The sequence below is a fragment of the Pinus tabuliformis genome, chromosome 8, assembly GCF_031772625.1.
Source record: "Pinus tabuliformis cultivar Carrire ecotype Pingquan chromosome 8, CPIR1, whole genome shotgun sequence".
NCBI classification, from domain to species: domain Eukaryota; kingdom Viridiplantae; phylum Streptophyta; class Pinopsida; order Pinales; family Pinaceae; genus Pinus; species Pinus tabuliformis.
In genome coordinates this window covers 51,148,465-51,220,553 of record NC_142294.1, presented here as the reverse complement: position 1 = coordinate 51,220,553, position 72,089 = coordinate 51,148,465, and the positions used below count along the sequence as shown (strand labels likewise).

General features: G+C 35.5%; 3 protein-coding genes across 7 annotated transcripts; all 3 read right to left on the bottom strand.

Moving 5' to 3' along the window:
- Window positions 1-29,206: 29,206 nt before the first annotated feature.
- On the bottom strand, window positions 29,207-38,898 carry LOC149234096 (uncharacterized). Of its 5 annotated transcripts, none has more exons than XM_089371744.1 (9): window positions 38,693-38,885; window positions 38,364-38,602; window positions 37,093-37,176; window positions 36,472-36,656; window positions 36,198-36,336; window positions 36,040-36,099; window positions 29,958-30,044; window positions 29,772-29,864; window positions 29,207-29,599 (listed from the first exon to the last, which is right to left on the bottom strand). In XM_089371744.1, the coding sequence occupies exons 1-9, from the start codon at window positions 38,784-38,786 to the stop codon at window positions 29,414-29,416; spliced, it is 1,167 nt and encodes a 388-aa protein (XP_089227870.1). In that variant the 5' UTR covers window positions 38,787-38,885; the 3' UTR covers window positions 29,207-29,413. The 5 variants fall into 5 exon arrangements, with proteins under 5 accessions (XP_089227870.1, XP_089227871.1, XP_089227872.1 ...); XM_089371745.1 differs by lacking the exon at window positions 29,958-30,044 and adding an exon at window positions 32,727-32,892 and having other exon boundaries at window positions 29,460-29,599; window positions 38,693-38,891; XM_089371746.1 differs by lacking the exon at window positions 29,207-29,599 and adding an exon at window positions 32,727-32,892 and having other exon boundaries at window positions 29,796-29,864; window positions 38,693-38,887.
- Window positions 38,899-45,503: 6,605 nt separating this feature from the next.
- On the bottom strand, window positions 45,504-49,990 carry LOC149234095 (uncharacterized). The gene is made up of 3 exons (XM_089461106.1): window positions 48,635-49,990; window positions 46,262-46,628; window positions 45,504-46,169 (listed from the first exon to the last, which is right to left on the bottom strand). The coding sequence occupies exons 1-3, from the start codon at window positions 49,780-49,782 to the stop codon at window positions 45,921-45,923; spliced, it is 1,764 nt and encodes a 587-aa protein (XP_089317232.1). The 5' UTR covers window positions 49,783-49,990; the 3' UTR covers window positions 45,504-45,920.
- A 16,747-nt stretch (window positions 49,991-66,737) lies between these two features.
- Window positions 66,738-71,226, bottom strand: LOC149234094 (uncharacterized). Its single transcript, XM_089461105.1, has 3 exons — window positions 69,871-71,226; window positions 67,496-67,862; window positions 66,738-67,403 (listed from the first exon to the last, which is right to left on the bottom strand). Exons 1-3 carry the CDS (start codon window positions 71,016-71,018, stop codon window positions 67,155-67,157), a joined length of 1,764 nt encoding a protein of 587 aa, XP_089317231.1. The 5' UTR covers window positions 71,019-71,226; the 3' UTR covers window positions 66,738-67,154.
- Between the last annotated feature and the right edge of the window lie 863 nt (window positions 71,227-72,089).

The window sequence follows — 72,089 nt, the reverse complement described above, 5'->3', positions numbered from 1 at the left end:
CTTATTCTGATTGCTAAATCGGCTCTTGGTTTGCAAGAGCACTTACTATCCCTTGAGCATTTTTCTAGAAGTGTGGAGATGCAAGTCAATATCAGCAAAACGAAAGTAGTGGTCTTCTCTAAGAAAAGAAAACATAACCAACATATGTTCTACTTTGAAGGCAACATTCTGGAAGAAGTTGCGAATTACAAATACCTCGGAATTGGCTTCAACAAAAATCTAAGCTGGAATGGTTGTAGAAAGAAAAGAACTTTGGGGGGTTGGAAAGCATTTTATGCTTTTCAAAATAGGTGTAGAGAGGCAGAGTTATGGGACTGGAAGACCACTCAAACTCTTTTTGGGCTTCTAGTGATTCCGGCGATTCTCTATGGTTGTGAACTGTGGGCTAGCAGTACCTCCGACATGCAGTGGAGACAAATTGAGAAAATTAAGAAGCATTTGATTACAAACAAATTTAAGATTAAAAGTGCAGTTCCTTATGATATCTTGTTAAGTGAAACAGGGACTGCTCCTATTGAAGCAATTGCTATGGTGCGAGTCATAGGGTATTTAAAAAAAATTGAGCAAATGGAAGAGGGTAGATGGCCTAAGGTTGTCTTTAATGATTGATTGTACAAGAGCAAAAAAACTTGGATGCAGCAAAATAACAAATGGTTTAGTGAATGGGGTATTTGCTTGAACGCGTGTCCCATAAACAGCAAAGATATAAAAGCTTTTGTAATGGAAAAGTTCCACAAACGTACTTGGGATAAGGAGCTAGGAAGAAAGAAAAATTACTATATTGAAGTGTTTAATCCCACTCATAATCATCAACCAAAAGCATACATAGAGGCCAATATCTCTTGGAGAGCCAAAACTCTTATTGCTCAGTTAAGGACTAATTCTCATCAACTCCGTTGTGAAACAGGGCATTGGAAAAGGCCAAAGGAAGTGTGGGAGGAAAGGGTATGCATTTTTTGTTCTTCCGGAAAAGTGGAAACAAAAAAACATTTCATTTTAGAATGTGAGGCCTTCAAAGACAACATGGAAAGTTATGCAGATACGCTGGCAGCTAGCTCTTGGGATAATCTATTTAACGAGGGGTTTGTTTAGAAGATGGGAGCATTTATTGTGAAACTTCACAAAAAAAAGGCCGAATACATCAAGCAGATGAAGAAGCAACCTGTCCCATAGGCTATCTTTAGCCTCGTGGACGTTAAAATAATTTCTTTCTTCTTCTTTCTTCTATTATTGTGCGGATTTTGTTGAATGTGGAGGAAATAACGTTGATGCATTGTACGGAATGTATCAACGCTATGGTAATCGTTCGCAAATGCATTTCAAATTTTAATGGAAATCAATTCTTGACTTTTAATATTATTTAAAAATATTAATATTTTTTAATATTTTTGAAATTAAAAATAATAAAAAATCAATGCAGTTTGACTAATAAATAACACGAATGGTAGATAGAGAAGAATAACTTAAACATCTTATAAATGTTTTCTCCATCTACGAACAGATTGAGGTAGTCGTTGAGTAGAAGTAAGAGAAATTGATAGCTTAGCTTTGAATGCAGGGTACTGCTACCAAGTAACCCTATGAATTCATTCCAATGTGTAATACCGCATATTGGCAGTTGGGTGCGTGTGCTCTGTTAATACTGGCGCAATTTTTGTATGGTTTTATTTGAATATTCCTCAAGCCTGTGTTAATTAACTATTTATGCGGCAAAAGGGTCATCTTTATGTGACAAATTTGAGATTGATCTGTCAAATTCTATGCAGGCAATAATCAAAATTCTAGCATTCTAGCACGTTTCAGGTTTTTGTTGGTTTTGCTTGGTTCTCAATCTACCTAAATCTTTAAAACATGGTGTCAGATTTCACTTATGGGAAGAAAACTTGTTACATGAGTAGACTGTTTCAGAGTATCATCTATCAATAGTTTTGTGATTACAATGATTTCCAAGATCCTGATGTGCACAGCAGTTGTGGCAGCAACTGTAACAGTTATTCTTCTGTCTGTCTTGACACCAGGTGGTCAAAATCATGGTGGTCACCATCCCCAAGAGCCCAAGCCGATTGGCCAGCCCAACAACAACGTTCTCTCTTTATACATTCAGCCGGGATCTGATGGTATTAATAGTATTGCAGAAAGTAATGTTTTTGGGTCTGTCAGCCACATTGTTGTGTTCGACCAACCGGTGACAGAGGCTCCCCACAACACTTCTCCGGTGGTGGGAAGAGCACAGGGCTTCATGTTGCCCTCTGCTTTCAGTGTGCTGGATCTCAATCTGAATTCTTCTGAATACAAAGGCAGTCTGAGTATTCGTGGTCAACAGACGAAGAAGCTGCATGCACATGATGACCATGCAGAAAACAGTAGCAGGAGGGAAGAGTTCGCCGTCATAGGAGGCACCGGACACTTTGCTTTGGCAACCGGTTTTGCTGTTTTCACTTCCCTCAATGTCAATACCACCACCAGTCATGGTGGTGCCGCCCCCAAACCTTTCTATCATGTCAAACTCCACCTGGGCTTATTAGGGAGTACCAAATTAGAAGAAGAATTATAGTGATTTACATTTACAGATATCTTGAAATTGTAAGGATATATATATATATATATATCATTTTCTATGAAAGGAATTTTCATATTCTAAAATAAAGATAACAGGATGGAAAACAATCTTCCCATGGTGTCAAGGTTTAGTTGAGCCTTTAACATTTCTTAGTAATCATGAAAAAACAATCTTTAACGAATAATAAAAAAGCTTCAAAACTACTAATCAAACTTTCTAAAACTTAATTACCTCAAATAAACATATGACTTGAGTAATCTTAGTTTCCAAACATATTTAATGAAATATCTAAAACTTAATTACCTCAAATAAACATATGACTTGAGTAATCTTAGTTTCCAAACATATTTAATGAAATATAGTTTAGGTTTTGTAGAAAAACAATTTTACTCTATGAATCATCACACAAGGAGTTTTATTTGCAAGGTTGAAAAGTTTTTATTCTATGGGACATAAAATTAGTGTATGATATAATTTTATTTTTAAGATGAGACACTTGTTTTTGCTATATTATTTGATTAATAAAATATATAGACCTTAGGTTAGATAAATATTTAGTTATATAGTAATCCTGTTTCATAAATAGTAAGTTATATGGTCTTTAAGTTATATAAATATTAATGTTATTTATTAGGATTTATGATATAAATATTAATATATATTCTAGTTTTTAGATATTAATACCAATATGGATTTTAGGTTATTTAAAGTTTTTTGATATGAATATCATTATATATTAGTTTCTAGATAATTATATTAATTTAAAAAATAAATAAATAAATAAATAAATAAATAAAATTTAGTTTAAAGATTTTGTTTTAAAGTTATTAAATAAATAAGATTAATTTATTAAAATTATAATCAAAAATTAAAAAAAAAAAAAAAAATTTAGTTTAAAGATTTTGTTTTAAAGTTATTAAATAAATAAGATTAATTTATTAAAATTATAATCAAAAATTTAAAATTAAAATTAGGTTTCATTATTTATCTTTCTTGCCGACCTGTGCTTTGCCTTTATTATTCATCCCTCATGAGTATTTATTTCCTCCATCTGGCTCTTCTTTTATCATCTTTCTCTTTTCCCTGATGATGGATCCCATTTGGGATTCGAAACGTTGGTGTAAAAACTCCATTACTGTGGATTCTCCGATCAAAAATTCAAATAGCACAAACCACAGATCTCTGAAATCCAATATATAGTTTATTTTTTTTGGTTTTGAACCATGTAATTTTTAAGAGAAAAATATGTAATGAATAAAATATATACAAATAATGTAAAATAATGTAAATGATATTAAGCATAAATAATTATTAGTTAATTAGTAATTAGGTTGAAGAAGCATGTCTAAATGAGACATGACTCTTCATGAAGAGACACTTGCTTGGTATATAAGCAAGCCTCTCATTCTCATTCATTATCATTCTTATTCCTATTCATACATTTAATATATAATATTTGTATTCTCATGGATATCTTGATATTCCAAGTTTTTTGGAGTAATTAATCTGTAGAAGAAACTTTGTTCGCTTCAAAATATATATTCTTAACTACTAAACTTACCCAAATTATATATTATAATATATTTGATATATTAATAATTGAGAAATCAATACCTTATCTATTTATATTTTTATAATTAAAATTTTTATTATATTAATTGTAAGTTTTTATAATCATCTCTATCTTATCTCCCATATGTAACATTCTCTTATAATCAAACACAAGATATAACCAATAACAGATCTATATTGTTTTATAGACTCAGGATTCATTTATAACCGGGTTAGCCCCAAATTTCTACACAAACTTATTCTATAAAACATCATACATAAATTTTCTGAACAAGATTTGAACTTGAGTCATACATAAATTCTCTGAACAAGATTTGAACTTGAGTTATTTGTTTAATAACATATTATTGTAAATATTTGATAGATATTCAAAGCAGAGGAGTTGTTTGTTTAGTGGGATCTTATTGCAAAGGTTAGATTAATATGGTTGAGAAGTTTTTATTACTTAATAAAATTTTATCCAAAGTTTGATACTCTTTGCATACTCTGTGTTAGGAATAAGATGATTGATATCCAATATTTAAGGAAGTGTTGTGTTTTTATAAAAATTATAATTTTAAGTTTTAGCTATTTTTGAGTTTATGTTGGGGTAATTTTTGTGGTTTATTTTGTTTTGTTTGTTTTTAGTTTTTTATTTTTGTTTATTTGTTTGTTTTTTAGTCAAGTTCAATAAATTTAAAGTGTTCAAAAAATTTTATTTGTTGAGTTGAAAGACTCAGTGTACAACTCAGTATGATGTGTAACTGTCCATGTCCATTTGTCATTAAAGTTGAAATTTTGTTTCGTGTCAACTAAAATATTTTTTTTAAAAATCTAAAAAAAAAAATAATTAAATAACTATACAAAACATTTAAATAATATCTATTCATAAAAAAATTTACAAGTGAAAAAATTAAATTTTTATTACTCATGGTAAATCGGTATTTAAAATAAATCTATACTATATATTTTTAATTTCAAAACAATTTTAAAAAATACAATTTGAAGTTATGGCGAAGTTCAAATTTCTTGGGTGAGAAGTACGTATGGTAAAGACACAAAGAAGGTATGAAAAAGTTTGAGCGCCGCCTCGTCCAAGGTTGGTGAGGAGGGGACAATTTTAGTTGAGGTTGGAGTAATGGGCAAGGTCAAATTACTTGGGAGTAAAGTACGTATGCTATAAAGACAGAGAGGAATGTAAAGCTTACCTGATGATTTTCGTTATTTTATATGAAACTCTAATGAATGGTCTGAGCAATTCCATTCGATATATCAAACACCACTGCCTTGAATTGGATGTATCAAACTTTCCCTGTTTTGAAACACAATGACCAGACTTTAATATATCAGAACTTTATTCCTTTTTACATAAATAATTAGATAAAAAATTCATTGTTTTTAATGATTTTGAATAAGCTAGAGTTAATGGAAAAACTCTATTGTTGCAATACATTTTTGTAGTGTGGTTTGTAAACGCCCAAGTGTCATTATAATCCATTTGTAATTTTATTATCATCATAATCCATTTGTAATATGAGACCCTAATTGTGTGTGGAGAGATACTAAATATTTTTTTTAATATGTTTGGCTATTTTGTGATGTTTTAGTTTTAGTATCACAATAAATCTCTGGATTTAAATTTCTTAAAATAGAAATATTATGGATAACACAGTTCATTAGTATAGGAAAAATAAGACAAACTATTTGTTGAAAGCTATGTGTTAGCAATATAGTGTTTGTTTATGAAATTGATATATTTTCTGTTATGTTTTCTGTGGCAGTGATTTATTGAAATGAAATTTGGGGCAAATTTTCTGGATTTAGATCTATGTTACGTCAACTAGGAAGAGAGCAGCCTAGTGTACAAGAAAAATCAGTGTACTAGGAGTTAGCTTTGTATGTGTGCTCATTGTTGCAGTGATTTATTGAAATGAAATTTGGGGGCAATTTTCTAGATCTAGATCTATGTTTGGTCAACTAGGAAGAGAGCAACCTAGTGTACAAGAAAAATCAGTGTACTAGGAGTTAGCTTTGTATGTGTGCTCATTGTTGCAGTGATTTATTGAAATGAAATTTGGGGGAATTTTCTAGATCTAGATCTATGTTTGGTCAACTAGGAAGAGAGCAACCTAGTGTATAAGAAAAATCAGTGTTCTAGGAGTTAGCTTTGTATGCATGCTCATTGTCACTGAGTTCAGAGCAAAACACCAAAATATTTACTTGGTCTTCTCTCATTTTACTATTTCCATTCCCAACCTTGTAAAGTGAAATGTTTGGTTATGATGTTGGTGTGAGTAAGGGCATTTCTAGCAATGTAGACTTACCTATGAAGGAGATTTAATATCCCTAAATTCACCTCAGTTTTAATGTTTGTTTGGAGATTGAATGATCTTAATGTTAGTTGAAATGAAGAATGAGACCCAATGTCATTAAAAAAAAATATAAGTATTTATTTTTATTTTAAATGCAAGGAAAGAAAGACTTGATGATTGAGATAATGTTCATTATTTTATGAAATCTTATTAAAATTTATGACATAGTGGTGTTTTGAAAGAGTGATGGGTGAATAGTGTAATATTGGTCTTATTCACATTAGTGCATGATTTTTTGCATATTTTTTTATTATATAAAATGTAATGAAAATTATGAAGATGAGCTGAGTTTATATTTTAGGCATATAATTGCTATAAAAGAGTGATGACAATCTTTGTGTTACTATAAAAAATTTTGAATGCTTGTTGTATCTAATTTAAAATGACATAAATATGTGTAGGGGGTGCATGATTGGTTGTACTTGCCACTCGAAAGTTTTTGTCCAAGATGTAAAATGTAACCATAGACAAGTTGTATTTTTTAGGTGTTTTGAAAGCCCTGTTGAATCAGGATTACATGCATTAGTGTGGTAACAAAATGACATCAAGTTGTAGAATCAACCACTCATATAGGTATGAGAGTGACAAGTGGACCTATATCTAACCTTGATGTGAAAATGGAGAATTGAGTTTTCCATCAAAGGGGGGAATATGAGATGGAAGAATCTTAAAATATGAAGGACCAAGTTAGAAAAAGTTTAGCATATTGATGAGCCATGTAGGTGAAGTTTTTTTCTAGAGAACTAACAAGTAGAAAAAATGTCACCGATGTATCTCGGTAGATGGATTTACATGTACATCAATGATAAGTTGTTGGTATAAAGAAGCAACAAGTTTGTATGTAGGTACAAAAGGAAGAAGCATAAAGCCTATAGTGAAGAAAGCACAAGTGAAGGCACAAATGTGATCCTCAATGTAGCAAAAATGAGTAGTTGATGATAGTGCTTATGGCCACAATGAATATGGTAGTAGTGGAAGTCAAATGATGGTGGACAATGAAGATATACATTGTGTGAGGTTGTGGAATAGACTCAAGATCATATTGTAATGTGAATCACACATTGTGATAGTAAGCAAGTCTATAGTGTCATGTTTTGAGTTCATGCATTGGTCCTAAGATAATATTTGATTTTGCACTTGGTATCTCTATCGATGGAGTACGAGAATTGTAAATATGCAGGTCAAATGCAAGCTTGATGAGGCAATGTGTACACCCAACTAGTTCGCGGTAATATTAAAGCCACTTTGTAATGCAATGTTCGTGGTAAACTAGAAACCATGTGATAGAAGAAAGTTTGCGATCAACTAGAAACCACTTGGTGTGATGGTTTGTGGTCATCCAAAACACTTTGTGGTAAGCATAAACCACATGAGGATGTAATGAGGAAACACAAGTTTGTGAGAGACAGGGAACATATGGACATAGAATCCTGCAGAGTATTTTTGTTTTTTGGGAGTTTGATGCATGATCAGGGGCATGGTTACAGGTGAGTCGAGAAAACACAAAGCATATTTAAGAGTAAGTTAAAAAAAACATAGGGTGATGATGTTGTTGATGCAAGGGGAGTTAAAGGTATAGGTATGAAGACATGTAATAGTTGAATGAACCTTGTACATTAAGGACATTCTACTAGACTAATGGTTGCAGGTGTTGGATACCCATGCATTCCGATGGATGATTAGTCCTTTGTATCGATATCAACTTTTTGGTAATATTTGTAAATGCCAGGTTGGACTAGATATACTTTGTTGATTAGGAGCTTCATTAAATCATGTGTTGTAGAGAAGAACATATTGATGAATACATCTACCAATGGAAATTAAATCAAGTTAGGCATCGAAAAGAATACATGTATCCATTACGGGGGATTGTTAGAATTAATGGGAAAAATGTATTATTTCAATGCATTAAAGTTCCAATTTATTCTTCTAGAGAATGTTGTTTCCAATGACTGTGAGTTGTAACCACTTAGGTGTTATTATCATCCAAATGGTAGTTATGTTTATTTATTGTCTCGATCCTATTACTATAAATATGGGACCCTATTATGTGTTAAAAAATGTATCACAACTAATAAATATTTCTTCTTCTGTATTTATCTATTTTGTGTTGTTTCTATTTTATTTTATTTTAACTATATATATAGATATATATATATATAGATATATATATATATATATATATATATATATATATATAGATATCTATCTATCTATATATATATATATATATATATAGATAGATATCTATATATATATATATATATATATATATATATATATATATATATATATATATATATATATATATGAGTAGGATTTATATTAAAATTTATGTTTGGACGCAACAATTACTCGAGAAATGAGTTGCAATATGTTCTCCATCATGTGAGTCTTTTCTACTTGCTTCGACTAATAACACTTTTACAAAGAAACTAAGAAACCAACCTCCTCGCGATAAAATAAGGGAGGGAAAATTTCCAAATCTAAGTCTTTTGATTTTTCTTCCCACTGCTTCATGGGAGAAGGGGAAATTCTGACAAATTGCTTACACATGAAAATGCAGAAACAAAACATTTCTAAAAATTGCTAGTAGAAATCCCACGCTGGACCCACAAGTGCAAGAAAATCTCCATGATGAGAGTTCTTTTTGCCAAAACATTTCTTAAATTTTCTAGTAGAAATCCCATCGCTAGACCCACGAGTACAAGAGAATCTTCATGACAAGAGTTCTTTTTGCTTTGATCTTTCCTACTTCTTATTATCGGGGGGGTAGAGCATCAAATTTTAATTACTTTTGAGTATGAAGGGGAAGAGGAGGAGGGAGTGTACTTCTTCTCAGTCCCCTTGCCCGATTCTTCTTCTTTTGGTGCTAAAGGAACCTTTGGATAGTCCAAATCTGGGTTTTCTTCATTTTTCTTTGAGGAGCCCTGATCTGGCACTAGTGGATCATTTTGTATCTCAAGATTCTCATCTTCTACCTAGGGGGAATTTAGGGTTTCAAAATTTTTGCTAGAAATGGGCTGATGTGAAGATTCAACCTTACATGCATGTTGCTACTTAATCCCTTACTTCTTGTGTTTCTTTTTCACTAAAGTGAATCCATGCTTGTTTTATTCCTACCCTTCTTTAGCAGGGGGGATTGGTTGCGAGAAACTTCAACTTTTGGATAAATTTTTCCAAAGTGTCCATACTCATAACACAAATTACATTTGAAAGGAACCTGTTCATAGTCAAAAGCCTGTAGGTGAGAAAAACCATCCAAATTTACCTGAATCACCTCCGGGAGGCCTTTGGAGAAGTATTCTTTCACACAAATTATGGAAAACAAGAGATTATTCCAATGAGCCTTATCATTGGTGATAAATCAACCCAATTTATCTCTTATATCCTTAAAGATGACATGACACCAACAAACAAGAGAGAGATAAAACAATCTAATCCATACAAGTGTAGAAGATATTTCCACCATGGGGTTAAATCCTAATGATTAGTGAGAGAGAAACAAACCTTTGTTACCAATAAAATAATGACCCGATTTATAGATCTAGTCTCTATCATTCCACTTTCAAAAAGATATGCATAATATCTATTTCCACAATTAAAAATATCTTAGGGTTCATGATTTTCCCAATTAGTCCTAAGCCTAATCTTCAACAACTTCATAACTTTCCCAATAACCCATTGTCTTTAAAGGTTACCGCATTGATTCTTCTTCTTCACGAATTTACTTGAGACACTCATTATGTATGCATTGAACTACACAACTATGTTCACCTCCATTTGATATCGCTAAGATATGTTCTGAGCTACCCATATAGCAAAAATCCAACAACTCAACAAAAGTGAGCCTACTTCTTCAACCAGGAACAGTCACAGTGGTAGCGATGACATCAAACACATGCAATGACGATGGCTAATAGTCCTGCTTCAATAGAGTGCAAAACAGATACAACAACCTCGACCTCATTCACAGTTTCTACAACTGAACTTTGATGAACCCTAAACCCATAGAGCATCCATAAGCAGGCTAATCGATGATTTGAAAGAAAATTAATAAAGGGTTCAAATCTTGAACAGATGACGACGACTTCTAATCCACAAATGCAGACACGATTCGACTACATACCTCGGCGGTGGTACCTGTAAACAGAGGATTCAACTACGGTGGTAGCTGGAAGCAATGGAGCTCTAGACCATATTTCCAAACATAATCACATTGTTGAATTTAATAATTATAAATTTTATTATAATATTAGAAAAAATTGTATATTATATTTTAAAAATTGTATTATTTTTAAAGAAAGAAAGAAAGAAAGAAATTATTTTAATGCCCATGAGGCTAAAGATAGCATATGGGACATATTGCTTCTTCATCTGCTTGATGTATTCGGCCCTTTTTCTATGAAGCTTCACAATAAATGCTCCTATCTTCTTAACAAACCCCTCGCTAAATAGATTATCCCAAGAGCTAGCTGCCAACATATCTGCATAACTTTCCCTGTTGTCTTTGAAGGCCTCATATTCTAAAATGAAATGTTTTTCTGTTTCCACTTTTCCCGGAAGAACAAAAAATTCAAACTCTTTCCTCCCACACTTCTTTTGGCATTTTCCAGCGTCTTGTTTCACAACAGAGTTTATGAGAATTAATCGTTAACTGAGCAATAAGAATTTTGGCCCTCTAAGAGATATTGACCTCTATGTATGCTTTTGGTTGATGACTATGAGTGGGATTAAACACTTCAATATAATACTTTTTCTTTCTTCTTAGCTCTTTATCCCAAGTACGCTTGTGGAACGTATCCATAACAAAATCTTTTATCTCTTTTCTGTTTATGGGACATGTGTTCAAGCAAATACCCCATTTACTAGATCATTTGTTATTTTGTTGCATCCAAGTTTTTTGTTTTTTTCACAATCTATCATTAAAGACAACCTTAGGCCATCTACTAAACTTTTTTGGTATGATTAGTTTTGCTGTGTTAGTAATAATTACAAAGTTATAAATATGCGCTTCTTTATTGCTCCTTGTGATGAGGTTTCATTAGTTGTTTGTGCATACAATCAGTTAAATTTCCTTAAGTTTTAAAAGACATTCATGAGAAAAATAGCTTCAAAAAGAAATACCGAACAAAAAATATGTATAGTGCAGCAAACCATCAAAGAGACACATTAATAGAATGTTTTGATGAAGGAGTTCACCCCTCATGGGCTACATCTACTTGGTCTAGCTTCCATGGCTTGGGCCTCTGTATTAGCTCAATGTGGAAAAAACGTTGTTTACAAAGCTCTATGGTTTTTGATACCCCCTTCCTTGGTGGCCCTAGGCTTCCCTGAACTTCCCTGTGGAAAAATCACCTGTAGAATTCTTCTATTGACTATGAAACATGTACCAATGAGTTTAAAAGGTCGAAATCATCCAAAATTGACTATTCATTTTTCAAAATTGGTCGAAAATCGAGCAAGATATGCTTCATTTAATTTTTTCATAGGAAACCTCGCTAAATCTAAAGGAAACTCTCGTTAGCGCCGCCAAAAATGGAAGTTCCACCAAACTTGGCACGCCTCCAAAACATTCGCCAACTTAATCTGTCATTAACGTGGGATTAATTAGTGCTAAACAAAATTAGGGGCGTGCTTAGCACTGTCCCTAGCCCTTGGTTTCGAGGCTTGGTCGCATGGGGAGGGGGTTGGCTCCCTCCGTCCTTGCCATCGGCAAAACCACAACATTCAAATATAACTCTACCGCTACCCGTTTCAGTTCCCATGGAGGTCATGGATTCGAACCTGCCTCTGCCAGTCCCACATATACATGGTTTTGTCGCCCTTTAAACTTGACTTCATTGCCCATTTAATTTGGATTTGAATTTAAATTTACCGCCAGATTTTGCTTATGACAAATGACATTGGAATGCGGCATTCCAATTTCGGACTTTGGATTTCTATTATGGTTTTATATTTAATATATATGGAAATGAATGAATCAACACTATTATTCTTGTTTGTTTCTAATGAGATACTACTCATACGCTCTCATGATTATGTTTGTTGATGCTTTACTAAGTCATAAAACAATATTTAACTAGTTAAGATTGTTGATTGTGACCTTTATGTTGCAAATGCATGTTTCATCAGTGGACCTGACAGTATTGCGTGTGCTTCACTTATTAGCACAATATGTTGCTACTAAGTATGAATTTACATAATAGTGATAGCCATGGTTGGGCTTTCTTTGGTGCCATCTAGTAGGCACATTGATAGTTTTATTGCATTTATTAGAGATGGGTATAATTCCTTGAATGATTAGTGTTGGATAACCATTTTGTCTCCATGGAATTATGGTGTCTGTGCAACAATAGGTATCAAAGAAGGTGTGGGAAACGTCCTTTAGATCCTTAAGTGTTTTAAGTCAGAGTACTGCAAAGTGCATATTTGTATCTGGGATAGATGAGCTATTGGAGAAAATTCATATTTAGGTGGGGAACTTTGTATTAACACAAATAAACCATGCTTACCCTCAATGGAAAAGTTTACCACTAATCCATGTGATTAGAACTTAATCTCCTACCTGTGCCCCTTTGCAAAGTGACTGTACCTTGAACTGGGCACATGATTGATAGAGATCATGATGAGTATTGATTTGTGTAGCTTGGGAGGTACTCCAAGCCCTATGGTTTAGGGTTTGGAGGGAAAAGAACCACAAAGGTCACTTGTGGGCTTGGAACCCAAATATGGGGTTTTCCACCCATCAATATTTGGGTCAAAACCATGATGAATTTGAGCTTGGGAAAATTTGAGGTGATAGATCTTGGTGAGCCGATTCCAACGCTCCAAAGATCACTCAAATCAAAGCTTTAGAAATGAAGTTATGATTTTTTGAAGTTGACAAATAATTATGGATAGTCAAGTCATGTCGGCTTGAAGTGAATTCGTCTAAGAGACATTTAACTTCACTAATTCCTTGGAGCCATCATGTTGTGTATAAATATGAGGTGAATTGGGTTCATTTGAAGCATCCATCTTGTGCAACACATATACATCAAAGAGGAGGAGAAAAGGGAGCTCAAATTTCCTAACCTTATTGGGTCACATATAAAGGAAATGACATTGTGGAGAAGAGGCAATGTGGGAGATTCTTGGTGATTGTTTTGGGTTCAATTTTGTCTTACAGGGAGGTCGAGTAAAGTAAGGGAAAATGCAGGCCTATTGGGAAACGTTTTAGGGACAGATCTTTATCATCTTGCTGGTCGTTTTCTACAAGATTGTTGTGTGCTAGGTTGTAGGCCATAACATCACAACTAGGTGTGCGAAGGGAGGGTTTAGTGGGCTGGTTCAAGCCTACAACAACAATGTGGTAGATGAGGGCTATCCCAAGGCAAGGCCACAGTTCATGAAGGTTGTTTGAGGGTTGTTCAGGGGTTGGTTATTGGTTGTTGCAGCTTGCAAAACATGCCCTAACTAGTGACAGTCAAGGGTAGTGTGAGGACAATAGACTTGGAGCAGAAATTGATGTGCGTTGGGTCATAGTTGCGACCATATTTGGATCAAATTATCTAGAAAGCAGTGGGAGCCAATTTGGAGACAAGATTAGGTGATCGTGTGTCTTCATCAGTGCATATTCCACAATGACATGATTGGGTGCCATTGATCTGATTGGAGGGCAGTGTGTTGGCTACCCAAAGTAGCCCTAGAGCAGTAGACAAGAAGGACATTGTTGGTGCGTGATTAGGTGAAGTTTGCGGCCTAAATAATAGCTCTTTGATGGATGAAAGAGGCTACTAGAAGGCAGATTTGAGCTCAGGTATTGGCCAACCTAGAGAGCAGTTTGATGAGCCCGTGTATATGCAACAGAAGTGACTTGAAACATTGTTAGGAGGCAGCCCTCTTGGAGTCTCGATGTGTAGTGGCCTTGATGGACTAAGGCACTACTAGTGAGATGTATGGGAGCGAAGGATCAACGGGACAAGATACAACATTGAATTTGCAACGAAGTTTATCATTGTATCTTGTATACCATAGACTGTTGTATTATTTAAATTTGGTTTACTATAAAGAAGATTGAGATTGTACAATTTTGTTAAAAATCGTGTATATTTGTGCATATATGATTTATTTCTTTATATTTCTACTGTGAAAAGTAGTTTATGGTTGAGATTCTTGGTTTGGTAGCGATAGTGATTTTAAGTTTCTTACCAAGACCCAAGTTCGTGGAAATTCAACATGGTATCAGGGTGTGTTTGAGCTACTTTGGAAGTAAGTAAATCAGAGTTGTGCGCATAGAAGTACAACATGAGAGGGAGTTGGTCACATTCACTACAGTGTCGAAGTTGTAAGCAGGTCTTCGATGTGAGGATATGTTGGAGGGGTTGTCCAACTATAGTCCTTGGAAAGAAAGGATCAAGTTGGTCTTGCAGGTCAATAGGCATTGGGAGTTCACCATGAAAGAGATCAAGAAACCAACTGACCCTAAGGAGATGGAAATATATGAATATTTGGATGCGAGGGTGAGATTGATCATCCTAGATGGTGTGAAGGATTCCCTAATACCTCATTTGTCCAGGAAGAAAAATGCACAAGGGATGTGGATGGATCTTCATAATTTGTTCCGGAATAAGAACAAGAACCTGGTACTAGTATTGGAGGATAAGTTGAAGCCCACCAAGATGATAAAGGGTGAAAGTGTGACCTCGTATATGATGAGATTGTTTTAGGTCAAAGATGAGCTTGTTGCCATCGGTGTGTCTACCTTAAATGGAGATATGGTAAGGATTGCCTTGAAAGGGTTCACTGAGGATTGGAAGCCCTTCATCAAAGGGATCATTACCAGAGAGAAGCTGCCAGACTAGGATAGGATGTGGGATGACTTCATTCAGGAAGAGTTGTGAGACGAGGATATTCATCCAAAGAAGAAGGCTTTAAATCACGACACACACTTGCAATGCAAATGAAGGGTAAGAAAAAGAAGGACTTGAGTAAAGTCAAATGTTTTAAATATGGTGAGATGGGTCATTATTAATTGAGATGTTCGATGAAGAAGAAGGGAGATGATGAGAAGAGAAAATGAAAGAAGGCTGACAGTGTTGCCACTTCAGATGAGATAGATGATCTCTCCGGGAGATTGGAAGAGGAGGACTTTGCTATGTTTTCTCATTTCTCGTAAGGTATACTGCCAATGAGGATGGATGGTACGTGGACAATGGTGTGACAAAGCATATGACAGGGTCACAAGAGGTTTTTGAGACTTTAGCTGAATGGGACTCAAAGTTGCACATGGTGTTGGGCGACAAGAGTCGGTTGGAGATCCGAGGATTGGGTGTTGTGCCATTCATAATGGAGATAGGGCATGTGATGCAGGCCCAAGATGTACTATTTGTACCAGGTCTCAAATATATCGTTATTTCCATATTGATGATTGAAAGGAAGGGGTTTGAGGCATTGTTCTAGGATGGGAAGGCAAGACTCAGGCCTAGAGGCTCTAAGTTTGATGAGATTGTACTCAGAGTTAGAAAGTATGGTCTTTATAGGTTGACAGGAGAGCCTATGGATCATGGAAAGAAGTAGGTGGAGTAGGTGCAGGTTCTAGAGAAGTAGGAGTAGGTGCAAGTGAAGGTGTAGGCTTCAGAGGAGAAGATACAGGTTCCCGAGAAGAAGGTACACCTTCCAGAGAAGGTGTAGGTTCTAGAGACTCAGAGGGAGTCAAGTTCGAGGGGGAGATTGCAGATTGATAGGGAGACTCTGCAGTCCAAGAAGAGAGCATGATCAGTAGGGAGAAAGGGTGCTCCTACAACTACAAAGAAGGAATCATGGAGAGAGTGTAAGACGTTACATGATAATAATAAGAAGCATGGTGCTTCTAGCAGTGACATTGATACTTCCGAGAAGGGCGTAGTTCACTGTACAGAGATTGTTGCGATTGTGAGTGCCAAGAGTTGGGCAAGTGTTGCGAGTAGTGATGATGATGCCGAGATACTTCCTAGTCTTGGAGGAACCTCCCTTAGTAAGAGGGAGTGTTTATTTGTGTAGCTTGGGAGGTACTCAAAGCCCTAGGGATCAAGGTTTGGAGGGAAAAGCACCACAAAGGTCACTTGTGGGCTTGGAACCCTAGTATGGGGTTTTTCACCCATCGAGATTTGGGTAAAAGCCATGATGAATTTGAGATTGGGAAAATTTGAGGTGATAGAGCTTGGTGAGCCAATTCCAATGCTCTAAATATCACTCAAATCAAAGCTCTAGAAATGAAGTTAAGAATTTTTGAAGTTGATAAATAATTATGGACAATCAATTCATGTAGGCTTTAAGTGAATTCGTCCAAGGGACATGTCTCTTCACTAATTTGTTAGATCCCTCATGTTGTGTATAAATATGAGGTGAGTTGGATTCATTTAAAGCATCCATCTTATGCAACACATATACATCAAAGAGGAACTCGTTGGAGGAGAAAGGGAGCTCAAATTTCCTATCTTGATTGGGCCGTAGATAAAGGACAAGACAATGTGGAGAAGAGGAAGCATGGGAGCTTCTTAGTGACTGTTTTGGGTTCTATTTTGTCTTGCAGGGAGGCCGAGTTAAGTAAGGGAAAATGAAGGTCTATTGGGAAATGTTTTAGGGACAAATCTCTATCATCTTACTGACTGTTTGCTACAAGATTGTTGTATGCTAGGCTGCAGGCCATAACACCACAACTAGGTGTGCGAAGGGAGGTTTTAGTGGGTTGGTTCAAGCTTACAACAACATCATGGTAGAGGAGGGTTATCTCAAGGCTAGGCTGCATTTCATGAAGGTTGTTTGAGGGTTGTTCATCGGTTGGTTAGTGGTTGTTACAGCCTGTAAAATATGCTTTAACTAGTGACAGTCAAGGGCAGCGTGAGGACAACAAACTTGGAGCAGAAATTGATGTGTTGGGTCATGGTTGTGACTAAATTTGGATCAGATTATCTAGTAGCCTGTGGAAGCCAATTTTGAGACGAGATTGGGTGATCGCGTGTCTTCATCAGTGCAGATTCCATAGTGACGTGATTGGGTGCCATTTATTTTATTGGAGGGTAGTGTATTGGCTACCCAAAGTAGCCCTAGATAAGAAGGATATTGTTGGTGCATGATTGGGTGAAGTTTGCAGCCTAAAGAGTAGCTCTTTGATGGACGAAAGAGGCTAATAGAAGGAAGATTGGAGCTTAGGTACTGACCAGCCTAGAGAGTAGTTTGATGAGCCCATGTACATGCAGCAGAAGTGACTTGCAACATTGTTAGGAGGAAACCATCTTGGAGTCTCAATGTGTAGTGACCTTGATGGATTAAGGCACTACTAGTGAGTATTACGAGAGCGAAGGACCGACAAGACAAGTCACAACATCGAAGTTGCAACAAAGTTTGTCATTGTATGTTGTATACCATAGACTGTTGTATTTTTCAGATTTGATTCAATATAACGAAGATTGGGATTATAGAATTTTGTTAAACACCTTGTATATTTGTGCATATATGATTTACTTCTTTATATTTCCATTGTGCAAAGTAGTTTATGGTTGAGATTCTTGGTTTGGTAGCGTCAATGATTTTAAGACCCATACCTAGACCCAAGGTCGTGGAAATTCAACAATGAGAGTCCCTTCTATTTGAAGATGGGAAAATTCATGATAACACCTTCCGTTTAGTGTGAGGTGTAGTTGAATTTTTTTTGGACTCGAGCGTGGTTGACAAAAAGTGTGACAAAAGTGCCTTCGATTGATAAATGTGGAACAAGAATTTGCATAAAGGGCTCGACCTTGTGGGACCCTGATTTAGGCTGAGGTGGAAGATGCCACAAAGGTCAGGTGAGGTTACATGGACACCATGTGAGAATTCCAAAGGTCATGGAATGAATGGCATGGAAAGGTTTCTAACATGGCCAATATGACATGTGGCAAGCAGGAACAACCTTTTTGGATGGAAAGGAACTAGTTTTTAGATGACAAGTGGCACCACCAAAAGATACATGTGGTAGGGTGACATCACTTTAACGTCAGTGTGATGTAAGCAAGGCGCAGTGGGGGAAGGGTGACATGGAGTTAGATAATGTGGAATTTATATGACTACATGGATGCCCAAGTGGTGCCATGAGTTATGCCACATCATCTCAGACTTGCTCTTATTAAAGGATTTTTAGGGCGTGCCCTTTGCATCTTAGCATGATAGACAAAAGGAACAATGTCAACATTGGTGTTCAAAGATGGGAAATTTTTTGTTTGTGCTTTCCGTTTAGTGCAAGGTTCGTTTTTAGTGTCTCTGGATATGGGCACGGTTGATAGAAGGCAGGACGAAAAACTGTCCATTAACTAATATAGAAAGTTCCACTAGCAAACTCCCCCCCCCAAACTGTTGGAAAGGTAGGGGGCCTTGCTATGAATATAGGTCGTCGATTTAATCTGATCGGTCATGCCATGGATTTAAGCTACGAGGTGGTTAACCATTGGCCATGTGTATGCTACTTGACATTGTCTAACTAGTTGATCTTTGGAAGGGCATAATTTTGAATCTAGGAATTTGATTGAGGTAAATTTTATATCACTAGAAAGCTCTTGAAGAGATTGATGCAATGACGTTATCCAAAGTTAATTCCACAAACTTTGGGGAAGAATAAATTTTGTAACCCCATCTTCGTAATGAGATCATGAAGGTTAGTCTAGTTAAAAAACACCTTCCACAACTCCAATTAGCCCAAGGGGGTGGGAGGGAGAATTACAATTATGCTCTAATGAATCAAGATATGAGTGTTGAAGAACCATTCAATTTTGAAAAAGCTAAAGATCACAAGGAGTGGATGAATACTATGAAACAAGAATATTATTCCATAATGAAAAACGATACTTGGGAACTAACACAATTGTGTGAAAATGAATATCCTATAGTTTCAAAATGGTAATTCAAAACTAAGTTTGATGCTAATGGTAATATAGACAAGTTTAAATCTAGCCTGGTTTTAAAAAGCTATTCATAGAAATAAGGAATAGATTATGAAGACACATTTTCACCTATAACTAAAATGAACACCGTTATATAATGTTTGCATTAGCTACTGAGTACAATTGAATTTTTCATTAGTTGGATGTTAAGTTAACATTTTTGAATGGTGAATTAAAAGAAGAAATGTATCTTGTTCAAATAGAATGTTTTCTAAAGTAGGGACAAGAACATCTTGTATGCAAGTTGAAGAAAGTGCATATAGTCTCAAAATAGGCTTCGAGGTCATGGTATTCGAAAATTGATACTTTCTTCTTTTAGAAAGTTTTTATCAAAATCAAGAGTGATCCAAACTATACGTCAAGAATTATGAACCCTTATATGTTGATGATTTAATTATAATAGGAAGTGCTACAAAGTTAATTGATGGTGTCTCACATGAATTTGAAATGAAAGACCTTGGTTAGATGCATTACTATTTAGGCATTGAGAGATGAAAGGATGATAGTGAGACTTTCATCACCTCAAAGTAAATATACAAATAAACTAATCAGGAGGTTCTATATGAGTGAATATAATTTGGTGTCTACTCCATTAGATTTTAATGTTAAACTCTATAGTGACAATGATACAAAAGAAGCAAATGGTACATTATATGTACACTTGGTGGGAAGTTTAAACTATTTGACTACAACAAGACTAGAGATTGCATATTCACTTAGCACACTTAGTTAATTCATGGTTAAACCACGTGATAGTCTAGTCATTGGAAAGTAGCTATGAAGATATTCAATAGTTTTAGATTTTGATATTGAATATAGTAATAATTTGAATGTTAAGTTGACAAGTTATTCAAATTATAATTGTGCAAGAGATCCAGATGAAAAAAAGTCCACCATTGATTATTGATTCAATGTAAGATTAGAAATTGTCATGTAATAAGAAGCAACTAATTATTTCCTTGTCTTCTATTAAGGTATGATAAAGAATTCATTTTTTCATTAAAAATGAATAATATAATTAATGACAAAACTAAATAATAATATATAGGTAGAACTAAAATTTATTAAGCTTGTTAGAACCTAAATATTTATATATGTCAAGATGTGTTCATATCTCTAGAAATATAAGATTTTCCTATCTATACCATTAAAACCTTATGAGGAAAATAATTCCTCTCAACTTTTATGTAAACATGTTTTCTTTTTTTCTATTTCTTTTTATACTTCATTATTGCTAAAGTATACAATTCATTTAACTAATAAGATATCATCTTAAGAGCTAATAACAACGAGGCCCAAATCGTCTTTATATTTAAATAATATTGTAAATGCTTAAAAAAACATAAAACCATCCAAACAATTTATTATTCAATTCTTTGCACTTGTTTGTAACTATTCAATTTTTTTAGTCACTTAAAATAAGTGAAGTGTCCATTCGAAATTAAAAGTTCTTTTTACACTTTTGTTTAAAAAATTCTCTTAAAAACCTATCAATTAAAAATTAAAATTACATAAATGTTTCAGAATTTTTATCTAAAATATTTAAATAAATAGCTAAATAAAATTAATAAAAGTAAGATGGATACAAGTACACTACACCGGCCTGGAGTATGACGGAACACTGTTTTTGCTTGTTTAGCTAAGAGCTCGTCTTCTTCGGACGTAAGGAAATAGGTTAACGGCCCAAGACTCAGAGGCATCTCGGAGGAGCGAAAGCCTGCTCCCTTACGAACCATCAGCGAATTATTACAGGTGGCGTGGTTTTCCTTGATAACAGTGATGAGTCAAACCGACATCCGCGGATAGTAGCCAGAGATAAATGTCCTCACTGTTGGTTTAACACCTGAGTTTGATAGGTTTTACCACCTTCGGAAAAAAAAAAAAAAAAAAGAAAAAAGTGCACTACATTTAAACGTGTCAGCCTGCTATAAAACGAAAATATATTTTTATTTCCAACTCTCAAAGGCACCACTGCAGAGATATTGACTTCGGATGGGCCCTCAAGGTATTTTCACGATATCAGTATTTCTTTTTTCCATATTTTCTAATGACGTAGTCTTTAACGCGACTTTTTGAAAGCCTTTTCGGCGATTTTTTCCGGTGAAAATCCGGCAGTAATTTATTGAAATCGAAGTTTGATAACTAGTTTCTGCACAATGAAAGCGTCCCAGGGGTTTTTCAGGGTGCTGAATCCGAATATGCAGTTAAAAAACCATTTTAACTGCAACAAATCATGATTTCATCTCAATTTCTTCCGCCGGATTCCGTCACCGGAATCTCAAAAAATCGCATTATAGACAACTCCTTTTCTAATCAAAGTTTGTAGTAGTTTAATTCTCTTAGTTTGTAGTAGTTTAATTCTCTTTTTCCATATTTTCTAATCAAAGTTTTTCCATATTTTCTAATCAAAGTTTGTAGTAGTTTAATTCTCTTAGTTTGTATTAGTTGATTTTTTTTTTAAATTCGAGTTTTGTTTTTTTTTTTTTTTAATATATATATATAGCATTTTTAAGATTTAAATAGGAAGAAGTTATAAATTTTAAATTTTGAAGCATTGAATTTATATAATAGGTTTGGTTAGTAAAAGTGTTAATTTTTTTTTTAAATATAATTTAAAAAACAAATTTTAATTTTAAAAGGTTGAATTTATATAATCTAAATATATTAAAATTTTTGAAAAATGTTGAATTTGTTTTTATCGTTAGAAATATAATATAAACAATAATATATTATAATATATTATTAATATATTATAATATATTATTGTTTAAGCCTTTGTTATGCTCTGTTTTTTTATTTGGTTTGGTCTTGATGATGAACCACACTCGTGGGTTCGAAAAGGCCAACAATTTCTCTTATGTGATTTCTATAAAGATTTTGTTTAATAATATATTATATTACGAAAAAATTTAAAAATTCTTCCTCATACATCACATCAAAGTTCTTTCCAAAATAAAATGAATGTATGCACATCCTAATATCATGTCAATTTCTTGTCATTCATCCTAATATCATGTTAATTTCTTGTCACTCATTTTGAGGAGAGAGGCTCATTCTACAGCGCTATGATGTGTAAGGTGTCTTTATGTCATCAAAATTGAAATTTTGCTTGTTAGAATTAATGGAGATTAGGTGATTATTGTTACGTAGTTATGATTGTGCTTTTCTTGGATATTCAGTTCCTATCATTTAGGGATTTGATTTACTATCCCTAACAATGTGTATCTATTTATTATTGGAGTTTAATGTGAAGCCCAAGTGGCATATTTGCTTGTAGGAGCTCCTGGTGATCTGCACCTGTGAGCTCCTCCTATGTTGTTTGCCAATTCATGTCTTCCATATGCAACTGTTGACATGGTATCAGAGCTGCAGGAAGGAGAGGCCTGTAAGTTGAGTTGAGGAATATAAAATCGCGAGGTCGTCACAGGTTGAATGAAGAGTACTTGCGACGATACTATTCGTCGAAAAGCAGTGGCTGTAGTGCATTTGTTCGCTGCGTTAAATTTGAGGAGAGGAGATTAAATTTGTGGCTGCATTTGAAGGAGATTAATGGTGGTTGTTTTTTCGCAGCACATTGCCACACACGAAGTTTATTTTTTTAAATTGTAAAGTATTTATGCATCTTTTTTAAAGCCACTCTTTACTTTAAAGCTTCACGCGGAATTTTTTTACCCACCCTTTTTACATTAAAACTTCAGGCGGATTTCTGAATTTGGGAAGTTTTTTTTAATTAAAGATTTTAATTTTTTAATTAAAAACAAAAAGGAATTTCTTTATTTTTTGAAGGAATCTTTATTTTAAAAAAAGGCGTGTGTATTTTTGGAGTGATCTTTTTTAAAAAGAAAAAGAGGATTTGGAATTCTTTTAAGTGAAATTGGAGGAGGGCAATTTTTTTTTGTGAAGGAAATTTGTAGTGAACAGGTTTTTTTTTTACATTTGAGGTTTGCTCAAATTGTTGAAGATTTTATTCATTTAAGATGAATAATCAAATTGCCGAAGCTTATCTCAATGAGAGTAAGAAGTTTGATGGTTCCAATTACACAAATTGGAAATTTAAGCTCCAGACTCTGCTTGAGGGACATAATTCTTATAGCATTGCCACCGGTGATGAAGTCAAGCTGACTACTGCAACTGGTGGATCGAATACAACAATTCAAGACTAGGAGAAAAGGGAGATGAAGGAAAAGGTGCTACTCAAGTTATCAGTCAAAGATTGCATCATCCCTCACATTCGAGATTGCAAGACAGCGAATGATATCTGGACAATTCTCAAAGAGATGTATGAGATCAAGAACACCAGTCGAACCTTGTACCTCAGGAAGAAGATTCTCTCAATCAAGATGGAGGAGAATGAGTCTGTTTCTTCATTCATATCTCGGATAAAGGAAGTTAAAGATAAACTATCTGATATCGGTCAAACCGTGGCAAATGATGATTTGGTGACAATTACCATGAATGACATGATGGATGATTATCAGATGTTTATAACTGGATTGAATGCAAGAGAAAAGCCTTCATGCTTTGAAGAGATCACTGGGATTTTGCTACAGGAAGAGGAAAGGAGGTTGTCTCTCAAACCTTAAAATTTAGATCTTGCATTGATGACAAAGTTCAAGCCAAAAGGGAAAGCAGTGGCTGATCACAGGAGAGGCAGTGCATCAAGAAAAAGGACACCACAAGGTATGACCTCGCATAAACATGACTCTGCTCCTAAATGCTTTTATTGTGGTAAGATAGGCCATATTGCTAAATTTTGCCATAAGAAAAAGGCAGATGAGTAGAGGTACAAGCAGAGAAGACATGTAGGTCATTTGACTGATGCAGATGTAGATCAGAATCAGGATATCAAATTGTTTATGGTTGAGGTTGAGACTGCTTTAGCTATTGAGGAGGATGAATAAGATATTTGGTTTGTAGATTCTGGAGCCTCCTCACATATGACAGGTAAAAAACAATGGTTCATAAATTTTAGAGAATCCAACACTGGAGTAAAAGTATACCTTGGAGATAATAGAGGGTATGATATCAAGGGACATGGAGATGTCCTTGTTACTTTGCCTGATGGAAAGATCAAGAATATATCTGATGTGTGGTATATTCCTGGTATTAAGAAGAACATGATTTTTGTGTCAAAGATTACAGATTAAGATCTCAAGGTAGAATTCTTTAAATCTCATTGTATTATTAAAGACTTGTTGGACCAGATGAAGCCTATTGCTACAGGTATTCGTATAGGAGGACTCTACAAACTGGATGTGAAGAGTACGCCACAACAAGCCTTGATGTCATTGGATAAGTCTGCTGAAAATTTGTGGCATCAGCGACTTGGGCATATCAATTTCAGTGACCTCCTTCTGTTGCAAAACAAAGGTATGGTAGATGGTCTTCCTGTTTTGAAAAAGTTTCATATTGATTGTGAAGCATGTGCATTTGGTAAACAACATAGAGATGAATTTCCTGCTATTAAAGATAGGAAACAGAGGGATATACTCAAACTTGTACACACTGACTTATGTGGCCCAATGCAAACAAGATCGTTAGGAGGGGCCTATTATTTTTTAATCTTTGTTGATGATTGTACAAGATTCACATGGGTATATTTTCTTAAACAGAAGAGTCATGCTTTTGAGTATTTCAAGCAATACAGAAATATGATTGAGAAGCAGACAAGAAAGTTCATGAGGATTCTTCGATTAGATCAAGGTGGAGAATTCAAGAAAGGGGTTTTCATCAAATACTGCAACGAGCATGGGATACAGCAACAATTTACAACACCTTACACTCCTCAGCAGAATGGAGTAGTTGAGAGGAAAAATAAAACACTGGTGGAGTGTGCTCGCAATATGTTGAAAGGTAAGAATCTAACTAATGGTTTTTGGGCAGAAGCTGTCAATACTGCAGTATATTTGAAGAATAGGAGTCCTACTAAAAGTCTTGATTATAAAACTCCTTTTGAAGCATTGTTTGGCTTCAAGCCTGCAGTAAGTCACCTTAGAGTATTTGGTTGTAAATCTTTTGCGCATGTTCCCAAAGAGAATAGGAAGAAGTTAGATTCAAAGGCCATTAAATGTACCTTCATTGGATACTGTAGTGAGTATAAGGCTTATAAAATGTTTGATCCTTCTACTCACAAGGTGTTTGTTAGTAGAGACGTAGTATTCCATGAACAGGTTGATGATGGAAATCCTGTTCAAAACAATGAAGAATGGCATGTACCCTTACTTTCAGATGAGGATAGTGAAACAGGGATCAGTCAGCAACAACAACAGCAACAGGAACAACAACAACCGGAACAACAGCAGCAACAACAAGATAAAGAGGAAGAAATCGAGTTTAGTCCACAAAGAGAAGAACACAACAGAATAATTGAACTCCCACCGCTCTGTCAACAGTTGCATATGGAAGACATGAATTGGCAAACAACACAGGAGGAGCTCACAGGTGCGGATCACCAGGAGCTCCTACAAGCAAATATGCCGCTTGGGCTTCACATTAAACTCCAATAATAAATAGATACACATTGTTAGGGATAGTAAATCAAATCCCTAAATGATAGGAACTGAATATCCAAGAAAAGCACAATCATAACTACGTAACAATAATCACCTAATCTCCATTAATTCTAACACTCCCCCTTAATGGAGAAAGGGTTCTTAAACACACCTAATATGTCCCTAAACAAATCAAACTTCAGTCTTCCCAGAGGCTTAGTAAATATATCAGCCATATTATCACAAGAATTACAATATTCAACACAAATCTCTTTGGACTGCACCTTCTCCCTGACAAAATGAAATTGAGTGTCTATGTGTTTAGTGTTTTTATGAAACATAGGATTATAGGCTAGTTTGATGGAACTTTGATTATCACAATTGATAACCGTAGCTTCTGTCTGTTCTTCTCCTGCATCTTGGAGAAGTATGTGTAACCAAACTACCTCACATGCTGCTGCACACATAGCTTGATATTTTGCTTCTGCTGAGGATAAGGCAACAATATGCTGCTTCTTGCTGCACCAAGAGATGACCCCAGACCCAATGCTGAAGGCGTAACCTGTAATTGATCTTCTATCATCTAAATTTCTTGCCCAATCAGAGTTTGTATAACCTGTCAAACTAACATCAAATGAGTCAAAATACAAAATACCAAAGTCTAAAGTTCCTTGCAGATACCTCAGCACTCCTTTCGCTGCAATTCAATGATTCTCATGAGGTCGAGTCATGAACTGACTCAAAACACTCACTACATAGGCTAGATCTAGTCTCGTTGTAGTCAAATAAATAAGACTACCAACCAACTGTCTGTACAATGTTGCATCCTGGGACAAGAAAGTTTGGCTTGAATCTCTCCAAACTTTTAGACCCAAACAATAATGTATTTCTCCAAGGTCCTTCATCTCAAATTTCTGTGATAACTGCTGCTTGATTTCTTCAATGAGATTGTCTACACTCTCTGTCATGATAAGATCATATACATATAAAGAAATCAACACTATCTGTCCCTCATCATTAAACACAGTATACAAATTGGGATCATTTTTGCTTCGTTTATAACCATGCATGAGGAAAAATGAGTCAATTTTTTCGTACTAGGATCTAGGAGCTTGCTTTAAACCATATAAAGCTTTCTTTAATCTACATACTAAGTGCTCTTCTCCCTTCTTAACAAACCCCTCAGGCTGCACTAAGTATACTTCTTCTTTTAAATCACCATTTAAGAAAGCAGATTTAACATCTAATTGATGTATTTTCCAATGATGCTTAGTGGCTAAAGCAATAATTAGTCTAATGGTATTTAGTTTTGCAACAGGGGCAAATGTTTCCTCGAAATCAATACCTTCTTTCTGGGAATACCCCTTTGCCACCAACCTTGCTTTATGCTTATCAATAGACCCATCTGCTTTAAATTTCTACTTAAATAACCATATGCAACCTATGGGTTGCTTATCATTAGGAAGCTTTACTAGATCCCAAGTATTGTTCTTAATAATAGATTCATATTCCTCTTTCATTGCTTCCTTCCATTAAGAACTCTTACCACTACAACAAAACCAGCAATTTGCGCCAGATTTTGCGCCAGATTTTAGTGCATTTTTTTTGTAATTGTGATGAGCAACCTGGCGCTAAATCTGGCTCTATTGTACAATTTTTAAAGCGCCCTTTTTTGCACCTGATTTTGCATCCTTTTTCACGCTAGATTTTGCATCATTTTTTACACCAAACTATGCATCAGTTTTTGTGTCAAATTTTGAACCAAGATTTGCATCTTATTTTATGACAGGTTTTGCTTCTAGTTTTGTGTCCATTTTTGTATCTATTTTTCATTCCCTTTTGCTTCCTATTTTGTGTCATTCTTTGCTTCCATTTTTGCACCATCATTTGCATCAAGTTTACACTGTATTTTGAATCCAATTTAACGTCTTTTTATGCATCCATTTTGTGTCAGTTTTTGCATCTAGTCTTACGTCAGGTTTTGTATCTAGTCTTACACTAGTTTTTGCTTCTATTTTTGCACCAGCTTTGGTGCCTATCTTTGCACCATGTGCTGAATTTGATTTAGCACCAAATTTTGCATCCATTTTTGTGCCCATTTTTGCATCTTTTTTTGGACCATTTTTTACATCCACATTTATGTTTGATTTGTCTCCATTTTTCTCATCTCATTTTGCACCATATTTTGCGTCATTTGTTTCATCCAATTTTGCATCATTTTTAACACCATCTCTTGCATCTAATGTTACATCATTTTGAGCATCCAAATTTGCATTTATATTTGCATCTTATGTTGAGTCATGTGTTGTGTCCACCTTTGCATCTTATTTTGTGTCTAATGGTACATTCAATTTAGAGCCATTTTTTACGTCTACTTTTGTATTTGTTTTTGCACCAAGTTTTGCATCCAATTTTAAGCTATTTTATGCTTCTTTTTGCACCAATTTTTGTGTCTACTTGTGTCCAATGTTGCACCATTATTTACACCGACTTTTTCATCCAAATTTGCATCTTTTTTTGCCTCATTTTGTGTCCACATTTGCATATAATTTTGTGTCTGAGTTCGAGCCTAAATTTGCATGTGATTAGGAATCATTTTTTACATCCAATATGGCATCCTTGGTTTCACCTTTTTTCAGCCCCATTTTGCATCTTGTTTTATGTCTTTTCTTACATCTTTTTTTTTTTCCTTTTTTGCACCCAAGTTTGCATCCCAAATTTACACCATTATTTGCATCATCATTTGGCATATTAATTTGTAACGTTTTTTGCTTCTTTTTAACGCTCAACTTTGCATCTTATTTTACATCTAGTTGTTGTCTTTTTTTGCATCTAATTTGGTGCCCATTTATGTGTCCTTGTTTTTGCCCAATTTGATATCCTTTTGTATGCCATGTTTTGTTCCCTTCTTTGTGTCAACTATTGCACAATTTTTCACTTCTAATTTAAAACACTTTGTATGTCAATTGTTTTCATTTTGTATTAATTCCTAGTTTAACATCCAATTTTACTTTCAATTTTGCATCCATGGTTACATCCGCATTTGGCTTCTTATATAGAGTATATTTCTCTTTACATATATGACCCCCTTTATAGATTCATAGTGAAATATATGATAGTTTCTAAATATCATTAAAGCAGATATCACAATTCAAAATCATTTGTAAATAAATTTAAGAGAAATTGACAACATCCATCCAAAAAAATAACAATGTGTCATTAACAACTTTCAAAACATGTATAAAATAGCAACATAATACTAATAAAATCAGTATTATTTTTAATCAAAACAAGTAAAATTCAAATATGCTTAACAAATCAAAATATTTCATGAATATCGTTATTCTACGATAAATTAACAACATACATAAATCAAACTCATCGTATGATTACAAAATCAAAATGTCTCATTGATATAGGGTAAATTCACAACACCCATCTAAACATAACAATGTCATTCTACACAATAATTTCTTCATAAAAAACAATGCATGTGCATGCCTAGCTACCACCACCAAGATCATCCTCATGATCATCTTGACCATCCTCATTACTCTGATCCACATCATCACCAACACCGCAACTATCATCATCATCTCCTCCTTCACCACCATCATCCTCATCATCTCCTGATATATGTTGAACATAATTTGGATCATCGTCTTGGCAATCATTACCTATAGCATTCTGACAAAAAAAATCAATATTACATGTTAGTATTAATTACATAACACAACGCATGTTTTTGTTATACAATGTTAACCATAAAATGAAGTAAGATATAATATCTAATAGTACTAAAAAATAAAATGAAAATATGGTTTAAAAGTATATTGGAAATCCAACTAAGATTACATACCATGGAGTCCATCCAAACAACAAATTCAACCCATCTCTTTTCCTGCAGCACCTCCTTTTCCAAATGATTTGGAGGTCTTCCATATTTTAGTTCCTATCAATCAGTAAATAGGGAGAAATTAGATAACAATGACTTTCTTCTAGTACAAAATTTATTAAAAAAATATCACATGTTTAATATACTTACAAAGGTTGTTATCAGTGCTTTTAAACCTTTCTGGCCACTACGATGAGTGACTTTTGTCTTGGTTAACCTCGCCTTGGATGCCTTGTCCTTAAACATAAACCAATTCAATTTATTTTCACACAAATACATGTTTAAGATACTTATAAGTATTAATACATTTTAAATAATGTTTAATGAAAAATTCAATACCTGAATGCTCTCATTGCCGACTTTTCTTTGTGTCTTCTAGAAGAGATTCATTCATACTTAAACAAGGGGATATATTGTAACTTTTTCTAAGTTCTGAATTTTTGGATCGAATACTAGAGTCCAGGCCAAATAAGGTAATTAAACAGGTTGATATATTATATCCCGGCGTAACCTCATGGATCCTCAACGGAGTATCCAGTTGGGAAGGTTCCTACTTGCTCACCACAATCTGTATATTTTCTCCAACTTCGAAATTTTGGTTCTCTCCAGCTTCCTGGCCATTGTTTCCCTCAATTTTGGCAGGGTCAATGAATCCCTCATGTTTTCTGTTACTGTCCATATCAAACAATTTTTCTCTAGTTGGACCTGCAGCAGTTATGCCATCAACAATAAAAATGCTTTCCTGGCATGCTCCCTTCATGGATTTGACTAAAGATCAGTAGCAGGAGTTACAGGTGGTCCAGGTTCAGGAGTAGATGGGTGGGGTTCATGAAAGCAGTAAAAGGAGCTAAAGAGGGATCTCCTAGTGTCCAAACAGGACTAACTGCTTAAAGACTGGGATCTGCTAATGACAGATTGCTCACCCGGGGTCTCAGGATCAGCATGAAAATATTGAAACCATATTCCACAGAAGTGAGATCTTGAAACCATCCAGCATTCTCTCCCAAGTTCCCAGCATCTGGGAGATGAAGGTTGGTATTTCAAGTCCTTCACTTTCATACCTCCGATGAGTGGATTATCCAGAACGAGGTTTCGAGAAAGGCAGGCAAAAAAGAAAATCAGAGTGTTTTTTGTATTCAGTAGCATCTGAAGTTCTGGTCTCCAACAAGCTAATCACTCCCACTAGAAAGCCATAATGAAATTTCCATATGTGAAATTTCTATAAAGACTGAGCCTTTTGTTTTGAAATCCTGTAATATGTATACCGACTGAATGTAAATGTTTGTTCACTAATAGGAAAACAAGGTTACTATCTATTAACATATTTCTTAATAGTGAAGAATTGCATTGAACTTCTTTGTGCTATACATATGAATTCTCAGATACTATAAAATATCCGCTGAAAACTAGAACACCTCTAGTTATACTTCAGTTTATAGATCAACTACAGCACAGGCAAACAACCTTATGTCAGACAACAACATCAAATAATTCTGTAGCCATTGACTACAAGATTTGACCACTTTTGACTACAAAACTAACCAGGGCCATCTGGGTGACAACAAATAAAAGAAAGCAGAGAAAATTTGTGTTATGTATATGTTATCTCTTATGCATACAATATTATTATGCGCCTATGGAAAGATGGAACCTCTACATTTCTTTGGATTTAGGCTATATCATTTTCCTTGAATTAACTAGGTGATTTTTTTTTTATTTTCTCATGTAGTAGGTGCTCCAAGGACATAAGGACTCTGTGTATTCTCTTGCATCTTATTGTCTCAATAGGATTCCGAGCTTGGCCACACTTGTGTATTTTTATTTTCAATAAATTGAAATTGGGATTCTCACTCTAAAAAGATATGAGGGAAAAATATAAACAATACTTGCAAATTGATAGATAAGATCGTTGTTTATCATATGGTAGTATTTAATGATAAAAGTCTGTGCTACAAAAAAACACTGCTTTGCATGAACGAAAACAATGGCTACATAAGATTTTCCTAGATGATATCCTTTATCCCATTTGTACAGTCAGGTTTCTGTCAAGGTCTGCACCTGACACTTTCTCTCAGAGCTTAGCAGCACCAATGAGGATACTCTTCATACAGTTAATTAAAGTTTTCATTTGTTTTCTGGAATGCAAAGATGCGGGATATACACATGCACAATCCAAAGCTCCATTTCTGACTGTATCAAAAACTGCAAGAGAAGGTCCTACTCCATGAACAGAAGAGCATCCCATATAATCCTCTAAACCTATTGCCCTTTTCAATTCATCCATTTCGTCCACCATGGGACCTTCAAATACAACAATAAGTGAAGTGCGAAGTGAAGATGATGGAGTTAAATAAGGATGTTGAATTGCTTGGCACATAAGAAAGTTGACATCACTCATGTCTGTGAAATGTTTTCGATTCCTCATAGATGTATCAAGTGCATTTGAGCATTGTCTGGGCAGCTCCCAAAAGTCCCCTGTTTCATTGATATGATGGGTATTCATAATAGCAGAATGGTAGAAACCTTCGTGCCCACAAGAAACCAAAATAAGGGTCAAGGGAAGCAATACAAATATTCACACAACTGATCAGAAGAAAATTAATAAAAAAATAAAGGGTATACAAATTGAGATATACTAATATTGTTTGTAGCTGATAGAACCACACACAATTGCTTTCTTACTGAATACAAGTGTATCTGTACAACATATATACCATGAACGACATGACTGCTCACACTAGAAAAACCCAATTCATAGAGTGCAAGAAATCATGCCATAAATAAATTAAACCTACAGAAACCGATAACTGTAAATAAATACAAAAACATACTGTGAAAACTAGACAAAACTTTGAAGCAACAGTGGTAATTCAAAATAAAATAAAGCAATGTGCAAATATGGAATTGGCAAAACCTTACCAACACTATGATCAGATAGGCTGCTGCCAACGAGGCTTCTGCAGTCAACCAGAGTTATGACAGAGTAATGCTCCCAGCGATTGCCAAGCTCCTTGAGAACGGAAGTGGCTTTAAGCCCAGCTGTTGTTAAAGCTCCACACATTGTTGTTCTTTCTGTCTTGCAAACCTGTGATGGCAATCCATCAACATCAAAATTGATACTAATGAAATCATAGAACTTATAGTTCATTAATTTATAATGATATAACGTAGAGAACAAAACCTAGTGTGCATTTAATGGCATTAACAATGCACAAATGTAAGACCTCATGGACTATAAACTCTTTGTGGACAATAAACTCTATTAACATGGAAGATAATAGACTTTATGGCCTAGCTATCACTAGGCTATAGACCTTATGGACTTCCTATCCACAGTTACAGAACAATTCCTATCCTCTTCATTGACCTAGATACTAGGAAATAAACCTTATGGACTTCATATCCGCATAACATAATTCCTATCCTCCCCATATGACTTCTCTGACACTACTAAATCAAACAGTACACAGTATTGGATATTGACTTGCAGCAATGCTACAAAACTATCTATAAATCTATCAGTACATATTATCAACTTACATTCTCAAGCTGAGCTGTCCTCTCTGAGCATAAGCACAGATGAACGATTTGCGAATGGCGAGGAGAATTAGGATCTTCAAATGGCAAATTGGCATGCCTCCTGGACCCCAAAGAATATCCTAATAAGTCAACCCCATGAGCCCAGAAGGGCTTGTTGGCCTGGCCTCTGGGAATTGCATCCTCTATAGCCATAAAATTTAGGTTTTCTTCATGATATCCATTCTTCTCTGTCTGATAATTGGTTTCATATAAAGATCTATAAAGATCTTAGAAATTTCTATAAAGATCTTAGAGGCTAGATCAGTGTGAAAGAGGGAGAGAGCCAACAAGTACCATGGATAGTTAGTAGGTTTCATATCTATAGTCTCTTTATTACAGGATGGTATAACATTACTAATCAGTGAGGCACATAGACCAGTGTACGTGTTTCCACCAAGAAAGCTCATAACACAAAGACTAATCGCCCGGTTGGATTCTTCCCTGCACCTGCTTTGGCTGGATCGAATCCCTATATCGGGAGTAGTGCCAGCGGGGAGGTGGGCCGGCATCTAGCTAGTCCAAATCATCCATCCAGGCACATCAATCTCAATTCTATGTTTGAAGTGACAGGCAGGCCCCTGACTTATAAAGGGTTCATTCATGCGCTCGTTCTCGCTTATTGATCGGATTACCTTATGGATGCTCGACACCTTGATGAGGTCTGACCTAGATCGGATGCCCAGCTGTATCGGATGGGCGGCGAGATGAGGGATGTTTCTGCTCAAGCATTGATTGACTAAGCCAGTTTTTTCCTACAGGATTCCAATCGGGGCCAACAGGATAGATAGATTGGGCTGATTCCATCCATAGGTTCAGATTAGTGCGTCGCCCTACTTACTATTATTAGGCGACCCCTATTCTTATTTGAGCTCTTCCAACCTTTTCACAATGGCAAGCAATTACCGAATCCACAATGGCTGGCAAGAGCGCCCCCAGCTTATTCCTATAGCTATGGCCAGATCTTCCAATCACCTGGGAAAGCCGAACAAAAGAAAGTGAGGGGCCCTACCGCTCCAGGAGCAATCAGCCAACACACCGGTGCTCCACCTACTGGCCAAATTAGATATAAAAGGAGGACGTTAATACCAGTTCCCCATTCATCCCAGAATTCAGATCTTTTGACCGGGAATAAGAATCTCGCTTGACCATATAGAACATCTAGTTTTCAACAGAATGAAATGCCACAAGAATTAACGGTCTCACCTACTTCTTGTTGAACTACAGTTACCAATATCTGATTTTTGGACAAACAGTTATCAGGGGTACCTCCATAAAGGATTATATCTCTCCTAGCTTCATAGTTGATCCATTGGCTGGAGGTATTCCACAAAGGGAATTGCTCTTAGTTGAATTTGGGCGCTGGTGAAAGTTTTAGACAAGATTGGGGACGACTTACGCAAGCACTTCAAACTCACTACTTGTGCAAATAAAAATGGCTGATTTAGGGAGGGTTGTAACCACAATCTTGAACTGAAAGAGTTAATTAGAAGGGCACAAGGAAAGTCTTTTCCTCACCTCATCAAAATTCCAAAACTCGAAACTTTTTCAAATTTCCTAGTATATTATTATTTGAAAATAAAAAATCAAAAAACAAAAAAAAAAATCACTAGCTTGAGCTTAAATTTTCATCATTTAGATAGTTTTGGCACTTGAGTTTTCCCTCAAAGATTTGTCTAATTGGCCCAAGATATGTATAATGACTTTTTGTGTATAGGGAAAGAAAATCTCAGTCTACTCACCCATCTTATTTTCTGAAGTTAATCAAACACTTGTTTGTTAAAGCCACACTTTATTTTAACATTGAGTTGTTATTTCCTAGGGTTTAGCAATCCTATCTTAGGGAAGCCCCCATTGAGTTGGAGAAGAGTCACCCTAAGGTTAAGAGGGTTAGTGAGGTGACATTGGTATCCCTCTTAGTTGCCAATAGGCTAGTATCATTTTTTTTAATTTAATCTAAGGGTGCTAGTTTGTGAAGTAACACCTCCAATCAGAGGCATTTTAGATGCAAATCAGCAGACCCATGCACCCAAAACATATCAGGTACAGGTGTGGCAAATGTAGGAGTTAATTCCAGTTAGCCTGCTTATTTCATATATAATTTACACAACCCAAGCTATTTCTACGAACCACTTCAACACTAATTTGAAACGAAACAGTTAATATAGGCAGCCACTAGAGAAAATATGCTTTCTCAACCCAAATTCCTAAATCATGCAGGCTATTAATTCCAAGCACTAGGGTATCCATCATTGAATATAATGCTGTGCAGCACTTGTGTTAGCTGATACAAAGTTACCATGCTCATTGCATATGTAATTCACAGAACCTGAGCTATTTGTAACCACTACTTGACACTTTGAATTCAATTGAAATAAAATATAGGCAGGCATTGGGAGAAATGCAGTATTTCTCAATCTCACTTCCAAAATCATGCAGACTATTGATTCCCACCAGCAGTGCTTCCACCATGTAACAGAACAGTTTCCTTGTAACCAACATCAGAAATGCTGGATAGAAATCTTCACTCGCATAAGATTAGAAATGAAAGGAAAGAAAAAAAATTTAATGTTCTCTACTGACCAAACAAAGTCAGTGGAAGAGAATACAACAGTTAAGAAGGATTAAATTTGTGGATGAGAATATAGAGTCTTACCTTTTTCTCTTCTTCAAGAAGTTCTTGAATTGGCCTGTAGGCTGCTGCGATGCATAGGTTCTACAAGATTAAAATTTTCTATAAGATGAATAAACTATGTGGAAGAAATAGACAGTGAAAATTTTGCAAATTGAAAACAGAAACTATTGCATGCATACTTTCAAGTCACTCCCAGAATAACCTTCCGTTGCACAAGCTAATTCATTGAAATTGAAACCATCCACCACTTTCTCCTGAGCAAGAATAACCCGCAGAATTTTCGCTCGGTTCTCAGCATCTGGTAAATCTACATATATCCTAAAAGAAAAACAGCAATTTATGATGACTTACAAATAAAGGTCTGACAAATTCCTTCATCTAATAATAGATATTCCACAAATAGTGAATCAGAAAACAAGCAATCATACTCCTAGCGTTCTCTGTCCAACAGACCTTCTAGGTAAGCGACGGATAACTGCATCATCAAGATCGAATGGTCTGTTGGTAGCACCCAGCACAAGTATTCTTTGACTTTCTTTAGACCGGAGGCCATCCCAAGCTGCCATAAATTCATTTCGCATTCTTCTTGTTGCTTCATGTTCAGAAGCACCACCACGAGCCCCAAGAATGCTGTCTACCTACAAAATAGATAGAATGTAACTGCAATAACCCATAGAAATCAATGACCACTAAGTAATTTAAGCACCAAATGCAGTGCATCAAATAAAGAATTATATGGAGAAGACCTAGAAATCTCTGATGAACAGCAATCCCAGATAAACACATAAAATTATATTAAAGAAGCCCTTTTTGCAACATATACCATAAGGTAAATCTAAAAAAAGTGCAACTCTAAATGCTTCATAATTTAAAACGATAACTAGAGATAGGATAACTAAACATAGCAAGCCTGAGACAACTATATCGAAATATACCATAAAATAAATGTAAATATGTTGCAACTCACTTTAAATGCTGCATAATTTAAAAGATGACTAGAGGTAGGCTAACTAAACATAGCAAGCCTAAGACATCTGCGAGTGCAGAAAACAGAATACAAGCAACTAAGCTCACCTCATCAATGAATATGATAACTGGAGCTAGCCTGCTTGCAAATGAGAAAAGGGCCTTTGTCAGCTTTTCAGCATCACCAAACCACTGCATCAAAAGAAAGACCCCTCCAGATCAATAACCACCTCAATCACAAACACAATGCAATTTTAACATAAGAAAACAGAACATTGAATTGGAGAAAGGAAAATGCACGGAAAAAATCCATACTGCCATAAAAACCAATGTGAGTTCAAAAGCCTGGAAGCTGCATTAAGAGAGAGGCTGTCTTTCTCTATAGGCAATCATCAACTGAAAACTCACTGCTTCATAGATGTCAATCATTTCCCATAAAACCCCCAATTTTTACAGACTCTTTAAAAATATGTAGTATTTACTGCCCTTGCTATTGAGTTGCTATTATCACTCTTTAAAACCTGCATTATATTTTGAACCTTGCTCTTTTCATACTTAGATTCCAGGGGCTGTTCTCTCAACCCTGTTCAGGAAAATCCCAATTTAATTGACGATTCCTTGTTTTAAATTTCTAATACCATATCTCAATAAAATTCCTAGCAATTTAATTATTCCCAAAAAAATATATTCACCCCAGTAAATTATTTTCTGAATAACTGCTGAAAAGAAAATAATGGTATTTTAATTTTTAGCTTATAAAAACATTTGCAACAGAAACATGAATGAAAACCAACCACAAACACCAAAGAACTTGTTTTTCGGCCCTCCAATTTATCCTTCATTAAAATGCTCAGGAAAAATAAGGGCTCGCTCAAGGAAAACGGCACTCAGAGAAATACAGAAATTACACAACAAAATGGAACCTGGGGATCTCAGCCCCATGGAAGTTTTGTCCCTCTGAAAACTCAGCCTCCTGGAATTTCCATTTCTTTATGAACCTTCTGCTGTCGAGCAATTGGTGTTATTTTGAGCAAAATAATTTGTAAACGAAGTTTCTTGGTTGGTGAAAAGCCCGCCAAAAGTACCTCTACGCCAAGTAGATCCCTGGAAAGTGTCTATCTCTCAATGTTAGTGACATCTCAACGCATTCACCCATTCTGGAGCTTTCGTAGGCAGTCAGCGTCGTATGTAGAGCATCTAGCTCGGCGGGCCTCACAGTTTGTGAGGAAGAGTAAGCAGATCGCAGAGTATTTGCTTATTTCACTCCTTTCGGAAAACCTATAAATTTTTTAAAGTAACTGCTACTTACGAATCATAAGTTTTTTAAAATAAATTCTACTTAGTTTCAGATTTTTAGATTTTTATGGGGTTTTACCGACCCAGAAATAGAGATTCAATAAATGGAAGAGAAGCTTACTGATGGTGACATCGCCGTCGGGGCTCTGGAGCATCTTGTCCATTCCCTTGGGGCCGAGTGAGGTGCGGAGGATTCTCGCAACGGACCTGGCGGCCGCAATGTTGGCCTTCTGAGCATCTAAGCCTCTGATTCGGGTCTTCTGCTCCTGCTCCTTTATTATGATAAATGGCCTCCCGTACTCATCAAATGCCAGCGCCATCCCTGCAAACAGTAACAGATTGCAGCACAGAGATTAAAACCTAAACATACAAGAGTGGCTGCTAAAAACACACTGGATTTTGAACCAGAAACCTGAAATGCGTGTACTCCTCTCTGTGTGGAAGACTGAATGTGCGGGTGGAAATCCATTGAAGTTAAAAATGGAACATACCTTGGCGCCGTCCATGGACTGAAGAACCGATCGTGGGGTTCGAGTGTCTGCTACTGGTGAACCCTAATTCGCAAATCTCTGCAATCTCGTTTTCGCTCCCGCCCTGCGAAAAGCGAACAGATCCTCCTTGTTCTAGAATGTAAACGAAGTTTGGGTTGGGAGGGGTTTTGTAAAGAAAAGTAAAGCTTTACCTTTTTCAAAAATGTTAATTTCATAGTGAAAAACAGTAAATACATTTTTTTATTTTCACATCACTAGTTAAGTAGCTATATAATGTTTTTGGTTCTTGGTTAGGCTGGAAAATATTTATAATAATATAATTTTATGGTTGTTGTTTAAGTTTATTAGGTATTATTAAAACAATAAATATATTTTTTTTATTTTCACATCACTAAAGAAGTAACTATATAATGTTTTTGGTTATCGGTTAGGTTAGAAAATATTTATAATAATAATAATATAATTTTATGGTTGTTGTTTAAGTTTATTAGGTGTAATTTTTATTAATTTTAATTTAATAATTTTTAAATGGAAAAATATGATTTTAATTTGGTTGTATTGAAATTATTTATATGTTTTTACATATAAGGTGGGTGCAAACAAAGGAGAATATATAGTAAGTCTATTTAATAGTTAATAACAAGTGTTAATTTCTTAAAATTATATGATAAATTTGAAAGGAGTAGGGTATGTATCTTTTTTCGGGTGAAATATATTAAAATTATTGTGTGAATGGGGTTGTAAGACCCTATATTTTCATCCTGGGAAAATATAGTCCTCTCTTAGCCACTTGCATAGTTTAGATTGTCATAAGCAAAGTAGGTACATTGTCTTAAGATGTAAACATTTCATTTTAAGCAGTGCCATAATGTGGTTTCAGCGAAGCATTAAAAGATGGAATGAGCATGCACATTTGGGATGCTAGTGTTATATTCAGCTTGAGGCATGATTGCACGTCTAAGAAGACTCTAACAAGGGTTGCAGAGGAGAGGTTGGGGGATTGTAGTCTCACTTAGAAGTGTATACAAGCAAGTTAAGCCCTATGAGAAGTTGTGAAACAAAATTAAGGGATTTGACAAGTTGCACGAAGGCAACTTAGTAGTGGTACTAAGTGAGCAATCCTTGATTCAACTTGATACTCTCTCCTTGGCACTACCACTTTGTAAGATGGAGAAGAAATGTGAAATAGATGTGCAACCCACTAAAGAAGTTGAAGGTTGTTGTAATGTATATCGGTGGTTATGTCATGATGTGAAAGGAAGTGTTGGAACTTGGAAGGTGACCATTAGAGTAGATTTACCATGGAGTGCAAGGAGGTGCAAGGATCTGATAAGGAGGGAACTACACAAATCTAACAAGTAGGCCATATTGGGTTAGGATATTACTATTTTGGGACATCCAAAGTTGAAGGTGCATTTTATGGAGGTGCAGTCGAAGTGCTTGGGTGCGTGCCACAGCGTAAGGGTATCTAGGACTTTTAGTGTGTGTTAGTGGTGTTAGTGCATTGTGTTTGATCAACACTAGCTAGAATGTGTTCCATGAAGGAAAAAATCCCACAAATTTGGGATGACTTAACCATTTGGCATTTAAGGTGTGTTATGTCCTAGTTTTGAGGAGACAATTAGAACCATCTTAGAGTGTGATGGGTTGTGCAATGGACTTAGGTCCACTTATATGGGTTGAGGTGTAAAGGTACCGTGTGAGTTGAGGAAAATGATTACAATGCTTACCTATATAAAGTGTTTATGATATAAGATTAATAAGTTTTTGTTGGAGAATGGAAGAGGAGGATAAGAAAAGAGAGGCATTAAGGTTTGTTGTAAATCAATCAAAAGGAACGAACTTGTTAATCTTATTAGCAAGATTGTTCAAGTTGTCTCTTCAATAGGAGTGAATTTTGGCTAGGACTAGGGAGTTAAGCATTGATTGGGTACTCTGGAAATCCAAGACCTAACATATCCAAGCTAGTCCATTAAATAGATTCATCTTGGGCAAGGGTTGTTAAGGCTAAGGTGCAAATATCCCCTCTGCTCAAACTATTTAACATGCAAAGTTGGATCTGATTCTTCAACTTGTCCTGACGATGAACCACACTCGTTGATTCGAAACGCCTAAACAAATGATATATCTTGTGATTTACACTGGAAAAATTTCTCGTAAACTACACATTAAGAAAGTTTGTGCACTCCTATATGGATAAACATGCTTATTATCTTTCATGAGTTTCATCAAATATTTAACATATTATTCATCAACTTTATTTAGATATTCATCATCTCCAATTAACAAATATACATTAAGCAAGTTCATGCACTCTTATATCGATAACATGCTTATTATTTTTCATGAGTTTCATTAAAGATTTAACATATTATTCATCAACTTTGGATTTGGCGAGGATGAATTCTAGTATATTACCAAGTGTGTTTTTTTCAATTGTAGTTCTTACTTTCATGATTAATTTGGTTGTAATTTTTACTTCCACGATTAATTTAGTCTAAGTTCTCTAGGTAGTCATTAATGATCTATTCAGTGCTATGTGGGGGTTTTACTTTTCAACAAATATGAAGTATCTATGTTACATTGGGACCTAGTGACCTTGTTGAAAAACCCTAGCAAACATCTTTGAAACCATTTACTAGCACTAGTTGAACTTGAGATATCTCAAAAACTAAAAGGAACAAATAAGGGTTGCTTTGCCAATCCACTCATAACCTAATCCACTTTGGTGTACTTATATTCTCAAAGTGAATCAAATACCAAGAATGATCTATGTCTGCTAAAACCTATAATCACATTGTTTCCCTAATAGCAACTAAAAACTTCTATACCCAGTTGTTGAACTTTTGCAACCAATTATAAACCTTCAACAAGAAGTAGTTTTCTAACGAGAATTATTGCCATATCTTCCTTGGTTTTACGAGGAAAAAGAAATAAAATTTCATTTGTTATCAAAGGTAAACCAAATTCATTATTTGCATACTTCCAAACCTAGGGTTTCGTATCCAAAGTAGATCATAACCACATCAATGAAACAAACTTTGTTTTTATGTATCATCCAAACATTATGTACAATTACAGACTCACCTCTAATCCATTGTTTATAAAAATGTTGAATATTTTCATACATGATATACTGAACAGTTGGACAATGAAAATAGTTGTCATCGCTATTCTTCCATTTATATGCTTTTTGCAACTTATTTGAAAGAGCAATTTTGTCCCAACAATTAGACTTGTAGTATAAAGAACATGGTTAATACATATGATTAGACCAAAAACTAGTTACTACCAAAATTCAACCAAAAAAAATATTACTGCATAAAAATAGAATTAAAAACAAAAAATATAAAAACAAAAATTTCCCAAATTAAAAATAAATAAATGATAAACTTTTTTTTACCAAAATTTAGTGATTTTTTTGGTGCTAATACTAACATCACCATTACAACAAGATATTTTTCTAGTGCTAATACTGCCATTACAACAAGATATAAGAGGGATATAATGCAAAAAGTTTAATAATAATATGTATGTAGAAGATGGTCTTCAAACTGGTGAATTCATGATAATCAATGGGACTACAGTCAAAATAATTGGATGTTATTTACTTTTTTACATAGATTGTCAAAATAATTGCATAAATCGGTTTTTTTTAACCAAAATTTAACAAAAACTTTGCTAGTGCTAACATTAGAACCACCATTACAACAAGATATCTTTCTAGTGTTGACAACACCATTATAGTAAGATACCTCAAGAGAGACAGAAAATCTAAAAAGTATAATAGTAATACGTATCCAGAAGATGGTATTGAAACTAGTAATTGTTCACGAATCCATAAGATTGTAAGGTCATTCTCATTATCATAATCATTGTCATCATCATCACATCCTTGTCATTGTTATTGCCATCATTACATTATCATCATAATCACCATTCATGCCATCATCATCATCATTATGGACATTGTTTGCAATTGTTCATAATTGTAGATGTTGTAAGAAATATCATCAACCCAAAAAATGTGATCAGTGCTAGAAAAGGGTTGTTTAGGACACATTGATATACGTAAGAGAAATAACAACTCTATTTTTGAGAGATGATCGATGATGATCATCATCACCACCATTATCATCGTCATTGTCATTTTTATCATCCCCATCATCATCATTAATGTAATTTCTATCGACATTGTTGTAATCATCATCATCATTCATGCCATTATAGTTTTTGATGATGACCTAGATGAAAATGATGATGATGACACCAAAGATAATGCTTATGATTATGACAATGACAACATCTAAAATTGGGAAGATTCGCCAACGTCATTAGCATCGTCATCATCATAATCATTGCCATCATCATCATTGTCATTGTAACCACTATCGTCTTTATCATCATAATCACAATTCATGTCATCGCCATCATCTTCATTTTCATCATTGTCAATATTATTGACATTGTCATCAATTGTTCATAATTGTCAATGCCATAAGGAATATCATCAATGCAGAAAATATGATGAGTGTTGGAAAAGGGATGCAAAAGCGAACATAGAAATGAGGGCAACAATAGAAGTAAAATTGGATGAAAAGGGGATACAACATAAGTAGATGCACAACAACATGAAAAACCTGACACAAAAGTGGATGCAAAAGTAGATGCAGTTGTCAATGCAAACTTGGATGCAAACATGAAGGCAAAAGTGGAAGCAAACATGGGTCCAATGGTAGGTGTAAAACTTGGCACAAATTGTGGTGAAACAAATGTGGATGCAACAACGGACACAAAAGCAGATGCAAAAATGGATGAAACAAAAGTGGATGCAATAGGGGATGCAAACGTGGAAGCAAATGTGGTTTTCAATGGTAGGCGCAAGATATGGTGCAACAAAAGTGGATGTAACAATAGACAAAAAATATGCAAAATAAGATGCAAAAATGGATGTAAAAGTGGAAGCAAACATTGATGCAACAGGCAAAACAAAATTGGATGCAAAAAATGGATACAATGTAAGTAGATGCAAAAGTAGATACAAAACGAGATGCAAAACCCAATGCATAAACCTGACACAAAAGTGGATGCAAAAATGGATGCAATATTTGATGCAAAAGAGGATGTGAACATGGATGCAAAATTGGAAGCAAACGTGGATACAACAGTGAGTGCAAAACATGGTGCAAATTGTGGCATAACAAAAGTGGATGTAATGATAGATGCAAAAAAAGAATCAAAGTATGATGCAAATGAAGATGTAAAAAGGGATGCAAAAAGTGAAATTTAAAATGGGTGCAACAGTGGATGCAAAATTGTGTGCAAAAGTGGATGCAATAGAAGTCGATGCAAAAGTAGATGCAAAACGAGACACAAAACCCGATGCAAATCCTGGTCCAAAATTGGATACAAAAAGGGATGCAAAAATAGATGTAGTAGTTGATGAAAACCTAGACGCAAATGAGGATGCAAACATGGATGCAAAATTATAATCAAAAGTGGGTGCAAAAGGAGGTGCCAAACTAGGCGCTAATTGTGGCACAAAAATATTAGATGCAATAGTGGGTACAATAATAGATGCAAAAGAGGATGTAAATATGGATGCCAAACAAGATGGAAAAGTGGATGCAACAAAAGTAGATGCAAAATTATATGCAAAACTAGACACAAAACTCGATGTAAAACTTGGCGCAAAAGGGATGCACAAATGGATGAAAAAATGGATGCAAAAAATGATTTAAAAAAGGATGCAAAAAAGGATGCAAAAGTCGATGCGAAAGTTGATGCAAGTGTAGGTGCAAAAAGTGGATGCAAATGAGGATGCAAAAGTATGTCAAACAAAATTAGGTGCCAAACTTGATGCAAAACCTGGAACAAAACCTGGTGTAAAGGATGACACAAAACTTGGCATAAAATTTGGTGCAAAACGTGGTGCAAAACCTATTGCAATACCTGGTGCTAAACTTGGTGTAAGATTTGGTGCAAAACTTGATGCAAATTTTGCGTCAAGTTTTGCACCATATTTGATAAATGGATGCAAATAGCACCAAAAATGGGCTCTAGATGCAAAAAAAGAAGTAAAAAGGGACGCTAATCGCTGGTTTTGTTGTAGTGTACTAGCTTCATAAAAATTAGAAGGTTCTGCAATGTTTAACATACCAGTCATGAACGCACAATCCCTATATCGCACTGGTAACTGTTTCGGCCTGCTAAATATATTATAATATATTATTGTTAAGCCTTTGCTATGGTCTGTTTTTTCATTTGGTCTGGTTTTGATGATGAACCACACTTATGGGTTCGAAAAGGCCAACAATTTCTCTTATGTGATTTTTATAAAGACTTTGCTTAATAAATATTATATTATGAAAATTTTCAAAGTTCTTTCCAAAATAAAATGAATGTATGCACATCCTAATATCATGTCAATTTCTTGTCATTCATCCTAATATCATGTTAATTTCTTGTCATTCATTTTGAGCAGAGAGGCTCATTCTACAGCCCTATGATGTGTAAGGTGTCCTTCTGTCATCAAAATTGAAATTTTGCTCATATCCACTCATAAAAAAAATTGCAAGTGAAGAAATTAGATCCCTTATATTAAATATGTATTTAAGATGAATCTATGCTGATATTAAAAAAAAAAGATACCTATAAAACAAATTCATCTCATTGTGTCCTGTCATCAAAATTGAAATTTTGCTCATATCCACTCATAAAAAAAATTGCAAGTGAAGAAATCAGATCCCTTATATTAAATATGTATTTAAGATGAATCTATGCTGGTATTAAAAAAAAATACCTATAAAACAAATTCATCAATTCTATTTGCCTCACCCTTTCAGGTCTATTTTATTTTAATTTTTAAACTAAGCCTCTCAACCAAAACCAAAATTCAAATGCCCACACATGCTCTCTGTAACTCATTGTCTTTTTCATGCTCTCTGTAACTCATTGTCTTTTTCAGGGCGAAATTCTGAATTCAAATTTCGTATGATAAAAGTAAAAGCAGACGGTAATCAGAAATCTCCTTTCTCTTTTTTGGGTGAGACGAGGAGGACTGGTCTACACAAGCTAGAGAACATCAGAGGCCAGGTAGTGGTCTGCACATGATTTTCTGTTTTGTATGTCTGATAAAAAGTGCAGAAACTAAACAGTAGGAAGCGAAGATGTTTCGTTTCTGGAGAGAGGAAGCAGGCCGTACACATGATGGACCTCTGATTTTGAGATGGATCCTCTGTCTTTATCTATTGCATAGCAAATATACACTGTGTCTATCACATTGTCCAGAATACGAACAAAGAAGCCGAGAATCACGAAAAGCACCAGCCACGCAAAAGCTGTCACATAATAGGCGTCCCTTCCAAGTGAAGTTGCAGCCTTTAGTATTATCCAAACCTGCAAGAAATCATAATTTTTTTCTCACTAATTCATCTTGGTATGTTATATTGCAACAGGGAGGATAAATAAATAAATGTGTGCTTACTTACCATCATGGCATAAACAAGAGAAACAACAAAGAAAATTCCAAACAGTAAGCGTGTGGAGACTGTTTCAACCACAACAGCAGAAAGAAGATTTCTCCTCAGAAGCTCGTATGCCATCTTGGCAGAAGAGCAGTAGTTTTCCCCTGTTATTGCTGCGAAGTTGATTGTGAACTTATTCACAAACTCCATGGCTGACAATATGCAATTGAGACAGAAACCAAGTATAAAATTGAAAACCCCATGACCTGATGATCTACTAGTGGCTTTGCCACTGGTGCGTGCCTTTTCAACAACTGCTCGAATCATTTGCACCACTGCAAAGATTAGGCCTGAGAAGCAAACCGTACCAAATGAAGGACCAAATGCATTCCTGCAAATTTCGGCCATATTAGCAGTTCAGATAAATTTATTGAGAAAAAACAAATCTTATGGACCACATGCATTCCTGCAAAGTTTAGCAAAAATTCATGACTAGTTTAGATAAATTTGTCTAAGAAAAGTAAACTGTAAGTACTAAATACATTAGAGCTTATCAATTACTAAATGTATTAGAGCCCATAGATTTAGAGTCATGGATTACATGTGTATTAGAGTTCATAGATTAAGACTTTGAAAAATTGTGTTTAAGCTATATGATAATCATAAATCTATTAACTAGTTTTTCCATTTTAGTTTTTCCAGTAAAAAAATTGTATTTTATATATGGTTGTTGCTATGATTCTTTTCTCTCCCAATTTTTTTTAACAGATGTTGAAATAATTTGTAAATTTTTTATATTATAAATAAAAATAAATATAAGAATTTCTCTCACTCCACTGCTGCGGAAGTATGCTGAAGTAGCCATGTCTGTAAACTCAGACATTAGTTTTCTGAAAATATCATACTTTGCAGATAAAAGACCAAAAATCAATTTATGAAGTGAATAACACACCCATCCCACCTTAAAAATATATTTATTAAAAATAAACAACAAAAGAACAACGTTTGGTCTGGCCTCAAAACTATATTCTGCAATCTCTCCAAACAAGAAAGCTCTCCAGTGGATGAACCCTTAATTCTCAAAAGCATTCTTGACCATACAACGTAGCTAAAAAGTAGGCCAAAATAGATATTTAGCTTTCTCCAGCTATGTTGTATGCCACATTCTCTATATAAATCCTAACTTAGCCAATCTCAACTTGGAGGGCAAGCCAGTTCAGAACTGATATGCATTGGAAAGGAAAATATATCAATCAAAACCCAAGTAATTTTTTTATTAAAAATAATAAAAATATCCATTTAAGATCAACTTAGTAATATCTTTAACTTTGTAAAGTAATTTTTTATTAAAAATAATAAAAATATCCATTTAAGATCAACTTAGTAATATCTTTAACTTTGTAATATTTTTAACAACTGGAACCTTAAAAATTTGCTTCTTAAATTTCCTGAATACAATTTGTGTGAGGACTATTGAAAGATCCAACACTCCTTACAGAGATGTAATCAGTAATATCCAAATTGTGCGAGGAGTACTTTTTCATCATATATATATATATAATTTTGTAAATAAATAGTAAAAAAATTATCATGATCTAGCTATTAAATTAACAATGGGAATAATCATATGTGTTTGTTTTTTACATGTGGGAAAATTTATCATAATTTAGTGGTCAAACCAGCCGTGAGGACAATCATCTCTGGCTACTAATGGCAAATGCAATAACCTGCTGGTGGTCAGTAAGGGGGCAGACTTTCACTCCTTCCACATGCCTCTAGGGCTTGGGCCGTTAACCTATTTCCTTATGTATGAGGAAGACGAGCTCTTAGCCAAGCAGAAGCAATTTTAGGACATACTGCAGACCCAATTATCTCTGTCTGTTATAGGCCAATACAAACTGATTTATTATTATTGTTAAAAAAACCAAATTATCTAAAAAAAAATTATTATTGAAATTTCAAAATCTCAGATAACTAACCATTTCCTTACATTCCACAAAAACTAAAAGAAAATAAACACTTAGCTAAACATTTTTTTTTAAACTTGTTAGATTTTAAAAATTACAATAAGAAACAGAAACAAGTTCTTTTGAAACGAAATTGACAAAATTCATTAAACTACCTTATTTCAGTATTTAAAAGTGAAAATATAAGAATAAATGAATAAAATTAACCCCAAAGAAGCATTAAATAACCCTTTGAGAAGCTCAGTTTGCATCTCCAACACGTCAAAGGATTTAATAGCATGCATAAGTTGTGACGTTTACCCACTATGTAACCACTAATTAAAGTTTTTACCTGATGCCATTCCGGCCCCAGCTTCCTTTCACATATATATTTTGCAACTTCTCTGCTCAAATAAAAGAAAAAACAGAAAACAACGGAGAAACTCCTGACCTGACAGAATGTCTGATGGTTGCAGTTGAGGAGGTAACAGATATTTGAAAGTACCACTGTGCAACTGTACCACTGATTACATACACTTGAGCCTCAAACATTGTTGTTGCAGACCATATTATTGTGAAAATGGCTATCCCATAGTAGGCAGGTACCCAGGGGTCCTCTTTCCATACACAACAATCAATCCCACTAACTCGCCCACATAAATATTCATACTCTTCAATCTTTGAATTGGGCATAACTTTACCGTTCATACGGGCAAAGTAGAGGAAAACAATAATGGATCCCAAGTACAGAAAGAGCAATAAAGTTAACCCAGGTAAAACCAATAACAACCCCATGTTTCTTCTAAGAGCTTCAGAAGCAGTGTGAAGTATTCTAATTGTCAGCTCTATGCTGTCTCTGTTTGAATAGATGACCAAAAGAATGATCCCACATAATGCAAATATGAACAGAAATGCAGAAATCCTGAGAGCAAGGCTAAAAGATTCTTTGCAATGTTGATTGACTGCACATGCCACAAACCATAATGTATTCATAAAAATGGGAATGAGGATGAAGAAAGGCAAGCAGGCATAGACAATGTGTTTTGTGAAAGTGTTGAGCAGCCATAGCAGACCAAATAGACAAGGAGTACTGAAAATCAGAGTAACTGCAAGCATCCACACCAATTCCTTGGAAAGATGTCCTAGATGCTGAAATTGCAGTTGCAGTTTATTAGAGATCAATGTGGGTAGTTTTCTTTCTTCATCCTTGAATTTATCTCTGGTAATCAATAGGGAGGCATCTTTAGGTGATGCCAAACTCCGATCAGCAACTTCTCTCGCACATCTGCTGGAATCATGGTGATAAACAAAGGATCCTACATGCTTATAGTTGTTATTATGATGGGCAATGGAAAACACACCCCCTGCATATGTTGCCAGCACAAATATCATAAAAATGGCAAGGAAGCATATATCATGATAAGATCTGTGTCCATAGTTATATGTAATTGCTGAATAGTTCTCAACAGTGGAAATCTCTCCCTGGTACTGCTCATTCTGGTGCTGTAAATTCTTGGACTTTTCAAGGAGAAGATGTGAGGAATCGTCGAACGATCTGAATGGTGTCAATCCACCACGAGGGTTGCTCTTACCCCCCATGTTCCAATGAGGAGCTGAACTTGCTCACATCATTTCTATGGAACCTGCAACTTATATTGTTTAAATTAAACAATAGCCCATTGTTCATACTCTTTTCAATATTCCCCCCTACTTTCTGTTTGGCAGGTTGGACTGTCATAGCGCTTTTAAAGCAAATTGGATTACCTAAAGTGAAAGTGCAGGGCAGTGTCCTGGCTGCACCATGGCACTGGAGTCTAATTGTTGTCACAAACTTTCAAAAAAGTAAAAGTAGTTGAGATGCTTGTCTGCACAATAACCCGGTGACCCACTTGCTCTGATTATTATTTTTATTAACCTTTTTTTTTGGTTTTTCTTTCCGAAATAACATTTACCTTATATATTATATTTAAGCTTTCATTCACCAATTGATCTGTTTCTACTAAAGTTAATGTCACATCTTAGGTCTAGCATGTATGTAGCTTGCTCAATGTATACATTTTTTAAGAATAATAAAAAAACATGTTTATTTTTAAGAAACAATAATGTTAAGAATGGGAGAAAAGCCAAAAAAAAATAAAAATAAAAATAAAAATAATACACTATAAGGATTAGAGAAGTTTAAGATTTTTGTGTTTTTCTGTTTTGTTTTGTGTTTTTTTATTTTTATTTTGCTAATTTTTTTAAGATTAGTAAGACATTACATATTACATATGTTTACATTATTTGTAGCATATTACATATGTTTACATTGTTTTGTAAGATATTACATATTACATATGTTTACATTATTCACTGAAGGAGGATTTGAACCAAGAACCTCGGGGTACCAAAGTCCTCCCTCACACTAGCGTCACAAGGAGGAATGCCTCACCTAGGGATGCCTCACCTGACCTTTTTTATTTTGTTGACTTGACCCACTGAGAATTTGAATCTTGAATCTTATGGTGTACATAATACTTCATGTCATCACCATGGAAAATTGAATTGCCCTTGTGGACATAAACTGAAGCTAAATTTTTATTTTTAATTTTCCTGTAATTTTGTGTCAAATTATTTTAGATTTTTTGTTTTTTTGGTAATTTTGTGTGAAATTATTTCAGGTTTTTTATTTTTATTTTTTGTGTAATTTTGTGTGAAATTGGTTTAGGTTTTATTTTTATGTTTTGTGAATTTCATGTGAAATTTGGTAAGAATGTGTTAGAATTATGATTTTGGATTATGGATTTGGAGTGCAATAAAAGATTCTTGAATTTTATAATTGCCGGTCTAAAAATTCATAAAGATGACAACACTCACAAATTGATACAAGTTATCTAATAAAAGTAAGAAGGTTGGAAACTATACTTGAGCATAATGACATATTGATTCTTTTTAGGTTAGATGCAGTGACCACAAATTTGACATAGTAAATTTCCAAATTTAAAAGGGACATAAAGCCTTATAAATGGGGTCTCAACAATCAAGCGAACCAAGTTGAATTAAAGAAGGATATTCAAAGTTAAAGGAAAACATAAAGGAATGTGACAACCCTTTTTTCTACCCTCTTATAAATGTCACTATGAATTGTAATTAATGTAAATAATGTGGATGTACATGTAATCACTGGGTTGGAGGAGTGGACATAGATTCACAAGTATGAGGAGGAGGATTTTCTTGTGTTGAATATAAACACAAGCCACTTCATTTATTTTACTACCTATCTCCCTGACAAATTTACGGCTCTACTGGTGCAAGCATTAAAGTTGTGTACGGGAATCTTGCAGTAAGGACAAGTCCATGTTGTTCATATTCACATAGGGAGTGTTGGTGTGGTTAACATGCAATAGAAGGGGCGAAAAGTAGAGAAGATTGACAAGAGAGGTTAATTAGAGTTGCACAAACAAGGAACATGGAGAATGCGTAGAAGACAATAGAACACAGAGCACGAAAGTGGTAGCGAATGAGGTTTTGCAAGGGAGAAATGGCATTCTCTAGCCAATACTCTGTAATTAGGACAATGTTCTTTGTGATTTATTGAGGCCAATGGTGTGCTCCTGTGATTGGTTGGCCAGTGAATTTTCAATGCATAATTGAATCACTTAGTGCTTGCCCTGGGGCTGATAAACCACTGGGGTGGTTTTTGGAAGGCTAATAAACCATTCAATAGGCTTAGACACCTAGATAATTGTTGAAAGGCATTGATAAACCACTAAGTTTTTTTCCTTGGGAATGATTCGCTTGCTTACTAAGATGATAAACCACCTGGATAGCGGGATCTTGACTCCTGCAGTGCTTTCCTAGAAAACCCAGGTGATAAACCACCTATATAGTGTATTCATTCCCCTAGAATTGAACAATACTTCACCGAGCCTTGGGTACCCGTGAATGATTTCTATTTGGGTAGTGGGTCGTTATGGTTCTTACTATTGGAGGTAGTTGACAAACCACTTGGACATCGGACCCCTCTTCCGATTATCTGTTTGACTAATTATTGGTGTGAATACCCTTGAACAATTAAATCTTCGGACTCTGAATTTGTCTCGTGGGTGATCAACTACAAGAAATATGACAATGTAGTTGGCCCGTGGTTGGGTTGAGAGTTGAATTCCCTCCCTCAATTCCCGGTCATTCCAGTTAATCAAATATGTGTATTTACTTGTACATGTGTGCACTATGAATGACGAATAATGATTGTTATATGATATGACAATGTGTGTATCAACACTATTAATAGAGGAATGTGTTATTCCTATTTATTTATGATTACATTTTTATATGTATTTTCTCATGGTCATAAGGGGCTTGGAGACCTTTGCATTTATTGATATGTTCATGAAGTGTAGAGCTAGTCATATGGCCATGTATGACTGCCAGATGTGCTTGACAAAACTACTATGGATTGTGATTTCCATTGTCTAATAATTTGTGAATAACATGGGTTTGTGATTGTTTAAACATTGTTGAATGATTTTCCTTGCAAGGGACTTAAAATGATGTAATATATGATATGTTGTTGTATTTGAATTTACAGAATAGTGTTCGCAATGGCCTAGCCTATTTTAGTCCCTAATAATAGGCATGTTGATTGGTCCTTTGGTGGTATTATGGTTATGCATAATGTTTGGTATGTTCAGGGTTTGAATATAGGTTTTAACTTTGTAGAAATGGTGTTTTGAGCAACACTAGGATTCAAGGAAAGCTTGGGAAAAGTCCCTTGAAATTTTTAGAATTTCTAAGTTTGAGTATCGTAGAGAATCATACTTATATCCAAGGTTGGATAAGTCATTGACAATATTTTTAATCTAGGCCAGATGTACTTTAGGCCTAATGAATGTATATGGGAGACTAGGCATTTGGTCAGTGTATGCTTGCTCATTTTTTGGAATGCATCGGATGTGAAATAATTCATATATCTAATTAGTTGGTTGAAGTATCCAAAGCAGGGCATGCTTGGAGGTTTTATCAACTCAAGGTCAGATCCACTCAAGTGTATGATGTATTTGAGATTTGGGATATCTACAGTTTAGGGAAAGATGCAAATTTGTGGAGCCCCAGATGTGAGCTAGGGCCAGATACCATTGAATGGACATAAGGGAGCCTGAAAGATCTGGGGGATGCATAAATAATGCACCATGGTAAATATTGTGCACATTAGATTTATCTTATGGACCGGATATAATGTGGAAATGAAGTAAAGAAATAAAGGTCGTCGGTGTTACGAGACCCGTGAGGAGAGCTATGGCGGAGGATGCCACATTAGTTGTGGCGATTACATGGAAACATGTGGGCTCCACTGTAGGTCTTGCGAAGGTGGAGATCTAGAGTTTTGGTGATCTGAAGGTTGAGAAATAATGTGTTAGGGGGAGATATTACACACACTAGATTTAATATTGAGGATGAATATAAAGTATAACTACGTAAAAGCACCACGAGGTCAAGTTTGGTGGGACCTACTGATCTAATTCCATGTGGATGCCACGTGGTAGTGCAATGTTGATGTGGCATCATGTGATATGATGGTATTTGATTGAACAAAAGTTTCAATCTAAGAGTTGGATTGACATAAAATTTATATTGTCGGAAATCTTTTGACGAGATGAGTGTGATGATGTTGTCCAAAGTTGATTTCGTTAACTTTGGAGGAGGAAATTTTGTAACCCCATCTTCGTAATGAGACCATGGAGGTTAGGTTAGTTAAAATTAACACCTTCCACAACCTGAAAAAGAAAAGAGGGTGGGAGGGAGTGTTAAACATGACACATAACAACGAATGAGCCCATACATTCAACTCTACAAATATATTTTTTAAAAGAGAAAAAAATGAAAACGGAACCTCTCAAGACCTCTTCAATGTAAAATCAATCATGAAAGAATTACAACAAGTAAAAAAGAAAAATTAGCTATATATAATTTACATAAATTAGATTCTTAATTGATGCCATTATGTTTATGTCATTGCACCAAGCTAAACATTTCAATTTCTTTTATATCCTGATTGAATTGAATGATTTTATATATTGCTTGATAGATTGAGATTGAAGGTGGGCTTAAGTTAGGTATATGATAGTTGTTAGCTTATGAAATTGCACATTATAGTCATAGATACAAATATACAATGCACCATGCATTGAAAATGACAGGTACTATCCATTATGGAAAAAAATGAATTAGCAATTCAACATGCTTTGATATATAGATATGAAAACCACAAGCAAGAAATCATTTTCTAGAAGCCTTGATGACAAATTTAAAAGTTGGGGGAGGAGATATATTTTTCATAATCATAAGAGATTTTGGTTTTAGCATTTCAACAAGTTTTGTCTTGGTTCAGAGCTATTGAGGCCCAATGTTTTCTGACATAGACTTCATGAAGTGACCAGGTGTTGTGGTCACCAACAACCCCCCTCTTTGTTTGATATTAGCAATAACATCAAGCAAAGGGGGACCCTTAACCAAAAATCCAAAAAATATTTTGTTAAGAAATATTTTGTATTTAACTCCCTAAGAGCTATATCGCGTCGCAAAGGTAGAGAGAAGCGTTTTCCCAAAGCGCATAAATACGCTGCGCAGGAGCGACGCGAAACCCATCGCATCGCATGCATCAAAAGCGCTCAAAAGGGGAAAACCTAAAGAACCGCGACGACCGACATGCGACGTCGCACGTCACAGCATCACATAAGCAGCACAAGGTGATAAATTGAAAATCTGCGATCTGCGATCCTACAAAAATTGCGATCTGCGACAAGCGAGACTATCAATTGCTGCGATGGCGCTGATTTACATCGCAATCTTCGACGCTGCGATGCAAATCGCAGAAACCATTCATCGCAAGCATTCCTCAGCATGATCTGTAAGCCCAAAATTGGGCGCGCACCTTACGGGAAATTAATGATTGTACGCCTATGTATCCAAAGATGATTGTGTTGCGTTTTTCGAAGAGTCAAGCCATAATGGGTGTCATGATTATGCATTCATTAGAACTTAATGCTTTCATGTCAATCTTTTCTTCGTGTCTCTTTTCATTTGCGTGAACTATAAGGCAGCGACTAATATAAATCTATATGCAGGAAACATATAAGGAAAAGCGCCAGAGCTAGAAGAACAGAGAGGAGATGACTTCGCAAATGGATACCGCATGCAGCAGGACCACGGATTCCAGAGTATCACTCAACAAATACTAATGGAAATAGACTATTCAGGACTCAGAGTCAAAGGCGCACAAAAGCAAAGCGTTTACGAAAGATCCTGAAGCCCAAATTGGGTAAAGCAAAAATAAAAACGCTTAAGGGGAAGGACATCTCAGAAAAGCCTGGAACAAAGAACGGAAACAAGTTTCAATTCAGAAAATTGTTCAGGCAACAAAGTCCCCAACTCATTGAGTCATCCGCACGGCCAGAAACCGAAATAGCAACATCACAATTAGTTTGAAAGAACTCTGAGTTGTACTAAGTATACACGCCGTGAAGACACTCCTCCAGAAGAAGACTTTCAAAAATATCTTCTAGTTTGTCAGAAAGAGGTGCCAGCTCTTGTTATTTCTAATTTTCAAACTTGAACAAAAGGAAAGGACAATCAGCTGACTCTTTCAAGGCGAACAGTGCATCGCTTACAACACTAAGGAGCAGATACAGAAATGGTTAGAAATTAGATTCAGTTTTTAGAAATAAATTTGTTTTAGTAAAAGGGCGGTCATTTGAAGCCGTTCCCTAAATTTGTGTAATTAAAATTAGTCGGTTAGTAGTATTTAACCCTTCTCATGGCATTTGGAGAAGGGTCCGGAAATTTGTCAAAAAACTTGTCCTCAGAACATGCACTTTTGCACCCTCGGAGGGGGTTTTTGATGAATGGACGGATCGAGATTTATTTATGTTTACATTTTAATATCTGCTACTGATGTTGCACTTCTGTACTCTTAGTAGATGTTAGAAGTAAGTAGAGATAAATCGTTATTGCTTGAAGTTTGTGAGTGAAGTCAGTCATAAATGGTACTTTTATCTCTTGATTAATTTCTGCTCATATTCTTAGAGTGATATACAGCTGATTTGCTTATATGTTAATGTATGAATGTCTGGATTACCATTTGGCACTTTTGTACGGTGGAATCATTTGTTTGTGCTTGACATATGAACAACTGATTATGCGATATGTTGTTCACAACTGTTTTGCCTAACTTCTTATGCAGAATGGTTCATCTTAATTGATTTATATTCTTATGATAGCTGAATGATCTTTATTACCAGTTATTGTATGAAATCTTTTTAGATCGCATAATGAAAGAATTTTACCCCGGGTTAGTATAGATTAGATGTGCTGTTTTTGTTAGATTACAGTAGCATAGAGTCAGTTTAGAGTCTAGAATTAAATTAGTTTAAAATTACCTTTTGATTAGTATCTTCAAAATCTACACACACACACATCTTTTAGATTGGGAAGCTGGTCCCATCATCCCCAGTCGGACCCGCTACACCAAACGGGCATGGAGCCGCCAACCAGGTTCCCGACCGGGTGGGTATCCCCCTTGTTGTCGACCCGATTTCGGGGCCCTCAACATATTTGGCGCTAGAAGGAGGGCACGAACTATGAATGGCATCTAAAGCAATATCTAAATACCATTCTGAGAGTAATACACCCTCAACAACTCCCTCGACTTCTCCAACACGGTTAAACCCGGAATTTGAAGTCGCTCGAGTATCCACCGCTGTTACATACTCGAATACATCAGACCAATCTATCATTGAACCCCCTAAAATTCAAACTCTGATTCGTAAACTCCAGGGATTCTCTATTTTTAACCAGAGGTCTGATAAATCCAAAAGCAGCGTGACTTCGCAGTACAACCCTGCTCATCCCCTTACCAGATTAAAGAGTGAGAAATTTGGCATACAACCAAGTGAACTCCCTCTCCCCACCAGGAAAAGAGCAAGGAAAACACCACCAGAGTCTGACAGTAAGACTCTTTCATCCACTTCAACTCCCTCACCGCGAAGTCAACCACCCACATCTTCATTCCAACTCACTCACCCATCTTCCACGACCCTTCCTCTTCAAACATCAAAGATCTTAATATCTTCATCTTCTTAGCATCAGGGATCATATTCTGCACTTTCAATAACTAACAACTCAACGATGGCCCAGTCTCCATGGAACAATCCTGGGGCGGTGTTGATGCCTCCACCCCTGAGCCCAATACCGGCCCATCCTGAGAAGTGGCTACCTAAATTCAATCCAGAAACAGGCATGCTAGCTGAAGAGCATATCAATAATTTCATGCTTTCTGTTAATCTCAACGGAGTTACTAACGAAGACGCTGTCATCCGGCTTTCCCCCTATACAATGCAAGGAACAGCCGGGTCATGGTACTTTTCGTTACCTTCCGGATCCATCACAAGTTGGGACATTTTTCAAAGTCAATTCCTTACCAAGTTCGGTGATGATAGATCCACTGCGACATTGATCAATGACCTATCTAATCTTAAGGCTGAGGCTAGAGAATCCATTAAAGATTTTAACTTACAGTTCAATAAGATCCTCAACAAAATCCCCGCTGCTTCACAACCCAGCGAGGAAGTAAGATGTGAATGGTACATTACGGCTTTACCTTCAAACTTGGCTATCTTCGTAGATAGGGCAAACAAGACCACCTTAGTTGACAACTTGACAGAGGCGTTAGCAGTGGAAAAACGCGTGGTAGCCCTAGAAAAGAGATCCGCTTTAGAAGAACGCAAATCTAAGAAAATCTCTTTCAAAGAAGACACCAAGAAGAAGCAAACGAAAGATCCTTTCGATTTGGAAGGATTACAAAAAGTGTTGAAGGCCATGTCCAATGAGATGATTGACATTAAGAAACAAGTAGCAGAGACTTCTTCGAAAAAGCCCTATAGAACTTTTAAAAGAAATCCTCCCATGGAGGTAAAGCCACCCAGTGCTGTCTCAAACGTTGAATCTGAAGATGAAGAAGAAGAAGAGAATGCCACTGAAGGGCAGACCGACGATGAAGAAGTTGTGGAACTACAAGGAATGTGGGACTTCATCCTCCCACAAGAAGAAGATCAAGAAGCATTTCCTGTTAGCACAAGAAGCAAAAATCAACTTGATCCTCCCCAAACTACCCCTAAACAGAAGGGCGCAAGCCCTGCAACAAAAGATAAGGTCGCAACAAAAAAGACAACTGCTAAAGCGACCCAGCTTAGCCCAGTCCAATCAGATCAAGCACCTCCATCAAGAACACTGATAGTGTCGGATGAAATGGAGTATAACATCATTGATGACATGAAGAAGACTAGGGCTAATATTACTCTGTATGAATTGAGCAAATTGAAACATCAACAGAAAATAATGATGAAAGAATTACATGTTGTGCCTACTACATCTTTACCTACAGCTGTAGCTTCCCACAATATGGGAAGACCTCCAACCAACGTGATCAATAAGATTGATCCAAATGACATCGCCTTGATTGGAGGAAGATCAAGATCTCATACTCCTCCTTTTCTTCTCACCTATGAAATCTTCAATAAAAACGTGCACAATTGCTTGGTCGATTCTGGTGCTTCAACGAATATTTTACCCAGGTCAATATGTGCCAAATTGAATGTTCAACCTCAAAAATCCGTAGTACGTATAGTTCAACTTGATCGATCCCAAGTCGAAGTGATTGGTGAACTTAATCAAGTGACCATAAGATTGTCGTCTAACCCAAAAGTGTGTCAGGTTATCGACATTCTAGTAGCTGATATCCCTGAATTCTATGGTTTGATTCTTAGCAGGGATTGGTCGGAGAAACTCCACGGATATTTCTCAACCGACTGGTCGCACATGTGGTTACCATACAATGGTAAACCAAATCAGATAAAGGTTGAACGAGAGTTGCACCAAAAATACATAGTGACAGAATTGGAAGGAGAAAATGAAGCCATAACTTACAATAGCAGCATTGTAGGCAATTACTCAGTAGATTCTTTCCTCGGCAATTTCAATGCTCATATCTCACCTTACTTAGAGAATTCAGTTTTATCCCAAGTTGAAAATTTCTCCCAAACTGATGACTCAAAATGTTTTAGTTTTTTAGATAATTCTGTAAATACATCTTTGTTTTGGAAATTATATTTTGACGGCTCTAAATCCAATGAGGGAGCAGGAGCAGGATGCGTTCTGATTAGCCCAGACGGGAACAAGATTATGCTCACATGCAGACTTGAGTTCGATTGCACGAACAATACAGCGGAGTACGAAGCCTTGGTCCAAGGCCTATACAAAGCAATCGGATTGAACGTTAAGCATCTTCAAGTCTTTGGAGATTCTGAGATCGTCGTCAAACAGGTACGTAACACCATACATTGCCTGTCAAGTCATTTAAAGCACTATCAATCTTTAGTTCAAGATCTCACTGCACATTTCATAGCATTCAACATCTCGTCAATTCCAAGAATTCAAAACGCGAGCGCAGACCTGTTAGCTAACGTAGCCTCTAGACTTATTCCCTCCGAGGATTTTAGTCCTGATAGGTTTTCGATAGAATTAATCTTTAGACCATCCATCCCTGACAACATCACCAATTGGAGAGTATTCAACGATGACCCTGACATCGTAAATTTCCTTACTTCTGAAGGATCCTACTCAAATCAAATAATTGACGAAGACCATCATGATCGCCAAATACAACCAAATGGCACTGACAATGCTATACCGAAATCAGTGGTCAAGTTAGAAGATTTATATGATTTGAAAAGTCGGTTTAAAAGGTCCGCCAATGCTAAACTCTACAGTTCTACTTTGAACTATGAATTAGTAAACCTAGGTACCGATCAGAAGCCACAAAACGTTAACCTAGGCCACGGCCTAGCCCCTGAAGAGAAATCAGCATATATCCGTCTTCTGAGACAATACAAAAACGTTTTTTCCTGGAATTACGATGAGCTAAAAACATACAACACTTCTATCATTCAACACGTTATCCCTATGATTGACAATGAAAAACCTGTCCAGCAGAAGCTCAGGAAAATACACCCTAACTTAGAAAATCAAATAAAAACTGAGCTAAATAAGTTGTTGAGAGCCAGAATAATTTTCCCCGTCAGACATTCCAAATGGGTATCCAATATGGTGCCCGTTAGGAAGAAAAACGGAGACATTAGAATCTGTATCGATTTCCGAAATCTCAACAAAGCCTGTCAGAAAGACAACTTTCCCCTCCCACCTATGGAGCAAATATTACAGGCAGTAGCAGGCTCAGAATTAATGTCTTTCCTGGATGGATTTTCAGGATACAATCAAGTACTGGTGCATCCCGATGATCAGTTAAAGACTACGTTCCGAACCAAATGGGGCACTTATGCATATCGGAAGATGCCATTTGGTCTGATCAATGCCGGAGCTACCTTTCAGAGAGCCATGGACATCGCGTTTAAAGGGTTAGTCAATAAATCAGTAGTGATTTACCTGGATGATATAACAGTGTACTCCAAAAAACGAAACGACCATCTCAAAGATTTGAAGCAAATCTTTCAAAGATGTTTGAGGTATGGGATTTCGCTCAACCCAAAGAAATCTTTCTTTGCATTAAGCGAAGGGAAATTGCTCGGATTCATAGTGTCGAAATCTGGTATTCACATAGAACCCGACAGAATCAAGGAAATTTCCGAAATATCCATACCCCATAACAAGAAAGCCATGCAATCTTTCCTTGGACAGATCAATTTTGTGAAAAGGTTTGTCCCTGATTTTTCACGCATTATTTCTCCCTTACAAAATATGATAAAAAAGAATTCAAATTTCAAATGGGGTCTAGATGAGCACGAAGCATTCAACTTGATCAAACAAGCTATCATTAATGCTCCATCTTTGGCCACCCCAAATTTTTCAGAATCTTTTATCTTATACACTTTTGCCTCAGAGAAATCTTATGCCACGATTTTGACCCAAGCAAATCAAGAAAAAGCGGAAGCTCCAATCACATTCTTTAGCTTGAACTTACAAGGTGCTGAACTTAATTATTCAGACGTAGAGAAACATGCATATGCCGTTTTCAAAGCGATCAAATATTTCAGACCTTTCTTGCTTAAAGCCCACACCAAAGTTGTAGTACCGTTTCCAGCGGTAAGAAACCTTCTGGTACAGAAGGACGTGGGCGAAAAAAGAGCTAATTGGATTACCGCTTTACAAGAATATGATCTTGAGATCAAACCAGCAAACATCGTAAGAGGTCAAGGCTTCTGTAAAATGTTAGTTGGAGCATCGCAAATTTTTGAGAAATCATCTGAAGAGGTACAAACGTATGAGGTAAGCCTAAACGACGCAGAATCATTATATGCTGACACCATTTATTTTAAGAACGGGTATGCTCCATCACGTCTGGATCATACCAAGAAAAGAGCTTTGAGATTAAAAGCTAAACAATACCAGCTCATAAATGATGTTCTGTTTAATAGGAATTACGATTCTGTGCTTCTTAGATGTCTTGAGAAAACTGAAGCCGAAAAGGTTTTGCAGGAACTCCACGACGGACCAGCAGGTGGACACTATGCCGGAGATGCGACTGCACATAAAATCTTGCGTGCAGGATATTATTGGCCCACGCTGTTCAAAGACTCATACAATCACATAAGGAAATGCCAAGTCTGCCAGACTGCTGCAGGAAAACAAAGGAAACCGTCCATGCTGCTACAACCGGTCAACATCGAGCAACCATTCAGCCAATGGGGCTTGGACATAATAGGTGAGATCGTTCCTCACTCTTCTAAAGCAGCATAAGTATATCCTTACGGCAACCGATTATTTTACTAAATGGGTAGAAGCAGTTCCTCTCAAGACAGTCAATTCTGAAAACATTATTGAGTTCATAGATCAATTTATCATCACTAGGTTTGGATTGCCAACGACCTTAATGTTTGATAATGCTTCATATTTTTCTGGAAATGTTATGACTGAGTTTGCGCTTAAAAGAGGGTTCAAATTGAAATATTCTGCCAACTACTATCCACAAGGTAATGGATTGGCTGAATCAACAAACAAGAACCTAATCAGGATTATCAAAAGAACAGTCGACCAAAACCAAAAGAATTGGCACAAAGCGCTGGTAAATGCTTTATGGGCAGATAGAATCACGAAGAAAGCTTCAATCGGCACTTCTCCCTTTAATTTAGTTTATGGGAGAGAAGTGGTTCTTCCGACTCACCTAGTCATTCCCTCTTTGTCTTTAGTGCAATATATCGATGAAGTATCTACTTCCTCTTTACAATTAAGACAAATGGAAATAATCAAATTAGAAGAACAAAGAGAACAAGCTAGGAAAACCCATGCTCATCACCAAGCGCTAATAAAATCCTCTTTTGACTCAAGCATCATAACCAGAAAAAACTTTCAGATGGGTGATTTAGTTTTGAAATGGGATAAGGTTCATGAAGAAAAGGGCAAACATACGAAATTTCAGAAGCTATGGCTTGGCCCTTTTCAGATTGTGGAAGTCGTAGGCCCGTCTACATTTGTGTTGCAGGATTTGGCAGGGAGAAGAGATTCTTTACCTGTCAATGGACAGATTCTTAAAGTATATTTTCCATAGAAGAGTGTTCTTCTATTTTTTGTAGGATAGTCTTAGTTTTTATTTTGTTTTGTTTTTCTCCTTTATGAATAAAACCGGTTGTAAATGATCATTTAGAAGGATTCATGAAAGAGCATGCCAATTCTCTATCAGATTTTGATTTCAATTGTACAAATAGAAATTTTTTTGAAAAATCTGAATTTTATTATTGACAAATAGAGTTAACTTCACCCTGATTATGATATTAGTTTCAACCTCAAAAAACTTTGACGAAAGCAACCTTTGGTAAAGAATTGTTTTTGTATCAGCACAATGAAAGGTATCATCAATAATAAAATAAATATTCTCTGCAAAACTGTTGTTTTCAAAAACTCTATTATTGTCGTCCAGAGCTTTCTTAAGGAAAAACAATGACTTCCTCCCTGCTAAAAGGAAATCGCAGCATTCAGAGAAACAATCCAAAGCAAACATTAAGATCTCAAGGTAGAATTCTTTAAATCTCATTGTATTATTAAAGACTTGTTGGACCAGATGAAGCCTATTGCTACAGGTATTCGTATAGGAGGACTCTACAAACTGGATGTGAAGAGTACGCCACAACAAGCCTTGATGTCATTGGATAAGTCTGCTGAAAATTTGTGACATCAGCGACTTGGGCATATAAATTTCAGTGACCTCCTTCTGTTGCAAAACAAAGGTATGGTAGAAGGTCTTCCTGTTTTGAAAAAGTTTCATATTGATTGTGAAGCATGTGCATTTGGTAAACAACATAGAGATGAATTTCCTGCTATTAAAGATAGGAAACAGAGGGATATACTCAAACTTGTACACACTGACTTAAGTGGCCCAATGCAAACAAGATCGTTAGGAGGGGCCTATTATTTTTTAATCTTTGTTGATGATTGTACAAGATTCACATGGGTATATTTTCTTAAACAGAAGAGTCATGCTTTTGAGTATTTCAAGCAATACAGAAATATGATTGAGAAGCAGACAAGAAAGTTCATCAGGATTCTTCGATTAGATCAAGGTGGAGAATTCAAGAAAGGGGTTTTCATCAAATACTGCAACGAGCATGGGATACAGCAACAATTTACAACACCTTACACTCCTCAGCAGAATGGAGTAGTTGAGAGGAAAAATAAAACACTGGTGGAGTGTGCTCGCAGTATGTTGAAAGGTAAGAATCTAACTAATGGTTTTTGGGCAGAAGCTGTCAATACTGCAGTATATTTGAAGAATAGGAGTCCTACTAAAAGTCTTGATTATAAAACTCCTTTTGAAGCATTGTTTGGCTTCAAGCCTGCAGTAAGTCACCTTAGAGTATTTGGTTGTAAATCTTTTGCGCATGTTCCCAAAGAGAATAGGAAGAAGTTAGATTCAAAGGCCATTAAATGTACCTTCATTGGATACTGTAGTGAGTATAAGGCTTATAAAATGTTTGATCCTTCTACTCACAAGGTGTTTGTTAGTAGAGACGTAGTATTCCATGAACAGGTTGATGATGGAAATCCTGTTCAAAACAATGAAGAATGGCATGTACCCTTACTTTCAGATGAGGATAGTGAAACAGGGATCAGTCAGCAACAACAACAGCAACAGGAACAACAACAACAGGAACAACAGCAGCAACAACAAGATAAAGAGGAAGAAATCGAGTTTAGTCCACAAAGAGAAGAACACAACAGAATAATTGAACCCCCACCGCTCTGTCAACAGTTGCATATGGAAGACATGAATTGGCAAACAACACAGGAGGAGCTCACAGGTGCGGATCACCAGGAGCTCCTACAAGCAAATATGCCGCTTAGGCTTCACATTAAACTCCAATAATAAATAGATACACATTGTTAGGGATAGTAAATCAAATCCCTAAATGATAGGAACTGAATATCCAAGAAAAGCACAATCATAACTACGTAACAATAATCACCTAATCTCCATTAATTCTAACACTCCCCCTTAATGGAGAAAGGGTTCTTAAACACACCTAATATGTCCCTAAACAAATCAAACTTCAGTCTTCCCAGAGGCTTAGTAAATATATCAGCCATATTATCACAAGAATTACAATATTCAACACAAATCTCTTTGGACTGCACCTTCTCCCTGACAAAATGAAATTGAGTGTCTATGTGTTTAGTGTTTTTATGAAACATAGGATTATAGGCTAGTTTGATGGAACTTTGATTATCACAATTGATAACCGTAGCTTCTGTCTGTTCTTCTCCTGCATCTTGGAGAAGTCTGTGCAACCAAACTACCTCACATGCTGCTGCACACATAGCTTGATATTTTGCTTCTGCTGAGGATAAGGCAACAATATGCTGCTTCTTGCTGCACCAAGAGATGACCCCAGACCCAATGCTGAAGGCGTAACCTGTAATTGATCTTCTATCATCTAAATTTCTTGCCCAATCAGAGTTTGTATAACCTGTCAAACTAACATCAAATGAGTCAAAATACAAAATACCAAAGTCTAAAGTTCCTTGCAGATACCTCAGCACTCCTTTCGCTGCAATCCAATGGTTCTCATGAGGTCGAGTCATGAACTGACTCAAAACACTCACTACATAGGCTAGATTTGGTCTCGTTGTAGTCAAATAAATAAGACTACCAACCAACTGTCTGTACAATGTTGCATCCTGGGACAAGAAAGTTTGGCTTGAATCTCTCCAAACTTTTAGACCCAAACAATAATGTATTTCTCCAAGGTCCTTCATCTCAAATTTCTGTGATAACTGCTGCTTGATTTCTTCAATGAGATTGTCTACACTCTCTGTCATGATAAGATCATATACATATAAAGAAATCAACACTATCTGTCCCTCATCATTAAACACAGTATACAAATTGGGATCATTTTTGCTTCGTTTATAACCATGCATGAGGAAAAATGAGTCAATTTTTTCGTACTAGGATCTAGGAGCTTGCTTTAAACCATATAAAGCTTTCTTTAATCTACATACTAAGTGCTCTTCTCCCTTCTTAACAAACCCCTCAGGCTGCACTAAGTATACTTCTTCTTTTAAATCACCATTTAAGAAAGCAGATTTAACATCTAATTGATGTATTTTCCAATGATGCTTAGTGGCTAAAGCAATAATTAGTCTAATGGTATTTAGTTTTGCAACAGGGGCAAATGTTTCCTCGAAATCAATACCTTCTTTCTGGGAATACCCCTTTGCCACCAACCTTGCTTTATGCTTATCAATAGACCCATCTGCTTTAAATTTCAACTTAAATAACCATATGCAACCTATGGGTTGTTTATCATTAGGAAGCTTTACTAGATCCCAAGTATTGTTCTTAATAATAGATTCATATTCCTCTTTCATTGCTTCCTTCCATTCAGAACTCTTACTAGCTTCATAAAAATTAGAAGGTTCTGCAATGTTTAACATACCAGTCATGAACGCACAATCCCTATATCGCACTGGTAACTGTTTCGGCCTGCTAAATATATTATAATATATTATTGTTAAGCCTTTGCTATGGTCTGTTTTTTCATTTGGTCTGGTTTTGATGATGAACCACACTTATGGGTTCGAAAAGGCCAACAATTTCTCTTATGTGATTTTTATAAAGACTTTGCTTAATAAATATTATATTATGAAAATTTTCAAAGTTCTTTCCAAAATAAAATGAATGTATGCACATCCTAATATCATGTCAATTTCTTGTCATTCATCCTAATATCATGTTAATTTCTTGTCATTCATTTTGAGCAGAGAGGCTCATTCTACAGCCCTATGATGTGTAAGGTGTCCTTCTGTCATCAAAATTGAAATTTTGCTCATATCCACTCATAAAAAAAATTGCAAGTGAAGAAATTAGATCCCTTATATTAAATATGTATTTAAGATGAATCTATGCTGATATTAAAAAAAAAAGATACCTATAAAACAAATTCATCTCATTGTGTCCTGTCATCAAAATTGAAATTTTGCTCATATCCACTCATAAAAAAAATTGCAAGTGAAGAAATCAGATCCCTTATATTAAATATGTATTTAAGATGAATCTATGCTGGTATTAAAAAAAAATACCTATAAAACAAATTCATCAATTCTATTTGCCTCACCCTTTCAGGTCTATTTTATTTTAATTTTTAAACTAAGCCTCTCAACCAAAACCAAAATTCAAATGCCCACACATGCTCTCTGTAACTCATTGTCTTTTTCATGCTCTCTGTAACTCATTGTCTTTTTCAGGGCGAAATTCTGAATTCAAATTTCGTATGATAAAAGTAAAAGCAGACGGTAATCAGAAATCTCCTTTCTCTTTTTTGGGTGAGACGAGGAGGACTGGTCTACACAAGCTAGAGAACATCAGAGGCCAGGTAGTGGTCTGCACATGATTTTCTGTTTTGTATGTCTGATAAAAAGTGCAGAAACTAAACAGTAGGAAGCGAAGATGTTTCGTTTCTGGAGAGAGGAAGCAGGCCGTACACATGATGGACCTCTGATTTTGAGATGGATCCTCTGTCTTTATCTATTGCATAGCAAATATACACTGTGTCTATCACATTGTCCAGAATACGAACAAAGAAGCCGAGAATCACGAAAAGCACCAGCCACGCAAAAGCTGTCACATAATAGGCGTCCCTTCCAAGTGAAGTTGCAGCCTTTAGTATTATCCAAACCTGCAAGAAATCATAATTTTTTTCTCACTAATTCATCTTGGTATGTTATATTGCAACAGGGAGGATAAATAAATAAATGTGTGCTTACTTACCATCATGGCATAAACAAGAGAAACAACAAAGAAAATTCCAAACAGTAAGCGTGTGGAGACTGTTTCAACCACAACAGCAGAAAGAAGATTTCTCCTCAGAAGCTCGTATGCCATCTTGGCAGAAGAGCAGTAGTTTTCCCCTGTAATTGCTGCGAAGTTGATTGTGAACTTATTCACAAACTCCATGGCTGACAATATGCAATTGAGACAGAAACCAAGTATAAAATTGAAAACCCCATGACCTGATGATCTACTAGTGGCTTTGCCACTGGTGCGTGCCTTTTCAACAACTGCTCGAATCATTTGCACCACTGCAAAGATTAGGCCTGAGAAGCAAACCGTACCAAATGAAGGACCAAATGCATTCCTGCAAATTTCGGCCATATTAGCAGTTCAGATAAATTTATTGAGAAAAAACAAATCTTATGGACCACATGCATTCCTGCAAAGTTTAGCAAAAATTCATGACTAGTTTAGATAAATTTGTCTAAGAAAAGTAAACTGTAAGTACTAAATACATTAGAGCTTATCAATTACTAAATGTATTAGAGCCCATAGATTTAGAGTCATGGATTACATGTGTATTAGAGTTCATAGATTAAGACTTTGAAAAATTGTGTTTAAGCTATATGATAATCATAAATCTATTAACTAGTTTTTCCATTTTAGTTTTTCCAGTAAAAAAATTGTATTTTATATATGGTTGTTGCTATGATTCTTTTCTCTCCCAATTTTTTTTAACAGATGTTGAAATAATTTGTAAATTTTTTATATTATAAATAAAAATAAATATAAGAATTTCTCTCACTCCACTGCTGCGGAAGTATGCTGAAGTAGCCATGTCTGTAAACTCAGACATTAGTTTTCTGAAAATATCATACTTTGCAGATAAAAGACCAAAAATCAATTTATGAAGTGAATAACACACCCATCCCACCTTAAAAATATATTTATTAAAAATAAACAACAAAAGAACAACGTTTGGTCTGGCCTCAAAACTATATTCTGCAATCTCTCCAAACAAGAAAGCTCTCCAGTGGATGAACCCTTAATTCTCAAAAGCATTCTTGACCATACAACGTAGCTAAAAAGTAGGCCAAAATAGATATTTAGCTTTCTCCAGCTATGTTGTATGCCACATTCTCTATATAAATCCTAACTTAGCCAATCTCAACTTGGAGGGCAAGCCAGTTCAGAACTGATATGCATTGGAAAGGAAAATATATCAATCAAAACCCAAGTAATTTTTTTATTAAAAATAATAAAAATATCCATTTAAGATCAACTTAGTAATATCTTTAACTTTGTAAAGTAATTTTTTATTAAAAATAATAAAAATATCCATTTAAGATCAACTTAGTAATATCTTTAACTTTGTAATATTTTTAACAACTGGAACCTTAAAAATTTGCTTCTTAAATTTCCGGAATACAATTTGTGTGAGGACTATTGAAAGATCCAACACTCCTTACAGAGATGTAATCAGTAATATCCAAATTGTGCGAGGAGTACTTTTTCATCATATATATATATATAATTCTGTAAATAAATAGTAAAAAAATTATCATGATCTAGCTATTAAATTAACAATGGGAATAATCATATGTGTTTGTTTTTTTACATGTGGGAAAATTTATCATAATTTAGTGGTCAAATCAGCCGTGAGGACAATCATCTCTGGCTACTAATGGCAAATGCAATAACCTGCTGGTGGTCAGTAAGGGGGCAGACTTTCACTCCTTCCACATGCCTCTAGGGCTTGGGCCGTTAACCTATTTCCTTATGTATGAGGAAGACGAGCTCTTAGCCAAGCAGAAGCAATTTTAGGACATACTGCAGACCCAATTATCTCTGTCTGTTATAGGCCAATACAAACTGATTTATTATTATTGTTAAAAAAACCAAATTATCTAAAAAAAAATTATTATTGAAATTTCAAAATCTCAGATAACTAACCATTTCCTTACATTCCACAAAAACTAAAAGAAAATAAACGCTTAGCTAAACATTTTTTTTAAAACTTGTTAGATTTTAAAAATTAAAATAAGAAACAGAAACAAGTTCTTTTGAAACGAAATTGACAAAATTCATTAAACTACCTTATTTCAGTATTTAAAAGTGAAAATATAAGAATAAATGAATAAAATTAACCCCCAAAGAAGCATTAAATAACCCTTTGAGAAGCTCAGTTTGCATCTCCAACACGTCAAAGGATTTAATAGCATGCATAAGTTGTGACGTTTACCCACTATGTAACCACTAATTAAAGTTTTTACCTGATGCCATTCCGGCCCCAGCTTCCTTTCACATATATATTTTGCAACTTCTCTGCTCAAATAAAAGAAAAAACAGAAAACAACGGAGAAACTCCTGACCTGACAGAATGTCTGATGGTTGCAGTTGAGGAGGTAACAGATATTTGAAAGTACCACTGTGCAACTGTACCACTGATTACATACACTTGAGCCTCAAACATTGTTGTTGCAGACCATATTATTGTGAAAATGGCTATCCCATAGTAGGCAGGTACCCAGGGGTCCTCTTTCCATACACAACAATCAATCCCACTAACTCGCCCACATAAATATTCATACTCTTCAATCTTTGAATTGGGCATAACTTTACCGTTCATACGGGCAAAGTAGAGGAAAACAATAATGGATCCCAAGTACAGAAAGAGCAATAAAGTTAACCCAGGTAAAACCAATAACAACCCCATGTTTCTTCTAAGAGCTTCAGAAGCAGTGTGAAGTATTCTAATTGTCAGCTCTATGCTGTCTCTGTTTGAATAGATGACCAAAAGAATGATCCCACATAATGCAAATATGAACAGAAATGCAGAAATCCTGAGAGCAAGGCTAAAAGATTCTTTGCAATGTTGATTGACTGCACATGCCACAAACCATAATGTATTCATAAAAATGGGAATGAGGATGAAGAAAGGCAAGCAGGCATAGACAATGTGTTTTGTGAAAGTGTTGAGCAGCCATAGCAGACCAAATAGACAAGGAGTACTGAAAATCAGAGTAACTGCAAGCATCCACACCAATTCCTTGGAAAGATGTCCTAGATGCTGAAATTGCAGTTGCAGTTTATTAGAGATCAATGTGGGTAGTTTTCTTTCTTCATCCTTGAATTTATCTCTGGTAATCAATAGGGAGGCATCTTTAGGTGATGCCAAACTCCGATCAGCAACTTCTCTCGCACATCTGCTGGAATCATGGTGATAAACAAAGGATCCTACATGCTTATAGTTGTTATTATGATGGGCAATGGAAAACACACCCCCTGCATATGTTGCCAGCACAAATATCATAAAAATGGCAAGGAAGCATATATCATGATAAGATCTGTGTCCATAGTTATATGTAATTGCTGAATAGTTCTCAACAGTGGAAATCTCTCCCTGGTACTGCTCATTCTGGTGCTGTAAATTCTTGGACTTTTCAAGGAGAAGATGTGAGGAATCGTCGAACGATCTGAATGGTGTCAATCCACCACGAGGGTTGCTCTTACCCCCCATGTTCCAATGAGGAGCTGAACTTGCTCACATCATTTCTATGGAACCTGCAACTTATATTGTTTAAATTAAACAATAGCCCATTGTTCATACTCTTTTCAATATTCCCCCCTACTTTCTGTTTGGCAGGTTGGACTGTCATAGCGCTTTTAAAGCAAATTGGATTACCTAAAGTGAAAGTGCAGGGCAGTGTCCTGGCTGCACCATGGCACTGGAGTCTAATTGTTGTCACAAACTTTCAAAAAAGTAAAAGTAGTTGAGATGCTTGTCTGCACAATAACCCGGTGACCCACTTGCTCTGATTATTATTTTTATTAACCTTTTTTTTTGGTTTTTCTTTCCGAAATAACATTTACCTTATATATTATATTTAAGCTTTCATTCACCAATTGATCTGTTTCTACTAAAGTTAATGTCACATCTTAGGTCTAGCATGTATGTAGCTTGCTCAATGTATACATTTTTTAAGAATAATAAAAAAACATGTTTATTTTTAAGAAACATATATTATATTTAAGCTTTCATTCACCAATTGATCTGTTTCTACTAAAGTTAATGTCACATCTTAGGTCTAGCATGTATGTAGCTTGCTCAATGTATACATTTTTTAAGAATAATAAAAAAACATGTTTATTTTTAAGAAACAATAATGTTAAGAATGGGAGAAAAGCCAAAAAAAAATAAAAATAAAAATAAAAATAATACACTATAAGGATTAGAGAAGTTTAAGATTTTTGTGTTTTTCTGTTTTGTTTTGTGTTTTTTTATTTTTATTTTGCTAATTTTTTTAAGATTAGTAAGACATTACATATTACATATGTTTACATTATTTGTAGCATATTACATATGTTTACATTGTTTTGTAAGATATTACATATTACATATGTTTACATTATTCACTGAAGGAGGATTTGAACCAAGAACCTCGGGGTACCAAAGTCCTCCCTCACACTAGCGTCACAAGGAGGAATGCCTCACCTAGGGATGCCTCACCTGACCTTTTTTATTTTGTTGACTTGACCCACTGAGAATTTGAATCTTGAATCTTATGGTGTACATAATACTTCATGTCAT

Bases quoted from the DNA above. Each gene is read 5' to 3' on its own strand.
- LOC149234096 (XM_089371741.1), bottom strand. From the start codon at position 38,786: ATGGACGGCGCCAAGGTATGTTCCATTTTTAACTTCAATGGATTTCCA. The intron at 36,337-36,471 runs GTCTGTTGGACA...TTTTTCTTTTAG, and splicing joins ATCCGTCGCTTACCTAGAAG to GATATATGTAGATTTACCAG. The intron at 36,100-36,197 runs GTATGCATGCAA...TTAATCTTGTAG, and splicing joins ATTCTGGGAGTGACTTGAAA to AACCTATGCATCGCAGCAGC.
- LOC149234095 (XM_089461106.1), bottom strand. From the start codon at position 49,782: ATGGGGGGTAAGAGCAACCCTCGTGGTGGATTGACACCATTCAGATCG. The intron at 46,629-48,634 runs GTCAGGAGTTTC...CGAAATTTGCAG, and splicing joins ACCATCAGACATTCTGTCAG to GAATGCATTTGGTCCTTCAT. The intron at 46,170-46,261 runs GTAAGTAAGCAC...GATTTCTTGCAG, and splicing joins CTCTTGTTTATGCCATGATG to GTTTGGATAATACTAAAGGC.
- LOC149234094 (XM_089461105.1), bottom strand. From the start codon at position 71,018: ATGGGGGGTAAGAGCAACCCTCGTGGTGGATTGACACCATTCAGATCG. The intron at 67,863-69,870 runs GTCAGGAGTTTC...CGAAATTTGCAG, and splicing joins ACCATCAGACATTCTGTCAG to GAATGCATTTGGTCCTTCAT. The intron at 67,404-67,495 runs GTAAGTAAGCAC...GATTTCTTGCAG, and splicing joins CTCTTGTTTATGCCATGATG to GTTTGGATAATACTAAAGGC.